Raw genomic sequence first — 72,089 nt, forward strand, 5'->3', positions numbered from 1 at the left:
TTGGGTGCATCCTTAAACTAATATTTCCCCATGCTCAATCGCTTTGTGCTCACCGCGCACCGCCCAGTGGCTAAGTTCTTAGCTATGTTGTTGCCTCTGCAACGATTCTTTTCCCTTTATATTGTACACACATTCAAGCACCAATCTACCATGTAGAGCTGCAAAAGTATCGATATAAATATCGATACATCGAGTACTAGGTTTATGGTGCCATTATCGATGTTATTTTCTAAATATCGAGTACTGTATTGCCATTTCTTATTCCTTTTTCTAGTGGCAGAGTTACCAGCATCTAAAACTTTGATAAGACAAAGAAAACATGAATAAATAAAATTACATACATTACGTCAGATTTGTGTTTATTTTAGATGAATACCCAACAAGTTGGTGGCTCTGAATATTGAAAAATTCTTGCAAAAGTTCAATGTGAAAAGTACGTTATTTTTTTCATATTATATACACATATATACATGTATTTGTATATGTATCGATTTTGACAAAATCAGTAATATTTTTGCAATATGCCACTATTGCAAAAAATGTTATAAAACTAATGGTAATACGTTCAATTAATTTCACCATCTAGAACGATTGCAAACAACAGCAAATTTAGACTCACATAGCTCGCCTAATAAGATTTATTTTTATATGAAGATCCATCATCACGTGAAAAGGCTTTTGACATCACCCTACTAAGGTTTAGTCACCGCAGACGTTCGACCTTTTCCCATAGTGGATGACAAAGGGTCTTGTAACTTTGTATATAGCCCCGTTTCGCTGTATAAGCTACCATCGCGGACAACTTTGCAGAATGTGTTTTATGATAGTTTCGATGTTATGAAGACAATATTACATATATATATACATGTATATATTGTATTTACATAAATGTCTGATATATACCTCATATTGCTTTAAATTGAGTAAGCGCTTTTCACTATAAAAAAATTCGATATATATCGCGATATATCGATACCCTCCCTCTTAAATATCGAAAATATCGAGTAAGCCGAATATCGATACTTTTGCAGCTCTACTACCATGTCTGTTTGCGCTTTGCCGCTGGTCTGTATCATAATTTTACACTAAACTGGGCAAATATTTGTTCAACAGCGAATCGAGCACATATCAGCAGATTGCAGCAGCTGACTCATTTGCGGTATGAAAAATTTAATAATGGCATTTATTTAGCGAATGGGCGTGTAATGGAGTTTTAAGGGTGATTGTAAAATTGCTTCGAAGGTGATGCTGGTAAATGGAAGGGTTTGAATGTTACAAATATTTTGCTGATATTGAGGAAGCCAAGCTTGAAATTTCAAACAAAAAATATTTAAAAAAATTGTTGTATACCCATTGTAGGATGGATCAGAAAAATGTGCTTTAAATTTTTTAATACAGTATTTTCTTCTCTAGTGAAAGCATGTCATATTGCAGAGACATATAAAAATAAAAAACTTGTGTTGTTGCTAACTTTAGGTGTTGGTCACCTTGATTGCAGGATTTATGGTCATAGCAAGATAGCGCCACCTAATATCGGGCAAACGGAACATATGGTATCGTGCATGAGCTTCGAAAGAAATTTTGGGGTCCCAATTGAGCCGAAGGTTTGCTGCAAGGGTACTTGTTATTTCTCTGTATCACACAGCAGAACATACTATACACGTGTATACCGATGCGTCCAAATTAACGGAAGGGTGGGTCTGCTGCTTGCTGTGTCGATCCAGAAATATGTACATCTTACAGACCACCAGATTACTGCAGCGTGAAGAAAGCAACAGAAATTTTGAAGGAAGCATCCCAATCCGTTTGGGATAATTAAAAAGGATACTGTAGTTACATATGTTACATCAAGTAGAAAAGGCGGGAACAGAAGCGCGGTGCGCAAAATTTCTAAGAAAGTGTGCGAAATCCTACGATATTAGACTCAAAAATTGGCGCATATCTCTGAAAAGAGAAAACTTAAGGCTCACAATGGGCACCCCAACTGGACACTTCGTCAGTAAAATCAGATGCAGGAAATGCAAGCTGTAGTAAGAAACAATTGGGCACATTCGTAGTCCGCGTTCTGCGCTCGCCAGGTCAAAACTTGTATTATTTGCCAAGGGGACGCGGTTATTCTATAACATAAGTCCTAGCGCCAGATTAAGGTTCCTCCGCTTGACCGTCAAAAAATTCTGGTAACACTATGTACACATTCAGTCTATGTGAGGTTTTCATTCGCCGGCCAGTTCTTGCTTATAAGGTCTAGTATGAAAAAGAGGAAATTATCAAAAAAAACATTTTTTTTTTTTCTGAATTTTCCGGACGAATGATCTTTTAATAGCAAAAGCATTTTTGTAAGTGCCCCTGCTCTTGTGTTGCTCTCGGCTATTTTTATTTGTTTGATTTTCGTAAGTTGTAATTCTTGTTTTTGTATAAATTTTGTTGAATTTTTGTTTTACTTAATGTGTCTTTTCTTGGTTGCTATTATTCTTTACCCATGAAATTCCGTTCGTTCTCAGCTTATACCAATACACAATCACTATCATTACCGTTTACTCTTCTGATTTATTTTGCTACATTTCTCGCACTTTTCTTTTCAATTATGAGTAATCTTTTATAGTGCCTTTTCTTCCCCTTGTCTTTGCTCCTTTTTAACTGTCCCCTTTCTTTCGTTTCGGCCCTTTTCTACCTCTTCATCTGGTATTTATTTCATTAAGTTTCTATCTTGTTATTTCTCTGTATCACACCTTTTTCTTATTTTTTTCATGCTCCTATCATTTGTTTGTTTCTTCCGAATTTTCTCCCTTTTTTCTCTTCGCTCAGTTATCTTTATATTGTCTATTTCTTCACTTTTTCATGCTCTTATACATTCTTTCCTTCTTCCTTTATAGTGATTTCCTTTTTCTCATCTTTATCATTTCTTTCTTGTAGACTGTCACTGCTCTTTTTTCCTTTCATTTTCCCAGCTCTTATTTCACTGTTCCTCAAATTTTTTTATTCTTCTTCCAATATTTCTATAATACTTCCGTTTTTTTACTATTACACTGGCCGTCCAACCCTTCTTCTATGGCCCTTCCTCTCCTATTAAATTTCTGAATCCCCCTTTTCTTATTCCTTTTCATTTTGCTTAATTTGCTTTGATGTGTCTTAATCTTTTTTACGTCCCTTTATGTTCTTTTCTTTCATCTTGCTTTTCCTTTGGGTTTTGTTTTTATTCCTATCTGTCGTTTTTTCCTTCCCTTCTTTCTCTGCCCTTCTTCTTCTACCAATATTACCTTTCTTACACTTCTCTTAACTTTCACTCTCCTTTTAATTTAATCGATTTCTTTATCAATGCCTCATATTATTCTCCAAGCATCCATTCCTTCCTCCATGTTTTTCTACTATACATTTTTTTAACCTGTATTACATTCTTTTGAAATACTTTTCCAATGTTCTTTCCTTTTCCTTATTGGCTTCTTCTTTACATCGCATATCTCTTCCTTTCTAATATTTATGAGTCTCCCTTTTCCTCTTTTAGTCACATTATTCTCATTCCACTATCCGGTTTTATTTTAAATTTTAATTTTTGTTCTTTCTTCATTTAACTCACGTCCTTATTCTTATTTTAGTTCCAGAAACTGTTTCCATTATTTTTCTTCCTCTTTACCATATCTTTCAATTTACCGCTTTTATCTTCTGCATCTTCATCAACTAACTATTCAACTTTTTCCTCTTCTATTTCTATTTTTCTTCAGTTGTGTTTAATAATCTCGTTCTTTTTTCATTTTTTTTTTCATCGTGATTATCGCCCTCATCAATTTTATTTTAACTGTTATAACTATTATCATCAGCATTATCATCAAATAATATCATCCTCGTCTTAACCATCATCATCATATTATCATAATGAGCATCATCATTATCATCATCGTACCCATCATGATCATCATAACATCCTTTTCATCATCATCATCTTTATACATACATGACCATAACCCCCATCATCATCATTATTATTATCATTATCATCATCACTATGATCATTATCACCATCATCACCAAATCCTCTTCATCATCAATATTTCTATCATCAACATTATCATCATCTACATACATAAATGACCATCTCCCCCATTATCATCATTATTATTATTATTATTATCATCATCATCACCAAATCCTCTTCATCATCATCATTACTATCATCAACATTATCATCATCTACATACATAGATGACCATATCACCATTACTATCATCAACATTATCATCATCTACATACATAGATGACTATCTCCCCCATCATCATCATTATTATCTTCATTATCCTCATCACCGGTAATTGGTTTAATTACTATCAATATTATTATTGTCATCATTAGGATCATCATAATCACCACGAGCAATACATTATCATCATCTTTATCATGAACACCTTGATCTTCATCACCATCATCATTAACACCATAACCGTCGTCGCCACCATCATCTTGTTCATCATCAAAATTATATTCTAAAATGATCAACTTGCATTTAAGCACCTTAACATATTGCACCCTCATTCGTTTATTTCCATATTTATCATAGCTTTTTTCCTAATTTTTTCTCAGGAGCGCTTAAAAACATACATAAATGACAACAGCTGCTACTTTAATATAATTAAGTGTAATATATACCGAACCATAACACACTTTGCCTTGCTGATTTAGTAACAGAGATGCCTAGAACAATTTGGAAAAAAAATGGTTTTTTTTTTGTTTTTTGCTTTGTCGCATTGTTGGTTTTGCCTCGCGGTCAACGACAAAACAAAGTCACGACTTAATTCAATTATTGCTTACATTATTGTTGCATTTGTGGCCGCATTGTTGAAATATTAGCTGTGAGAGCCCTTAGTTTGGGGCTAAACAAGTTAGCATAAGCGACCTCATTTGCCAATGCACCCAACCTTCGTGCAAAAAAACTAAAACTCGACCAACCGACCGCAATTTTTAAACTCGCCACAAAAATGTGCATTTAAGTTGTAACAATATGTAATTGCAAATGTATAAAACTAGTTAGTTTTTGTTTTTGCTTCAGCATAATGGTAATAAGAGTATTCTTAAGTGGACAATAAAATTGCAAACATTTTATATGAAAAGTATTTTACTGCTAACAAAGCTGAGCGCAGTAAAAATCTGTCTATATTTTTGTATCGCTGAAGCTTCGTTCTTTTTAATTTCTAGCCACTTTGATTTGCTTGCAATGTTGCCTTTGTATATTGAGTCTTGTTTAATGCTTCTTACTAGTTTTCCCTCCCCATCTTATTACCATAGCTCAGTTTTCGCAGCTACTTTGGCAAGCAAATTTATTTTTTCTTTTTATTTAAATTATTTTATGTTTAGTAATTGCATAGTCAATAATTTCAGTCTCTCATTTTGAAAATATTCATTCATCATCAAAATCACTATCGACATTATCGTCATCATTAGCCTAAGTTCGTCATCATCATTACCATCATTGTTTTTTTCAATATCATCATCATAATCATCGTTATAATCATCATGGTCATCATCATAACCATTACATTGTTTTCGTTACTCTACCTCCCTGCCTCGCTCAGGCAATTGCATGGTAAAATCGCACAAATATAATAACATTGAATAACCTTAATGTTAGCGACAATGCTAATTAAACAATATTTTCAGCAACACGTTTATGGATGGATGTGTGTAGCGCTAAAATCTGCAATTTATTTTTCTATTGAGATTCACAGATTCAACAATATAATTAATTCAACTTACACTTGTGTTTAACTATGCAAATATAAGCTACTTGATTACAAAGATATTTATTGATAAAAATTTGATTATGCTGTTAATTTTAGTTTTTTAATGAAATACTTCCGCTCGCTTCCAAAGGCTCATTGAAAAGGAAAGCTGTTGATGTTAGCGGAGGACAATAGGTGAAAATGCACTGACAGCTGACGAGCGGGTTTGTTTCGTAAGCACAGGTCATGGCGCCGCGCTAACAACTCAACGGCGTGGATTTATCCACAATACCAGCGACGTAACACTTAACCCTTGCTGAAAGTATTATACACAACGTGAGCATCATTACTTAAGTAATTATCAGATCAAGAGCATTACTTACCTATTAAGCGTCACATCAAATGGTCCCAAGCGAAATTAGTTTATGCTCCACTCAGCCACAGAACTAATATGTGTTGTTATAAAATGAAAGCACAGACACATTGATATTAATGTTATGAAAATATTGTTCAAGGATCTGTATGTTCTAGCGCAGCGATATACTGAAGTGCAACGCACACAGCAATTGAAAGAAAATGGTCCATACTAATTTATTGTGATGCGTTATCATAGCAATAGTTGTATCCGCAAGCGTAACTGTAGACGTGACCTAAACCATAACTGTGGCCTTAATCGTAATCGTAATCATAACCGCAATATGTACGCTTACCATAGCAATGGTACATAACCACACGTACATAATGGTGAACATAACCACAGCCATAAACATAACCATAACTATAACCATAACTATAAACATAACCATAACCATAGCCATAACTATAACCATAGCCAAAAAAAAGCCATAACCATAACCATAACCTTAAAAAAAAAAATAAATAAATGTACGGCGCGATAACCTCCGAAGAGATCTAAGGCCGAGCTTCTCTTCCAAACTGCGTCGTGCTCCTCTTGATTTTCCCAACATGTTTTATGCCGGCTCCAAACGGCATCTGCAAGGCAGATGAGTTTTCACAGAGAGCTTTTCATGGCAGAAATACACCCGGAGCACTTGCCAAACACTGCCGAGGGGCGACCCCGCTTTGAAAAATTTTCTTCTAATTGAAACACTTTATTTCTAAAATTTTGATGTTGCTTGGCCCGGGGTGTGAACCCAGGGCATACGGTGTGGTAGGCGGAGCACGCTACCATCAAACCACGGTGGCCATAACCTTAACCTTAACAATAATCATAACGATAACTATAACCATAACCTTAACCATAACGATTACCATAACAATAAATATATTCATAGCCCTAAACATAAACATAACCAATATCATAATTTTAAAGATAATTATAACCTCAACCATATTCATAACCATCACCCTAACCACAACAGTAACAGTCAGCAAAGTCGTCGGAGTTCCATAACCATGGTCATGGCCGTAACTGTAACCAATAGTCTCACCATAGTAACGCTATATCCATAATTTATCCGAAACAAATGCTGAAGTGTTATCTATAACCCTTAAACTAAAGGTTAGCAAAACTCTAAACGTTAATATAACCGTGAAAATAAGTGTACTACGTCTAAGAAAGTTGCGCCTTTAGTAGAACGTATGCCGCCGTTGGGCGCCGCTGTTCCAGTAACACAACCAAGACAATACAGACAGTGCAGCGATGTTATGAAGTTCAACCCACACAGCGATTGACAGAAAATGGTCCATACCAATTTATTGTGATGTGTTATCATAGCAATAGCTGTATCCACAACCGTAACTGTAGATATGACCTAAACCATAACTGTGGCCTTAATCGTAATCATAATCAAAACAGCAATAAGTACCACTACCACAGCAATAGCAGGAATCGTGGATGTAGACCTTGTTCATAACCATAACCATAACCTATTAATAGCCATAAACATAACCATAACTATAACCACAACCATAACCTTAACCATAACCATATTCATAACCATAACAGTCAGCAAAGTCGTCGGAATGCCATAACCATGGTCATGGTCGTAACTGTAACCAATAGTCTCACCATATCAGCCCTATATCCATAATATAACCGTAACAAAAGCTAAAGTGTTATCCGTAACCCTTAAACTAAAGGTTAACAGAACTCTAAACGTTATCATAACCGTGGAAATAAGTAGAAGGAATGCCGGCGCTGGGTGCCGCTACTCTAGTAAGACAACCAAGACAACACACAACCTCAGTTATTAGAATATCAATCAAAATATCATGTAAATATATTACGTACATATATATCTACATGTAGGGAAGGATATATACATGAAATAAGTATGAGTATTTGTAATCTTAATAGTAATTTCAAAATATTTCCTATTTTCTTCGAAACAAATTTACTCAAAGCTCGCTCAACTCAAGCGTGTCGCCAATGATTAATTGCCTCAGATGTGAATTACTCAACACTGTAATATATGTTTGTACAAGCATTTATGTAGGGATATACATATATACATAAATACATAAGGACATAACAGAAAACTGATTCTGCAATTATAGTTCCTTCATGTTGTTGGTGGTCTCGGTTGGTAAGTGTCTGACAAAATGATTAATGTGCCATCATGTAGAGCGTAATGAATTCAAATGAAACATAATAATTGTATAATATATACATACTTACACACATACACTTATGCAAATATATTTGCATACTTCTAAAAATATATAAATTTATAATAATTTATGTAATGTATAATTATTCGTTTGCACTTTGCTGTATTGCTCATTCATTTGCGTCTAAAGGAGCTGGTGGTGTAAGTTTCCGGTTGAATGAAAGTACAGTCAATAAAAGTAAAAATTGGACGTTTTCTTCAAATTTTACCCTAAATTATGCTAACTGTGGTTCGAACTTTGTAAGAAAGTACGAGTAGGTAACCAAATTATCAGGATGACGGGCTTCAGACATATTCGTATTTCTGTTTGCTCGAACGAAAACCACCCTCTACATTTGAGAGATAATTAAATAAAAAATTCTAGGAGCGATATGCCCCCGAGGCGATTAAGAACTAACGAAACTTAACCCATGGTTGAGGCGACCACGCAGAGAGTTCGACTTTTAACTGACCTAGTTTCTAACCAGTCACGGTTACTTTTGCAAATATTTGCAATGTAGAAAACCCCAACTGCCTGTACTGTGGAAAATTAGGCGACACACCTTTTTGGAAAACGAAGACTTCTCAGAACAGCAAAGGAGGTTAGACGAGATACTTGGCGACCTATTCCCGGACAGTGTCATCAATAACATGACCTGCCGAACGACAGATGGGATGCCTAGCCAGTTAGCGGGAGAGTAGCCATAGAGCTGAGATGGCGCGCACACATTCCTAAAGTAATGGTAAAGCGGTATAAGGTATGGGGAAAATTACGCAGGCGGTTGGAGGTTAGGTTCTTCGTGTGGAAGAAGAGTCTCGCAGTGAGGCCAAACTTCCCGGTCAATGCATAAAGCACTTCCTACTTCCACGAAACTAAAAAACAAAAAAACTGTGTCTAAATTTTACAGTTTCACAGTCAAACAAGGAAATTAAAGACTAAAAGATTCAACGGTAAATATACGAGAACATATGCTTTCGAATATTGCAGATATTGTTGTCTGAAAAATTCGAAGAGATCAGTTGTATATATAGCATATGTCCCCTACAACCGATTGTTCAGATAAGAAACTTTTCGTAATTTCTGCCCTATTTTAACAGCTAGAAGCTTCAAATTTCATGCTTACAATAATGCTTACTTATATAGCATATATTGTTGTCTCAAAAAATCATAGAGATCGGTGGTATATATATTATATATCCCATTTCTGCCCCCTTTTCAACGGCTAGAAGCTTTAAATTTTCGAGATATGAAAATGAAAATTTATAAAAATTGTATTAAATAAATAAGAAAATAATTTCAGTCGACACGATTATGTTGCAGAAGGGTCATGTGTTGCCGACACACCAACGTACAAATGAACAGACATACACAAAAACACACAGACATACATGTATATATAAATATGTACATGCAATTTACATGGAAACATATGTACATAAGTATATCTAGATATCTGACTTTTAGCCTTAATTAATGCGGATCAAGAGCAGCTGTGTCAATTGCGAAGTCAAATATATTGACGGATGGATAGCAGCACATGCATATGAAATTGTATGTGGGTGTGAGTTAATGTTTCATAGCCATGTAAATTGCTTTAGCTGCGCCCAACGCTTGGGTGCTAAATATGACTGCATTCGTTTATGTTTTGGCATGTTAAAGATATTTATGGGTGTAAAATTGTTGTAAAAATATCAGCTTAATGGAATTTTAAGGTCGACGTTGCCGTTGTCCAAAAGCTGTGTAAAATTATTTACGAATATTAACTGGCAGCAAGTTTAAATTACAGTTTAAATAATTTTTCTTTTATTCTTGAATTGTTGTTTATTCCCTGTGAATATGAGGTTGAAGTAAACGGGTTGGTTTTAGAGATTGAAGCTTAAGTAAAGAGAGTACTATCTCCGTATTTCGAACTTAGCTTCCAAAAAATAGATATCGGCTTTCGAAGTTCAAATGAAAGGTGTTAATGATTATTTAAAACGTAGTGGGCCTTAGTTCTACAGGTGGACACCTTTTCGAGATATCGCAATAAGGGTGGACCAGGGGTGACTCTAGAATGTGTTTGTACGATATGGATATCAAATTAAAAGTATTAATGAGGGTTTTAAAAGGGAGTAGCCCTTAGTTGTATATGTGAAGGCGTTTTCGAGATATTGACCAAAATGTGGACCAGGGTGACCCAGAATATCTTCTGTCGGGTACCGCTAATTTATTTATATATGTCATACCACGAACAGTATGCCTGCCAAGATTCCAAGGGCTTTTGATTTCGCCCTGCAGAACTTTTTCATTTTCTTCTACTTAGTATGGTAGGTGTCACACCCATTTTACAAAGTTTTTTCTAAAGTTATATTTTGTGTCAATAAACCAATCCCATTATCATGTTTCATCTCTTTTTTCATATTTGGTACAGAATTATGGCATTTTTTTAATTTTTCGTAATTTTCGATATCGGAAAAGTGGGCGTGGTCATAGTCGGATTTCGGCCATATTTTATACCAAGATAAAGTGACTTCAGATAAGTACGTGAACTAAGGTTAGTTAAGATATATCATTTTTTGCGCAAGTTACCGTGTTAAGAGCCGAGCGGAAGGACAGACGGTCGACTGTGTATAAAAACTGGACGTGGCTTCAACCGATTTCACCCATTTTCACAGAAAACAGTTATCGTCATAGAATCTTTGTCCCTACCAAATTTCACAAGGATTGGTAAATTTTTGTTCAACTTATGGCATTAAAAGTATTCTAAACGAATTAAATGAAAAAGGGCGGAGTTACGCCCATTTTGAAATTTTCTTTTATCTTTGTATTTTGTTGCACCATATCATTACTGGAGTCGAACGTTGACATAATTTACTTTTATTCTGTAAAGATATTAAATTTTTTGTTAAAATTTTACTTAAAAAAAAATTTTTTTTAAAAGTGGGCGTGTTCGTCATCCGATTTCACATATTTTTATTTTGCATATATACAGTAATAGGAGTAACGTGCCTACCAAATTTTATCATGATATCTTCAACGACTGCCATATTACAGCTTGCAAAACTTTTAAATTACCTTCTTTTAAAAGTGGGCGGTGCCACGCCCATTGTCCAAAATTTTTCTAATTTTCTATTTTTCGTCATAAGTTCAACGCACCTACCAAGTTTCATCGCTTTATCCGTCTTTGGTAATGAATTATCGCACTTTTTCGGTTTTTCGAAATTTTCGATATCGAAAAAGTGGGCGTGGTTGTAGTCCGATTTCGTTCATTTTAAATAGCGATCTGAGGTGAGTGTCCAGGAACCTACACACCAAATTTCATCAAGATACCTCATAATTTAATCAAGTTATCGTGTATACAGATGGACGGACGGACGGACGGACGGACATGGCTAAATGAATTTTTTTTTTTCACCCAGATCATTTTGATATATAGAAGTCTATATCTATCTCGATTAGTTTATGCCGTTACGTATTACCGTTATGCGAACAAACAAAAGCATCTCAAAACAATCTGCAGAAACATCTATCTTGAAAGAAGAGATGCATCTATCATGGTCAAATATAAATTTTCTTATATGGAGTTCATTCGGCTTTATTTTTGACGATATAGAATAATTTATATCGTCTTCAGTTGTTTCATTAAACAAAAAAAAATAAGCCATTAAACGCATTACACATTTTTTCCACACTTAACTAAATTGTTGCAATTTATTTAAGTGAAACAATTTGATGTAATTACCAAAGCGCTAAATTATTGCACCTTTAAACAAATCTACAAAACGTTTTGCACTTTAATCGAAGTATAGAATTCAATAAATAGATTCACTTTCCTTTCATACCGTCGTCCGAGTACGAGCATTTATCACTTTAATTTGATTATTGTAGCTAAAAGAACGCGTAGAAAGTGAAAATGCAGCGGCACACTTTTCAAAATTTGAAATTATTTTCTGTAAATGTGAAAATGTTTGTAAAATTTGGTATAATTGGTTCATCCAATAATTTGGGCAAGTTTCTTGTTGCTTTTGTACCGTTTGTAACAAATATTGGACAACTCATCAATTTATATATGACTTGGGGTGATGATATTGAAATTAGTGAAATGGGCATGAATTATTTTATGTGGTGCGTCACTGCGAATGGTTTATTGAGACATTTAACAATGACGCGTAAGGATAAAAAAATTTTGAAATTTTTGAAATGCATTGAAAATTGGCATAAGGATATTGAGGTGAGTCACATTATTATATACTAGCTCTTAGCAGCGGCTCCGTCCACAAGAAGAAAATAAAACAGCCGAAATTTTATTTTGAAATAGTCACTAATAGTCGAGATGAGAATGCAAAGAATCGCGAAATAATCGAAATGATCTGAAAGTAATCCTTACTCATAAAACATAATGAACCAAAGATTGTTGTGAAATTCGAAAAATGATACTGAAGATGGTACAACAACGAAAATGGTCTGTCTCCAAGCCAAATTTGACAAAATATGGCGAAAATCGTTCCAATTAAAATCAATTTAAAATTATGTTTCATTTTCTAATAAAAAGAGTATGTCATTTTGTATACGATTTTGGTTTCGCTTCCAGTTCGGGTTTCTATTTCTACTTCGAATTATTTATAAGTCTCTAAAGAAAAAGCCGGTACCTTGTGTTTTGGTTTGGACTTTGATCTTAATTAAGGTTCTTTTCAAGCTTCTGTTTCAAATTCGGCTTCTGATTCAAACTGCGTTTCGATTTTTATTTATTTATGAATTTTTTCATTACTTGTTTCCCGTTTCGTTTCTGTGACCCTTAAGTTTTAATTTTTTGTCTCAGTTCCAGTTAATATTTTAGATCTCTTCCTTCCCTCTTCTTTGCATCAATATGTAAAACTGGTTTCAAATACTGTTCCTCTTCTAGTTCGGGTTCCAGACTTAATTTTCTTAACAAACCCCTGAAACCAGTTCTACTTCGACTTTGGTTTCGATTTTGCTTCATGTTTTGGCTTCTGGTTCGTTCTCTCTTCCAATTTCGTTTCATGTTTAAATTTCGTTTACCGCTTGAGTTTCGATTCTTGTTTCAGTTTTGTTTAGTGTTAAAATTTAGTTGTTTATTCTAGTTTCGTTTCTTTTTCAAGATTCTTTTCTGGTTGCAGTTCTATTAATCTCCGCATTATTTCAATTAAATTTTTTGTTTTTCAACCCTTTTAATGTTCCAGGCTAATGTGTTCTAGTTTTGTTACCTTTTGCAGTTGATTTTCATATTCTAGTTTCTTTTGCTATTCCAGTTTTCTTTTCTGTTCAAGTTCCTTTTCCAGTTCCAGTTTTGTTTCTTTTGAAGTTTAGTTTCCAATTCAATTTCTTTTACTGTCCAGAGCTCTTTTCGTTTTCTGTTCCCGTTTTGTTTCCGGTTCAAGTGGCGTTTCCTGTTTCAATTTTGTTCCCCCGTTCCAATTTTGTCTCCTGTTTTGAGTTGTGTCCAGGTTTCATTTCCAGTTTCAATTTCTTTTCTTGTCCCAGTTCTCGCTTCCTTAAGTTTTTTTTTTATAAAATTCGAGTTTTTGATGTCTACCTACACGCTTGCAAGGGTTAAAATCCGCTAACACATATAGATTCTTCCAATATTTTCAGCCGCACCACATACATTTCTAACGATCAGTGCCTAAATAAAAAAATAAATAGTTGGCGCGATTTGTCTTGAAGAAGATTAAGGCCGACCTTTTCTTCCAATTTGTGTCTTGATCTTTTTTATGTTCCCATTAAACTGGGCGCGAGCTACATGTTATATTCTCGATATCTGGCGGGAAATAGTGTGTGCCCAGTCTTGCCTAACTGATGCTACGTATACATGTCCAAAACTGGCTGCAAATGACCATCGGAGCTCCCAAGTCTCTTGCATGGGTCAAGTCCGCTTCACACGTACCAGCGCGGACTAAGAAATTCTCGTGACAGTTATCAGAAAGATTGTTATAGCCTGGTAACCGATAATCCTAAAAAAGGTTCACATAGTGATTGATCTCATTGTATTTGGTGCTGAACTGTACAGCATCCCGTTTACCACGTAAGCCTTCGACTGAAAGACACTACTAAATCGATAGCCTTAGTTCCAGGCTAACTTCGAGGTCGGCAAAACCAGAGCCCTACACTCAGAGAAAAATCGTTCTAAAACGAACGATACAAGTTCAAAATTAAGTAAATTCGTTGACAAAAGTCTATTAAGTATGTTTTTTCTTAACTCGTGACTGATAAGATTATTTTAAGAACAGTTTTTTCAAGTACACCGTTTGTATTTTATGACCAGTTTGGTATTGATTTGTGAACCTTCTATGCTCATTTCAAGTACTACTTGGGCTTGATTTAAGATTTTTCGTTTTCACGCTTAGAGAAAGATTTGTGGTCGATTCAACATTTTTCGGTCTCAATTCAAAAACGGTTTGTGCTTGATCTTTGAGGGGGAGTGGGAAGGTAATTTTTTCTATTAGTACCCATTTATTTATTTTTTATTAATAATAATTTTTTTGTCATTAATAAAAAATATTAATAACAAAAAAACTATTATTAAAACCCAAAAGATGAAAAAACGTATAATATGAATTTTTCATATATTTCTCTTATTGAGAAACTCTTCTTATTTAATGATGCAATCTGAATATATAATTAAAACATTTGCATGGAAGTGAACGAAAAATAAGAGTTAAAAAATAGAACATACAAAAATTGTTTTAAGAAACAGAGTTTGACGGTGATCGAATTCGCGCCACACGATCGCAACCGCACCACCATAGCCGCTGGGCCACTATAACTGCTTGATAGCTTGTGCCAAATCTTGTATTTAACATTGTCGTGTACACGAATTGTACCGTTTCTTTTTTCTTGTATTTAATTTAAGAACATCGTTCTCATTAATAGAACATTTGTTCATATTTTAAGATCAGCAGTTCGGTTTTCAAGAAAATGGTGTCAGTTCAAGAACAAGGTTGCTGTTTTAAGAACAGTTCGTTCGTTTTTCAAGAACAAAAGAGTAAGAACATGAAAAGCTTGAATTGAGTCCGGTGGTGCTGGATTTTAGAACGGCGTTTTTCTCTGAGTGTACTCAAGATGAGCTTCCTGCCACACTAATTCCTTTAGTTTATATTAATCGAGAGGCTAGGAACTGAGGCCTTTGTGAGCATTGAAGAATGTTCCAGTTTCGCTGTGTAGAATAATGTATATATTCAAATTAAAACTAACAAATTTGCTTTCTTTGTACTTCCCCATCGCAGCGCTATGACGATCCGTATATACTACAACAACTGCAAAATATTACCAATGACGTTTCGAAATTTACATTGTTTGGCTTTATTGCCGGATCACTTTGCGCATTATTTGCCGACCTTTATCCACTCGTATACGATCATCGTAGTAAGTATTAAGTTTTATTGTTCTCACATTTTGTGAGACGTGATTTAATAAATCTCTTTCTCGTATCTACTAGAACTACCTATGGACGTTCATTACCCATTTGCCAAAATCAAAGAGATGCCGTTATATGGAATTTCATATTTCATACAAGTCATTATATTGACACCCCTCGCCATTGCCAATTATCTACCCTTCACGAATCTTTTGATCACTTTTTTTATGTTTGGTCGAGTTGTACTTTTGGATCTGCAATACAAACTAAGTCATATCAATGCACAAAATGAGACGAAAATGCTTCGAGATTTTAAGGAATGTATGGCATATCATAACAAAATAATTGAGTAAGTAAAATGTACTTATTATATTGAACTAACGTCAAATTAGAGTGAAGATGGATATCAAGTCTTCATCCTCTTATTTTCCCAACTCATCAGGGGTGTCTCTCTTCCTTTGCTAACGAATTTCAGTGTCGAAGGAATAATTAGAGCCAAAGAAATGACCTAAGGAATAACTTTTATATTTCGAGAGAAATAAAAAACTCGAAAAATAACTTTTATTTCCATGGTGAAAAAAAATTGGAAAACTGAAAACACAACTGCTATTTTCATAGCAAAATAAAAAACTCGAACAGTAACAGTTATCCTCCAAAGAAAACAAAATTTTCAAAAAATAACTGTATTTTTTTAGTAGAATTAAAATATCAAAATATAGCTGTTATTTTCCAAGTAAAATAAGAAACTCAATGACATGTAAAAACTAGAAAAACCATAAACTAAGAAGCCTTTTTTGTAATCATCTTTATAAATGAAATCTGTTCGATAGGAGATATATCAGCGGCTATGAAAATGGTAATTTGGACTTGGGTTTACTACGCTCAAGTCTGAATTTCAATTTGGAGGCATCTGCTCGACCGATCAGGTACATTCCCTGATAATAAAGTCCTTAACATGTTTTCCATAGTCGTCCCAATAAAAGAGATTTGTCAAACGAAATTTGTTCTGTTCTTTCATTGGCCGTTGGATATAGGGGGATGGTCCTATTATCGGCACACAATCTGGTTTCCGGATCGAGAAATAAACACATTTATATAGCGGGGCACTTGATCTAAGATAGACACTCGCTTGCAGCCACATTCTACGTTTATCGGACGCTGCAAACAACGGTGAGCTCTTGAGCCGAATATTTTGGCGGGGAGCCTAGTAATACGAACCTTCCCTTTAAAGTATATTGTTGCTCTGAAAATTACTGCGAAACTGGTTACATAATTCTAAACGTTATCCAAATTTTCTAAATATTCGATAAGTGCCAATTGGCAAATTACAACGCAAGCGGTTTCCAATTTGGTTTGACTTTTTTGAATAGTTCGGATTTTTTCATTTTATAAACTTTTAAAAAACGTACAATCCCGAAATCTTTGCTGAAACTCTATTTCAGGATTTTGTCGTCGAAGAACTCCCTATCTGAAAATTTGTTTAAAAAACCCCATATCTTAGCTAAAATCGACTAAATAAATTATCCCCCCACCTTAGCTGCAAATTCGAAAACGTTAAACTTCAGTTAAAGAAACCTCTAAAGCCGGACGCCCTATCTAACGTCAAACTGCTTCGAATTTATGCTTAGATAGAGCGTTCTAAAACCAAGTTCTGATATTTTTAAACAAATTCTGAAAAATGCGTTTTTCAATAGTTTTCTAAGATAGAGCGCTGTTGAAACGGCACCTGAGATGGGGTGATATTTAAGTCAGCACTCGAAATTCAATACATTTTGAACTAAGGCAGTACGAAAAAGTTCTGATTTAGAGAGTTTTTAAAATAAATTCTAAGATTTGGGCGCAATTCATGTTCTGTAAAGAAAGTTCAAACTAATTTTTTGAAAATTGCAAAGCTTACAAACGGCGATGGTTACCCGTACATGTTTTTCAATTTCACTTCTTCATCAGCTAGCTTCTCGGGAGCTAAGTATTGAACTCGAAATCTCCAACATTCATACTTTTTACTAGTGTAAAGGCACTCAGCTATATGAATGCCCCGCTGCTCGCAGGCAATACTTAGAGACCAATTGAAAAGCGAGTAGCGTAGCCTGGATATGGCTGCGTGGTTAAGGGCCTTGACACTAGTATAAAGTATGAATGTTTGAGATTTCGAGTTCAGTACTTAGCTCCCCAGAAGCTAGCTGATGAAGAAGTGAAATTCAAAAACAGATAAATATTTTTTAAAGATTCCAAATTTTGTTTAACAAAAGTTCTTTAGTAACGGAATTAAAAAAAAAAATTATTATGAAAATTTACCTAGCTCGTTTTTCGTTTTAGCTTTCGTAACGATCTAGAAGAATTGGTTTCTATTAATGGCCTATTTGATGTGGCTCTCTTCGGTGCAATGCTTTGTATGACACTTTTCTTTATTTCAATTGTGAGTATAATTGGAGTTACGCAAGCAAAATTTAACAAATTTAATGTCAAATTTTTTTTTAATTTTCCAACCTTTTTCCTTTATTCTCGCATTTTACCAGGAGCAAGATTTCAAATTAATACTCGTCGCTATGACTTTCATGTTTATACCGTTTTATTTATTTTGCATTACGTACTATTATTCAAATAAATTTACTGTTGAGGTATGTATGTATGTATGTAGCAGTCTTAATGCATATTAAGTTATGATTAATTATGTATATAAATTTGTTTTTTGCTGTTTTCTTTTCATTTTCCAGAGCCTTGAAGTTGCCAACGCAGCTTACAATACGCCCTGGTATGAAGGAAACTTGGAGATGCGCAAATGTGTCATGGTCATGATTGCCAAAAGTCAACGTCCGTTAGAAGTATTTCAAGTGCAGCCAGCTATAATTTTTGTCTACATTTATACGGTGTTTTTTCTTGTTTTTTTTCTTTTAATTTCAGATTACTGCTGGTGGTTTATATCCAATGACCTTGGCTAATTTTCAATCGCTTCTAAAAGTTTCATATTCATATTTTACGTTGCTTCAGCGTTTTAATCAAAAATAATTTTATGTGATAGGTTTCACAAAGTATTGTACTTAGTTTTATATATGCGCGATTCCCAAATAAGGTCCACCACGAACGGAAAATCAAAAATTGTCAGACATGTATGTAGTTATGTGTACTCCTTTACAAAAATAAAATAAGTTTTTCCGAAAAGTTCGGTTAATATACATATTGCAGCGAATTTAAAGAAATACCGCTTTTTCCACTTTCTGCTAACGTTCGAATCGCTAAACTGTTGAATAAATAACTCCAATATTCAATAATGCAAAATGGTCTTTATTAGACTGCTTTGCAGATACTTCACAATAACACATACTTCACAACCAATAGCGTGCTTAAATCAAACTGAAAACTGACTACTCAGCTTGTGCTGCTTTTATACTCTCTGCCCAAATGTGTAGACATTTCTTTATCTAGAATCCTCTACCTGGTCACCAGCCATACGTGCATGTGTTTGTAGTGTGTAACCATATGCGTGTGCATATGTGAGTACTACTTTGGCTGATAATGACATGCGTTTGGAGCATCTCTCTTCTGCTTCTATGTATGTGAGTAAATGATGACTGATACACAAGAGTGTCAGCTTACTTTATTGTTGTTGTGCCTTTATTTACTTCGTATCAGCTTAGTGATATGAATCAATTAGTGATTTAGTGACGTGAATCAATTAGTGATGCTAATATTCGTCACAATATATAATTGGGTATTTTTTTTTTTTTTTTTGCGGGTAGGCTGAAAAACGCCTAATGCACCATACTTCGTGTGTCCGTAGACTAAAAAACAGCCCCGTTCTGGAACCGTCGCCCACTCCGGCACCTACTGTTTTCCCTGCGTCCAGGTTCCCGCTATTTGCTCTGAGTATCCATTTAATTTCCACTGCTTCGCATGCGCATTTCTCTGCGCTCCCTCTCAGCATCCATCAGGCGTGTCATTACTATAAATGCCATTTTGCTCACTGCAGTCCAGCACTCTTTCCTGTTGCACATATGTGATACTAAATTTCTCGTGGTAGGTTACTCCCCAAAGACTCCATGCAACGTGAGTCTTTCTTCGTGGAAACGGGGGCAGTGGAGCATGACGTGTGCTACATTTTCTAACTCCGTGGTACACATTGGGCAATGAGGATCTTCCTCTATCCTACGCTTCCATAAATACTCTTTGAAACCGCCATGTCCACTCATTATCTGCGTGATATGGTAGTTCAGTTCGCCGTACTTCCGCTCATTCCATTGAGCTATGTTCCAAACTAATATGGAAGTCCAACGCCCTTTACTCGAGGCCTCCCCCCGTTCTTGCCAATTAGCTATTGTTTGTGTCCTTGCTCTTTTCTTGTCTTCTTCAGATGGTCGCTCGCTATTAGTGGGTCTAATATTATTGGGTCTAAAATTTCTTAAGAAAACGATACTATTGGACGAGTTAAAGCATTTCTACAACAAAAGTACGATAGTTAGACTGCATAAAAAACCGAGTTCTGTCGATGCTGAAAAAGACACCTTTTAAAATTGACTAGAGAAAAAATTCGAGCTCTGCTTCTTCCTTACGTTACAATTCGTTCTTCCCACTCATGGAAAAAGGCGCCTTTGACATCGTGATCAGGCACTTCAAACTCCACCATCTAATATGCCCTAACTGTAGGAGGCAAATCGGTCATTTGACGCACCTGGAAGGTACGGCCGGTGTGAGCCTGTTTCAGTGGGCTTGGGTAGGGGTTTCCTAACCCCGGATTTCGAGGTCGTGTTGGAAATTCTAGCTATGCAGATTTTGTTTACTCGACAAGACCTCAAGTTTTAGATAGTATGTCTCGCAAAAGGATGAATTTTCAACGTCATATAATATTATTCATTAAGGAAAAATTTTCGCGTTTTTTATGTCGTGTCCGTGTTTTAAGTTTGATTTACATAGTTTCAGTTACAAAGCTCATTGAATTTTTTTCTTAAAATATTGAAAATAAAAAGAAATTGAATAAAAGTTGCTATTTTTGTGTTCGCTGCTGTAAGTAATTTTGCAAATATTTAATAACAATTTATAAAAGAACCAAAAACAATTAGCACTATATGCAAATATTTTATCTATTAATATTTGCTTGTGTTAAGAAATTCAAAAGCTTATGAATCTCAATGATAATACGTAAAATTAAATAGCGAGTTTTCCGAACTTGTTATCATCATCTTCATAAGCTGATTATGGGATTAAGTCAATCATCGCTGCCTGCCAAAAATGGCATACTACTTACATACATACATATATCATATCACCCCACCACCCGAAGTCAAGGTGTTAAAATACTCGAGATTATGGCTGAGGTATCAGCTGATCTCTAACCGTCCACCCTGATTCCGTACAAGTTATTATATGAATGCCATCTCAGCGGATAAGTCACCAATTATGTCCATTCATAATTTTGGTACAAAATCTTAGGAACAAAAACCTACAAACCTACCTATTGTCCTATCAGGAGCCAGGTTTAGCCAGTGGCGGAACCAATAATTTAGACAGCAATTATACACCACGTAAACAACAATCGACAACAGTCGATCCCTAGAATAGACCCTGAGCATTTCTAAGAGATGCATATCAGAACGGCTTCGGAGTAACCTGTAGTGGCTCTGGTGAATTGGACTGCAAACAATGGCAAATTCGTATTGAAGAAGTAGGGTTGCGATTGAAGCAAGGTTATGTTAAATAGTCATAAAAAAATATTTGTGATGGCCAACCAAAGGATAATTTCCCCACTTTCTACTTGGAGAAGGCCGTCCGCAACTGCTTTGTGTTAAAGTGCCATTTTACTTTTCAGCCCAACGACTTCTTGGAAAGATGCCTGCAGGCTATTATCTTGGAGGAACTAATACATATCTAAGCCAGTTGATACCAGCTGCTGATATTCCATGAAGACCTCGGACTCAGGTAAGGATCCCAAGTACGTAAGTAGACAGTGTGAGTCTGTTAAAATATTTGCACGCACACAATCGCAAGGTGTTTGTGGATTGGATGCTCAAGCCAAATAAATCTGGCGAAACAGTCAAATAACCAAGGATAGCATTCATCAGCTGAAATGCTGATTTTACCCTCCTTTTCGACGTTCGGCCAATATGACTGTCTTATTTCCTCAGGAGTAAGATGAGGAACGTGATAATGTCGACAACACCAACAAGCTTCGGGGGAACTTGTATCCCATGGCATAATTCTCGTCAGGGGCTTTGCTAGTTTATTCTTTCGAAGTGGTGTTTTTATCTGTCAGATTAAAAGCGCAGCGAATAACTTAGATGTGGAATGGATGATTAATAACACCTTTATCCAGTAAAAGCTCTTATAAACAGAATTTCGGGTGGAAATTTCATTTAAAAAGCTTTATAATTTAATTTTTATCTGTTATGAACATGGGGTATATATGTATATGTATATATAAAATAATGATGTTAATAATTCGATAAAGGGAGATCAATGCAAAAAATAGCACTGAAAATGACGCAACACTTTAACCGGTTTATCTCCATCTCAAACTCTACAGGACATGATGGAAAATCGTTCGGTTCAAGCCTTTCGTAAACAACCCGATTAAAATAACTTACTTCAGATTCAAAACGCCACCTAGAATGGCACCAATCTAAAACCTGTTTGTTTGAAAACAAAACTTGACACCGGATGGCGGAAAGTCGATCAAATGTGCACCAGCTTTCCACACCTAAACAAAATTATAAGTTTCAAACTATAAATGCACTGAGGATGGCACGATTCCTAGACCACTTTGCTTCCAAAGCACATTGGACAAAGGATGACAAAAATTGCTTCAAGAAACATAAACTGTCCACCCAACTGAAAATCGACATAAAATAATTATGCATTTCAAATTCAAAATCACACTGAAGATGGCACAGGATCGAAATCTTCAAACCAAATTTAAGAAAGTATGACGCAAAAACGTTCCAACTTTCTTTTAGTTTCCGTCTACAGAAAATCAACAAAATAAAATTATTCATTACAAATTCTAAATAGCACTGAAGATGGCACAACGGTTAAACCGGTTTGCCTCCAAACAAATTTGAATAATTGATGACGGAAACCCATTTAAACTTACGTCAAACAAAGTAATACGTTTTCAATGCTTAAGTTAATAAGAGAAAGCTTTTTGCATGTTTTTATAAAGGTGAAACCTCCCCAGAAAATTATAACCAAACTTTTAAGCTAGAGTGCTGGTAAAATATTTTCCGATTAAAGAAAGCCCACTGTATCAAATATAATTTAAGTATTTAACCAAATAAATTAGTGTTGTCACACTTTTGTTACTTTGAAAGCTCTATTGAATACATTTTTGTTGTCATGCGTTTACGTAAATCTGAAATAACTTAAAATGCGGCTACCAAAAACTTTACAGCCATTACAAAATTAAGCGTCAATTAAAATGCAAATGAGTTTGAAGCCACAGCACACTAAGTGAGGGCACATTGCAGTGCTATTTGTAAATTTTATAAAACATAACTTTTCACACTTGAAAGCTACGCTGCTCAGTTGGTGAACTTAAACATTTCCAAAGACTTATGCCATTTGTAATGCGAAGTGGCTAGTTATGGGCACAGAGCCCAGGCGCTTTTAGTCAAATGAAATTACGCTTCTAATAATACAGCTTGCGTAGTGTATAAGTAAGATACGTGCTCACTTATGTGTGCGTAAATTAATGGAAAGAAATAAATAGCAAAATGAGCTTTCGGACAAAAGATTGTGGGAATATGTTTGTATAATTTCATAGGAATCAGTGTAATTTTATTTGTTTCTAGGATACAAAGTGAGGTCTAAAGCTGGGCTTTGAGAAAGAGTGGGAACTACTCGAGCAAGATAGTTTGGCTTATCGTCCGATGTAGTTGGGGGCACAGGAGTCGGAGATTATTTTTTGGGGTAGGATAACAAGTGATTGGTTAAATGATAACGGGAGTAGCAGTCGGATTTAGATGTTTCGTTCGGCGCGGTGGTCATATATGATGAGAGCTGCAAAAGTCAGAAATGGAAGAGGGAGATGTACCATTCAAAATTGTGTGGACCGATTGGTGGACTTAAATGAAATATAGCCTTAAGGTTAAACGGTATCCCCTGCACTTCGGTTCACACATCGATCTAAGGCAGTCGAAAGCATTCAAAAGATGATGTCTTGTTTTTAATATGGGACCGAGCTCCCTTCATTTGTAGGTGGTACCTGAAAAACGCAGGTGTGCCAGTCGTTACTTCGTGGATCAAGTTGTAAGCAGAGGTGGCGTACATCCTATTAGCTCCTTGTATTCACACATCCGCCAAAAGCCAAAACAGGTCGCAGGTGTGCCATTATAGCCAGTAAAATCACCCGTTCTCTGGCAGCACCTCTTCTATACAGTCATCTAGCGGTAGAAGTGTTGTCCTTGAAGGCATCAGGAAGGACTGAGGTGTCAACATTAAATGCGTTCTCTTTTTACAGCCGGTCGTGATGACGCCACTGTCAGCTGTTGGTTTTTTATTTCCTGTCTAGCAGTATTGTAGTGTGATTTTAGGCGCAGATAAAGTGCCAGTGAGACTCAGCTGACTTGATCATGTTATGGCGAAAGACAAAGATGCTTCTGTTCAGAAAATGTTACTCTCGATTCCCGTATTCATAAACAGAGGAAAAGAGAGGCCTCCAGTTGGATGGGGAAGGCACGTGGAGAAAACTTTAACGCCCTTTGTATTCCTTCCTTCTTCTGCTTCATCTTCTTCTTGCAGCAATAAGACTTCGCGGAGTTTAGGGTAGTTTTGGCTATTTTGAATGTACTTTGCCGGATTTTTATGACTATTTCTTCTTGGTCATCCGATTCCCTCCTTCCTTGATGAACTTGGGGTAGCCAATGCCTCGTCTGCTAAATAGACATGGCTCGCTACGGGTAGGTGAGGTTGACAGATGGCTTGAAGAAATGTTGAATAGCGCACTCAACCCCTTGAAAGGGTCGTGCTATGAATCCCTTCCATCAGGGCGTCAGCTATCGCGGAACAGGCATAGATGGCGTGACTCGTTACGTTAATACGTTACGCCTAGAAGTATGCTTTATATAAATTTTGAAAGCTTCCGATTCTTTTTTTATCTCATGCCTACGTTAAGGATGATTGGAATCTTCTAGGCTTATCCCAATAAAAGATCACCGCTGGATATAGAATTTTTTTTTTTCTATTTTTTTCAAAAATAAGCACTTTTTGTAGTTTTTTATATTGCATTAAATTATTTTTGTTTATAAAAAATGTATATGAATATAAAATATTTATATATTAAAAAAATAAAGTGACCATTCGTCCGAAATTTTTTTGTTTTTCTACACCAAAAAAAAACACTCGGAAACTTATTTTGAATTGTTCTGACTAATAGGGACAGCTTTAGTAAAAACAATTGTTCGTTTTTCATTCTTATTATTCTATTGTAGCTTACAAATGTAATTTATGGTTATCTGCTTTATACTATAGAAAGAATGCATTAAAAAGTAATATCATTGCGCCTATAGAGTGAAAGCTGGAAAAATTGCACCCCAAAAGCTCATTGATATTACTTCCTTACCGCAAATCTGCCTAAAATTATGCTTTAAAATTTGTATCACAAATAATTTGAAAATTTTTTTTTTGGCTACTATTTCGTACACTTCAATTGTGGCACCATACTTTCAAAACTCCCAATTATATTGCCAGGTGGATTGTAGTTACAAACAACGTACGTAGTATCACCTCTGAAATTTTCAAAAAAAAATTAATTAAAAATTCTAATTAAAGATATTCATGCACTCACTTTGTCACAACACCTACACCCAATTGTCGACTCTCCCGCCAAACTATTTGTGTAAAATGTCCTGTACCAGGCTTATAATTTGGTTTGGAAAAATCATAGTAGCGTATTTCATCGTACCAACTTTGCACCACCGATGCTCCACTCACCTCCATACCACGTGCTGTATACAAATTTTCGCCATATGTGTGTACTTGACGATGCTCCAAACGGCCGGTGTTAGCCAAATGCTGTTGGAATTATATAAATTTGATTAGGTATTTTTTTTTTTTTATTTTTATGATCAATATGACCTATTGCTACTGGGATTCGTCATAGCTATCGCTAAAACTAGCCGCCCAACATAACTATATAAAATAATATCGCGTGTGCCTAACATGAATCTGGACGATGTAAACATCCTACAAACTTTCTCATACTTCTGGGCGCAGCTGACATGTGAACTCCAAAGATGGGCACATGGCAACTAATATCTGCATAATAAAAATCAATACACAAATCCGAATGTTACCAGTATAAAAACTGTTGTCTTGTCTTGGGACCTGCCTTTCAAAAACCCCTTCCAACAAAGGACTAAGGAAGCCACGGGCTATAATTTGAGCACATTCACCTGGAGTGACCGGACCCTTATAAGAAATGTAAAATGCCTGACCGAACGCTGTATGGAAATACGAATGTTGGGAAAAACAGGAGGGCAACGAAGGCCAGCACCCACTGCCACACTTTTCATGGAAAATCAAAGAAAAGGGATGTTGTGGGTAAGATATTTCCCCTTTTAGATGTGATCAGAGCCTTGAACGGGTTTCGGGGTCATCGCTGTTTCTGCCATTTTTTGGCGATTTTAATGTTAGGATGGACGACGAAGTCGTCTCTAGGCTTACAGCGAGCGAATTGAGCCTCGAAGACGTAAAATCTCTCAAGCGAATTAAGGTTGATTTTCTTCTAGAGGTTGCAAAGCAATCGACAGCAGATTTAACACAAGTGTCCTGCATCTACGTACTCCACGAGGCGATTTTGAGTGACATATGGTTTGATCCTGGTATTTTGCTCCTTTAAGTGTGCTCAGCAGTAAAAATAGCCATAGTGGCGGAGTTCATCATAATTAATCACTGATTGGCGCTTAACCACCTAATCCATTCCGGCCGGAGCATGTTAGTCTAGTAATCAGTTCGATAAATCTTCCGGAGAACATTTCTCTCGAACTCTCTAAAACCATCTCATCGTCTTTCGACACCATCTATGACTCCGAGCCAAACATTAGGATGAGTATGAGTTTTCAATTGCTTACTCAGTCCGAATCACCACTTGGTGGAAAGATGTATTCTCCGTTTGCTTTAGCTCATTTTAACTCTGGTTCTCATATATACAAATTCTTTCTCAGTCTCGAATTTATATCCATCGTCAGTGAAGAGACTACCTAGGAGAGGCGCGCTGGATAATTGGGACTGAGCATCAAAAATGGCAGTGTTAAACTCTAGTCAAGTTTAACTGTAGTTAAAAATCGCAATGAAGAACCGATACTTAAAATTGTATTTACTCACCTTAGCCCATTGCTGTGCGTATTGACTCAGTTCGATGCTTAACGATAATGGTGGACAGTTTTTATGGCGTGCTCTAAATCGATTATGTGCTTCTAGACATTCTTGATGGAATTCTGATATAATATCCGCTGGAGCGGCACCACTGCAAAAGAAAATCAAAAAATAGTGGTCAGCTTGCCACAGCTGTCGCAAGGTAGAGTCACATAAGGTCAACGACAAAAAGTTCAGTTGACGTTATGAACTTTTCAAATGATCATAAGACCATTTGGTTCATATGGTCATAAGACCAATTGACTTAGCAACCTTTCTTAATTTTGCTTTATGGCCATTTAGAAAATTTCCGTTTGACATTATGACCATTTCGTGTAAAAATTTAGAAGAGTTGACTTTATAATCACTTCGGAAAAGGAGTGGCAATAGGCTTTGTGACCATCTGTAATGGTCATCAGGTCAACTGACATTATGGCCGCTGACTTGTGTCACGTTATATCAAAAAACATGTCCACCTGCCACATTTGTAATAATTCGACTTATTATCTCTATACTACACTTTAACTAGTACCCTGTCCGTCGTATACATATTCATATATGATCGGCCACCCTCTGTTCTACACACTCTTGGTATTAAAAGCTACTCTACACCTAACATCTCTGGTTGTGAATATGTGTATTCGATATCAGCACATAACTACTGAGAATTGTTGGCTCTAATTGAATGCGGTTATGGCAGCACCAGTAGAACTTCTAAGTAGATTTTAAAAGTGTATCTTCACACCCTATCCGTAACCACCTTACCTCTGTGAAATCCCATCATAAGAAGAAGGATGGGCCCCGATATGCATCACATTTTGTTTCGACATCGACTTTTTATGTACACGCGACGTTGACTGCGGACCATAGCTACAACTTCTTTGATTAGTTGATGTTGATATGGGAGGTTCTAAAAAAGTGTCGGCAGTGTGGCCTCTGCAATTAGGTGCACCACATGCGTAGCTAGTTTCATAACTATCCATTGGCATACGCTGTTGATCCATTGTCATGCATTGTTGTGTTGTATAGCCCATTGCATAAGGCGCTGGTGTTGGTGCTGGTCTCGTTGAGGTGCATGATGCGCTCACATTCGAAGGAATGGCAGTTCGTGACGCAACTTTGGTATCTGCTGTACATTGTTTCTGTGCTGCTACATAAGTTGTATTAGCGGCTGATGAGACTGTCGCATATGCCGACAATGCTTCTTCTTTTTGTCTGCATGTTCTACAAGTACATTTTTCAATTGGGTTCCGTATCGTTGCTGGTGGTGGTAAAGCTGTTTGTGGTGTTGGTGGTGGTGGAGGAGGCGGTATTTGTGTTGCACGTTGTGTTGGCGCTCCGCTTCTGCATTCATAAGGAAATGTCGAAGTGCGAGAAGCAGCCGTAGCTAAGTGATGTTGAGTTGAGTAGGAAGTTTGTTGTTGCGATCTCGTATGTGGTATCTGCTGTGGCTCATAATAATTGGTACGATCCAAAGACGGTCCACCATGCACCACGATACGTGGATTATGTACAGTGGTATTTGATGGTAGTCCATATGGATCAGAGGATTCGACATTTCTTCCATATGAATACTGCTCATAAGGATGTTGTGGATACTGGCGATATTGATTTTGTCGTTGTGTGCTACCACCATTTCCCATTTCTTATCAACAGCTCCAGAGTGTTATTTTTTTTACCACATAAGTTTTTGAGCAGCGCTTCGTACTTTAGTTGGGGATAGGCCTTTTTCTCTTTCTCTGTCGCTCAGGCCAACTAATTTTGTTTACAATTTTCTTCAACACAAATTTTGATATTTCTCCCAAATTTTCTTCTTTGATCGAAAATATATGTTTGACACTGAAAAATGACAAACAAAAATTGGGAAGAAAATCCAGGGACCGTAACAGTAGTAAATCGTATTTTTAAAAACAAAAATAGAAGATATCACTCGATTACTTCAGTGCAAAATAAAAAACTTCAAAACTATTTCTAGACGAAATAGAAAACTCAAGAAATAATTATTTTTATCCGAACAAATGAAAAAACTCGTTGTTTATTATTCATTTTTTCTAAACGGCGTGAAAATTGAAATAAAAACAATTTCAAAAAATAGTTATATTTGAAGCGAAATAAAAACTTAAGATTAATTATTTTTATCGGAGCAAAGTAAAAAAACCCCAAAAAATGTTTATTATTTTTTCGACAGAAATAAAAAAGCTAACAAAAACCACTACTATTAAACTTAAACTTAAACAAATTATAATTATTTGCCTCCGAGTGAAATAAACACTCCAAAAAATGTTTTATCCGAGGAAAAAAATAAATAAATATTTTTTCCGAGCAAACTAAAAAAACAAACATTTATTTTGTCCGAGCGAAAAAAAAAAACTCAAAAAAATTTTTATCCGGGCAAACAAAAATATTTTTCCAAGTGTAATAAAAACTCAAAAAAGTTATTATACAGTAAACGAAAAAAAACAACAAAACTTCTGCAGTCCCCTTGATTTCTTTAAGGAAATAAAACTCAATAAAAACTATTTTATCCGAGCGAAATAAAAACTTCAGGAAATAATTTTTTTATCCGAGCGAAATAAGAAACTTAAGAATTATATTTATTTTCCAAGGCGACATAAAAACAAAACAAAAAAACATTTTATCAGAGCAAAATGACAAATGTAAAAAACTTTTATTTTTATTCTAGCGAAATAAAAACTCGAAAAAAATAATTTCCTTCCCGATCGTAATAAATACACACAAACTTATGACACAATAAACCAAACCGGTTAAGCCAATATTACAAAATGGAGTCGCATTTGACAATACTCGCTTTAATTAATTTAAGTGTTGCTTCTTAACTTACCGCCAGCATAGATTTTTTCAGCATAATAAGAAAAATACTACTTTAATGCCTTTCTGAAATATGAAGTAACGTGCAGGAAAATAATGCCTGCGGTCTGTATTTCCTTTTGCGGGAGGGTTTATTTGGTTTTTTGAAGAGTAAAGGGAAAAGTTTTATCCAACGAGTGGCTAGATCTTCGGAGTACCACATTGTCTACAACTAAGAAATATGGCAACAAACTGCTGACGTCAATGAGATTATTGCCGATCTGAAATACTACCATGAAGTTGCGGATGAGTACCTGTAAGACTTTTATTACGAAAACTCGGGATTGACGGAATACGGACCCAAGGCCCAACATTTATCTATGTTAAGTAGGCGTTGAGTTAGGCTCATTGAGCTGAAAGAGGTGGGTGGTGTAAAAATATATAACGGTAGAGGTTTTACAGCAACGACGCTTTAACAAATCAGGAGCCTTGTTATGAAACTCGATGCGAAAGTAATTTCATTTGGATTTGAAAAAATATATGCATGTGATTTTGCAGTTTTCGAATCGCATCTCCTTTCGAATCGAGTTACAGAAAAAGGCTCCAGAGCTTATGGTTTTACCTGTTGGCAAACACAAAAACGTTTAGACAAATATCAAATACTCCCAGCCGTGTGATCAAACCCGACAGACATTATTCTGACTATTTCTACCTATCCACCTGACTCTTCACTGTCTAAACCTCTTTCTCTTTTCCTGTCCATTTTGCATTTTCTGGTTTTCTTCAATCGTCTCATTCAACTTCCCTATTCCTTTCATTCCTTCGTAAATATTCCCGCTTTTCCTCTTGCCCTTCCCGCTCTTGCTCAAATCCAAGTCTACCTCTCATTATTACTCTTAATCTTAACCTTATTCTTAATCTTCCTGCCCTGTTTTTACTACATTGGCTCAATCTGTTACCCTGTTTCTTCCCTTTAATCTAACTCTTCATCTCCCTCTTGTTCTCTTTACTTTCCCGACTTCCCTCCAACTTTCTCTACTTTTTCTTCCTATTTCCACTGTTTTCTCTTCTCTTTTGTTTCATATCCCCGTTTCCTATGTGTAGATATATCGAGTTTATTTTTTTTTTCTGTACTACGCATTACTAGGGGAGTAAAAAAGTAGAAAAATAGCACCAAAAATTGTCCCTCCCTAATTCTTTAAAACTCATGACCTAATGCGGTCCATCAAATTTGTTTTGCTGTACTGCTGACTTCACCTATCTGGTTTCATTGCGCCATGGTAAAACTCAAGAAAATAAAACCAAGTAACTTATTGATGTGATCTTTAAGACCCACTTGCAGGAAGTTGTTATTTTTTCAAAAAATTTTCAAAAATGTATGAGCTTAACCCCTTTGGGTCTAGAAATAAATTTGCCCAATTTTGGCCAATAATTGTTATTTACAATCCCTGAAAACTCAAAAATTGAGAGGAAACTCACGTTCAACAATCATCGCCACTCTTCTTGCAAATAACCACACGCGTTGCTATCAGATGACATTTCGAGGGACTCAAACAAACATTCGTGTGCGAGCGGCACATGGGCGGTGCATCATACGCCTGTTGCTCTTCTATTTGTACCGCTTTGCCATTGCTTCCCCTACGTGAGCCTCTACGTTGTGACACAGATGCATTAGCTTGACAATCTGGATTACAACAACCACACGATTCTGTTGCATGCGCTTCATCCATTGAATCATGACTTCGTTGTCCACGTCGATCTCGACGACGGCTTTGTTTACAACCCATCACTTGCAATACAAATGCAGCACAATAACATTAGACCATCAAAGATTTGACTTTAGCTGGTTGTCAGTATGTTGACCCTAACTATTAATTAGTTCTTGTGGCACATACTTTTGGATACTTTCCGAAAAACGAAAATTTTGTTGATAATTTTAATGATTTGAAATTTTTTAAAACGAAAATAAGTTGACAGATAATAAAGCAAATGAAAAACTGCGACGAAAAGATTACAAACAGAGTTGCAGGAAAGTGAGTAAATTTCAGGTTTGGTAATTTTATTCACAGATGGTTGCTTGAACTGTGAAAAAATAAGCGAGAAGCTATGAAATATTTTATCGAAATGTAGACTCTTTAGGTAGCTTCATTCAGGAACTAAGGACGAGTCCTAAATTATCTACAAAGATAATGAAGGTCAAGTGATATTCTACGAGCGTGGTCATCGCTTCCCATAATATTATATTTATCAGACCTACGCTGACGCTGATAATGTGCACAGAGCCGGCTCCTAAAATTCAAAGTGTTCAAAGGAGGAACCAGTTTCGAAAAAGTAACGGAACTTGAAAAAGTCCAGGTAAGCGGCAATTTGCAAAAAATTTTCCGTTTCCATAGGAGAAAGTATACTTTTAAAAAAGTAAACGGTCCCAAAAAAGTAACTGGTTCCAAGAAATTAAATCGCTCTAAAAGAAAGTAACCGATTCCCAAAAACAGTAACCGGTTCTTAAAGAAAGTAACTGGTTCCAAAAGAAAAAAACAGGTCCCAAAAAGTAACCGATTCGTAGAAAGTAAATGGTTAAAAAAGAAAATAACCGGTTCCAAAATCAGTAACCGGTTCTTAAGGAAAATAACTGGTTCCAAAAGAAATAAACGGGTTCCAAAGAGTGACTGGTTCCATGAAAGTAAATCGCTCTAAAAGAAAGTAAACGGTTCCAAAAAAGTGGCCGATTCTTAAGGAAAGTAACTGGTTCCAAACGAAAAAAGCGGGTCTCAAAAAGTAGCCGATTTCAAGAAAGTAAATGGTTAAAAAAGAAAGTAGCAGGTTCCAAAAAACCGTAACCGATTCTTAAAGAAAGTTACGGAAAAAACTGTTTCCAAAAAAGTAACCGGTTCCGAAAAAACAAGCAGCTATAAAATAAAGTACCCGTTCCATAAAAGTGACCGGCTCCAAGAAGGTAACTAATTTTTAAAAAGCAACCGTGTTAAAGAGAGTGGAGGAGGGTTTCTCTATAGGGAGAAGTGCTTTCTCACCTGCTTTGGATCATGGTTGTGAACGACTTGACCCAATACCTAAAGAGTAGGGGCGGCTTATGCTGATAACCTACAAACCTTGTCAAAGGGAAATTTCTGATTCGGATATCGTGACCACGTTGTTTTCATCATGCTCTTTAGTTGTGACCCTAACAAAACGAAGCAGATTCCGTTTACGACGGAGTACAATATTTGTTGACTTAGAACCCTGAATTGGAACAGTTCATCTGGTGCTGTCTGACAGGGTTAAGTACATATCTTGATACTATTTTTGATAGCAAACTGGAATGAAGGCCTTGAAAATATGGTCAGGTGTACACTACAAACACTTCCTCTACGGACATATCTAGCTCAGTTAGCTGTGGGACGTATTCGACTCTCTGAAGGGGGAAATGCCGAATCAATATCTGTGCTATCCGTAACTGCATCGTTTTCACGCAGTGATTCACTAAATAATTGGAATATAGTATTTCCGCTACAGAATATCGTGACAAGATGGATCTAAAAGTGTTTAAGTGGGCTGTCTATTACCTGGTTTTTCAATTGATATATTTACGGGTTTCAGTGGAGTTTATAAAAAAAGCCATGGATTCTTATGAAACAGGTAAGCGTGTATAATATTTATGTATTTTAAGATTTATATAGTACTTAACGCCTTCGTAATACATTTTTTAAAAAGGGATGTATTGGGGCAAATTTTTTTTCCCGATTTTTTTTTTCCAAAAGGTTTTTGTTTTAGTGCCTGCTTTGCCCCGCATTGATTCCAATTTTTTTAGAAAGCTTGTATTTTGTTAATTTAAATAGTGGAAAGATTGGTCCCGCTTATTCCCGCTTTTTGAAGAAAATTTATAATTTTGAGCGTTGCACAGTGGTGCCATCTCTACAGGGTGAGCAATAAAAAAATAGTAAACGTACTCCAATTTTGTTGAAATTCAGCGCGTGATCTTGTTGTAGCATAAAAAGAATATATATGCAATATTTTGATGATTGGTACCTTGCCACGCCCCCTACTCTTGTGGGCGATTATATTAAAAGATATCTGATTTTTATGAAACTCAGTTTGGACGTTAATCTCACGTTTAGAAACGCAATTGTAGTATTTGATGAATCAATGTGCTGATACCGAATCCTAAATCTACTTGGCCAATGTACCCCAAAAACTGCAATCGATGACTACCATTTTTTTGTATGTTCTGTATATTAGATTTTTTTAATTAAAGTTTCTCTGGTCGAGTAATCACCCGTAAAGAATTATTAAATCACATGAAAGAATCAGATGCGGAAAGTATTAACGAAAAATTAAACAGTTTAGACAAATACCTTCTAAGCTTCGGACCTTATTCAAAAAAGATACCATTGAAACTCGAAAGAGACATACGTCGTTTGAAATCTAAGATGATGACCTGTCTGACATACCCTCTGATGATGAGCCCTAAAGAATGATAACTAACCATGCGACTGGACTTCTGTTACAAATAACAGAGTATCGGATTGGGATACGAGTTTTAGCTTTAGTATCGATTATTTACTATACTGGTAATACCGCACAATAAGCCATGTATAGAAATTCACTATTTTTCCGTAGGCTTAAATTTTTTTGATAATTACTTAATAAATTGTGTTAGAATTCTCGATACCAGGCACATAAAAATAAATACCAAAAATAAGCAAAACGTGCGATCTGCTTGTAAGTTGTACATTATTATACTAGAATGAATTATTAAACTAGAATATTCTTAGACTTTTTTGGACCACTGTATATATAATAAAATAAAATAAAAAGTTAAATATAACTGAAATCACGATGAGTAACATAATTAAACAATTTAAAGTAAAAAACAATGACTTTTTAAGAAACTCTGCTGTCCCTAGACTTTTCTGGACCACTGTATGTATAATAAAATAAAATAAATAGTTAAATATAACTGAAATCACCACGAATAACATAATTAAACAATTTAAAACAAAAAACAATGATTTTTTAGCAAACTTTGCTGTCCGTAGACTTTTTTAGACCACTGTATATATAATAAAATAAAATAAATCTAATCTAATCTAATATATATTATAAATGGGAAAGTTTGGATGTTAAGATGTTTGGATGTTTGGATGTTTGGATGTTTAGATGTTTGGATGTTTGGATGTTTGGATGTTTGGATGTTTGTCCAGACGTTTGTCTTTGTGACTCAATAACGCAAGAACGGCTGGACCGATTTGGATGAAATTTTGCACACATATAGCCAATAGTCTAGAAGGATCTACTAGCTATATATTTTTCAAAAGGGGCGTGGTCCCCGCCCCCTAGGAACAGTTATAATGTAATTATTATATTTTTTCGTCTTTGCGACTGAATCACGCCAGAATGGCTACACGGATTTTGATGAAATTTGCGACACAGACAGTAGTCTACTAGCGAAATTTTTTTCGAACATGGAAAGAGGGGTGGGGGTCCCACGACCCTTCGAGAAATTATTTTTCATAATTTTTACACATTATAACTTTACGTATACTGGCCTTCACCAATATCACAGACTCAAGGGGTCAAATAAGTCGAGGGCTTACAAAGTAAGCAGTGACACCCTCCGCCCGCCCCCTTTATTTCCCCCTCTGGTGTAAAATCCATAAATTGTTATAACTCAATCTAAATTTTCTCCTAAATCAATAATTTTTGGCATCTGGTACATACAGAACGAGATCTAGACAATTTTGGAGGAACGATCAGTGGTCCTCTCCTCTACTCCCGCCATCCGCCCTCCATCAATTGTTTTTATTAGCACGCTTTTATTAGCTTTACCTGTATGTTTCTATCTAACTTTTTATTCGCTCCAATGCGCCTGCTGCCTTATTAACATGGTTTTATAATTAGCTTCACCTTATTTGTAATCCCGTAAGGGTCATATCGAGACCCTTCCGGGATCATTTTTGGATGGTTTTCGGGATCGGTCCGGGATTACGCCGGGGTAATTTCGGAACTTTTTCGGGACTATTTCGGGATAATTTTGGGACCCTTCCGGGATCATTTCTGTATAGTTTTAGTTTAGTCGGGGTTATTTTGGGACATTTTCGGGACTATTCCGGAATCATTTCGGGACTATCTCGCGATCATTTGTAGACCCTTCCGGCATCATTTCTGGATGGTTTTCGGGATCCGTCTGGGATCCCGTCGGGGTACTTTCGGGATCATTTACGTACCTTCGAGAGATAAATTCTTGATGGTTTCCGGGATCATTACGAGACTTTTTCGGGGTTATTTTGTGTCCCTTTAGGCATCATTTCTGGACGGTCCTCGGGATTCGTCCGGCATCCCGTCGGGGTCATTTCGGGACTTTTTCGCGACTAATACGGGATCATTCGGCATCATTTCTGGATGGTTTTCGGGATCCGTCCGGGATCTCGTCGGGGTCATTTGGGGACTTTTTCGCGATCATTTGGGGGCTCTTCCGGCATCATTTCTGGATGGTTTTCGGGATCCGTCCGGGATCTCGTCGGGGTCATTTGGGGACTTTTTCGGGATCATTTGGGGGCTCTTCCGGCATCATTTCTGGATGGTTTTCGGGATCCGTCCGGGATCTCGTCGGGGTCATTTGGGGACTTTTTCGGGATCATTTGGGGGCTCTTCCGGCATCATTTCTGGATGGTTTTCGGGATCCGTCCGGGATCTCGTTGGAGTCATTTGGGGACTTTTTCGGGATCATTTGTGGGCTCTTCCGGCATCATTTCTGGATGGTTTTCGGGATCCGTCCGGGATCCCGTCGGGGTCATTTCGGTACTTTTTCGCGACTAATACGGGATCATTTGGGAACCCTTTCGGCATCATTTCTGGATGGTTTTCGGGATCCGTCCGGGATCCCATCAGGGTAATTTCGGGACTATTAGGGGATCATTTGGGAACCTTTCCGGCATCATTTCTGGATAATTTTCGGGATCCGTCCGGGATGCCGACGAGGTCATTTCGGGACTACTTCGAGATCATTTGGGATACCTACCGGCATCATTTCTGGATGGTTTTTGGGATTCGTCCGGGATCCCGTCGTGGTCATTTCGGGACTTTTTCTCGACTAATACGGGATCATTTGCGGACCCTTTCGGCATCATTTCTGGATAGTTGTCGAGATCCCGTCACGGTCATTTCGGGACTTTTTCTCGACTAATACGGGTTCATTTGGGGACCCTTTCGGCATCATTTCTGGATAGTTTTCGGGATCCGTCCGGGATCTCGTCGGGGTCATTCGGGGACTTTTTCGGGATCATTTGGGGGCTCTTCCGGCATCATTTCTGGATGGTTTTCGGGATCCGTCCGGGATCTCGTCGGGGTCATTTGGGGACTTTTTCGGGATCATTTTGGGGCTCTTCCGGCATCATTTCTGGAAGGTTTTCGGGATCCGTCCGGGATCCCGTCGGGGTCATTTCGGAACTTTTTCGCGACTTGGGGCCTCCCAAGAGGGTTAGGGGTGCGTTCGAGATCCCGTCAGGGTCATATCGGGACTTCTTCGGGACTATATCGGGATCATTTCTGGATGGTTTATGGGATCCGTCCATGACCCCTTAAGGGTCATTTCGGGACTATTAGGTGATCATTTGAGGACCTTTCCGGCATCACTTCTGGATGATTTTCGGTATCCGTTCGGGATCCCTTCGGAATCAATGCGGGACTTTTTCGGAATCATTTGGGATTCCTTCCGGCATCATTTCTGGAGGGTTTTCGGGATCCCGTCGGGGTTATTTCGAGACCTTTTCGGGGCTAATACGGGATCATTTGGGGATCCTCTAGGGGTCGTTTCGTGACTTTTTCTGTATTATTTCGGGATCATTTTGGGACCCTTTCGGTATAATTTCTTGATGGTTTGCCGGATCCATCAGGGTCATTTCGGGACCATTTTGGGATCATTTGGGGACCCTTCCGAGATCATTTCTGGATCCGTCCGGGATGCCGTGGGAGCTATTTCGGGATTTTTTGTTACTTTTCCGGGATAGTTTTTGCACCCTTCCGGGATCATTTCTGGATCTGTGCGGGATCCCATCTGGGTCATTTCCGGACTATTTCGGGATCATTTTGGGATCCTTCCGGAATCATTTCTGTATGATTTTCGCGATCCGTCGTGGATCCCCTCGGAGCCATTTCGTAACTTTTTCTGGAAAATGTCGGGATAATTTGGGTACCCTTCCTGGATATTTTCTGGATGGTTTTTGAGATCCGCCCGGGAGCCCGTCAGGGTAATTTCGGAACCTTTTCGGGATCATTTTGGAACACCTTCACGGATCATTTCTGTGTGGTTCTCTGGATACGTCTAGAATCGTGTCGCTGTCATTTCGGGTTTTTTTGGGACTATTCGGGGAACTTTTGGAGACCCTTTCGGGGCATTTCTGCATGGTTTTCGGGATCCGTCCGCGATAGCGTGGGGGTCATTTCGTAGCTTTTTCTGGATAATTTCGGGATCATTTGGGACCCTATCAGGTTATCAGCTCATTTAGTTCTTTTTTTTACTCAATTACAAAAATAAAATGCATTACACAGAAAACAAAATTTTAAACAGATAATAAGCAGGCTAACGCGAATAGCCCATATATTTAAATTTCTCCTTGCGGACGGGGCCGCGGGTAAAGGCTAGTAGTTAAATATACCTGAAATCAACATGAGTAACATAATTAAACAATTTAAAGCAAAAAACAATGACTTTTTAAGAAACTTTGCTGTCCGTAGGCTTTTCTGGACCACTGTATATGTATAATAAAATAAAATAAAATAAAATAAATAGTTAAATATACCTGAAATAACATGAGTAACATAATTAAATAATTTAAAGCAAAAAAAATTACTTTTCAAGAAACTTTGCTGTCCGTAGGCTTTCCTGGACCACTGTATATATAATAAAATAAAATAAAAGTTAAATATAACTGAAATCACGATGAGTAACATAATTAAAGCAAAAAACAATGACTTTTTAAGAAACTTTGCTGTCCGTAGACTTTTCTGGGCCACTGTGTATATAATAAAATAAAATAAATAGTTAAATATAACTGAAATCACCATGAATAACATAACTAAACAATTCAAAGCAAAAAACAATGATTTTTTAAGAAACTTTGCTTTCCGTAGACTTTTTAGACCACTGTATATATAATAAAATAAAATAAATAGTTAAATATACCTTAAATCAACATGAGTAACATAACTAAACAATTTAAAGCAAAAACCAATGATTTTTTAAGAAAATTTGCTGTCCGTAGACTTTTGTGGACCACTGTATATATGTATAATAAAATAAAATAAAAAGTTAAATATAACAAAAATCACCATGAGTAACATAATTAAACTATTTAAATCCAAAAAATTATTTTGGCCGCCCAGATTGCTCAAATACCTCTATGTGCTGCGTCTCGTGGCTTATGCCGATTTTACTACGAAAGAACTTAAGTTTATTATCGGTTGCATTTTTATTTGGGTTCCGTTTCCGGGATGATTTTTTTTTATTTCTCTGCGTTTCCCGTTTTAGTTTCGGTGTTGGCTTCAGCTCTGATTCCATTCCTGTTTCAGGTTTAGGAAAGTTTTCAGTACCGATACTGACTTGTGGATCCAAAATCGTGTCCGATTTAGGATTACGTTAAAGTTTTTTTTTTTTCAAAACTCTTTTTTTTCCAATTTAAGGTGCAATTTTATTCCAGGTTTCGGTTACGTTTCCTAGCTCGTTTCCGCTTTTTTCTTGATTCCGAATCTTTTTTTGTTTCAATATATGTCTGATTTGGATTCAAGTTCGGTTTCACTCTTCGTATGATTTCTGTATTTGTTTTAGTCTTCGTACGACTCATTTTTCTCCTGCCGTTTCAGTCGTCGTATGATTTCGATTTTAGTTTCAGCTGGACTTTTCCCGTTTCTATTACGTTCGCATGATTTGGTTTCTGTTTCAGCCAACGTCTGACTTTTGATTCCGTTTGAGTTTCATTTTCTGTCTGATTTCGATTTCAGATTGTGTTTCACTCTCCGTATAATTTCGGTAGCGATTTTCTTCCGGTATTATTTTCCGTATAATTTCGGTGTCATTTTCAGTTTTCGGTCATGGTTTCTTTTCTCCTTATGATTTCGGTATCTGTTTTTCTGTTTCATTCCAGTTTCTTGTCCGTTCTATTTCCATATTAATTCGGGTTCTGTTCTGTTTCCATACGATATCGGTTTCAAATTTATTCGCCATATTATTTCGTTCCAGTTTTAGTTTTAGTTCCATTCTGTTCTGTTTCCATTTTCTTACGCGTTCCGGCCGATTTCTATATCGTCACCGCTCTCATTGGCTCCATTTTACTCTTTTATTCTATTTTTGTACAATGGAAAATTCTTTCATGACTTACACATTTTTTAGCAAGGACATCGTATGTTAAACTCTATTTCGCTGCTTACAATGTAACAAGATAGACTTGCCTGTTCCGTGGTTGCCTGACAAGAAATTTAAAGATGAAACTTTATTATAGTAAGAAGATCTTAGCAGAAGCTTTCTTCTGTCGTTTTTAATAGTCCTAAGACAAGTTTCGAATTTTTCTAGGTAATTTTATCACGCTCTTTCTAGGGGATTATTGTGGACCTATTCCGTTTATCACATTCACTTCAAAACTTTTAAAATACTAAAGTGATTAATAATCACTTCAAACGAAATTTGTATACGCAATGAAACATCTTCGAAAATCACCCCAAAAACTCACCAACACCAACTAAACATTTTTTTCACCAGCAAACTTAGTACCACTTCCGCGAATTCAAACGATAAACTAAACGGCTTGCACACAGAATCGACTGATATGAAGCCTAGAAGTGGCTTTGGGAGTAAAGAAGTATATACATATGCCAAAACTGTAAATACGAAAGCACGCAAACATGCTTACATACATTTATAACAAAAGGGGAATGAAATGAGTACCCCAAAGAATTTAACTAAGATAAGAAATAAAATGAGCGGATAATTATTTACTTGCGAGTATTTATTATTTAATAATTATTTTTTCTTATACAAAAAGTAAGGAAGTACAAGTTCGGGCAAACCCGAACATTATATAGCCAGCGGTGTGTTTTCACATATAAAATAGTGAAAAAAATTTAATGGTAAATCTCACGAACACTTTCTAAAAGGTGGGAGTGGTTGTCAACCTACTTTTCTCAGGTCTATATAACCCTGCCGGGCCACACAGATTTTGCCAATTTTTACGAAATTTCCATTCTGCTTCATAAAATCAAAATTCGTGCACTTTATCCGTAGTTGTTAAGCGATTTTGATATATGGGCGTTCACGGGTAGCTTTTTTAACTTTTTCGAAATTCCGAAAATAAAAAATATGACAATTTATTACAAGTATTGATAGAGGGGAGAAACTTGACAAATGAGCGCAATCGAACGAAATCACGCCCACTTTATCAAATGAGAGAGTTCTTTGGAAAATACTGATAAATGATTGAAACTTGGCAAACAGAACAAATCGGATTATGACCACGCCTACATTTTCGATATCAAAAAATTTTAAAAGTGAAAAAATTAAATGAAGCTTGAAAAATTGGCAGATTCAGATGATAGTCAACGCTGCATTTTCTTTTTCGAAAATTTCGAACATTGGAAAAAATTAGATAATTCTTTAATAAATACTGAGTAAGTGGGGAAAGTTGGGTTCCGACGAAGTCAGAATCTATCTACGCCAACTTGTTTCATAAGGAAAATTTATGACAAAAAGGAAAAATGTGATAGTTTATTACTAAATATTTTCTAGTGAATCATTCTTATTTTTCAATTTTTAAAAATCGAAAAAGTGGGAGTGGATATTGGCCGATTGCGCACATTTGTCAAGCTTAACAATTTTGTCAGTATTGACTATAGAATTGCTCCATTTTCTCCATTTTTCGAAATAGAAAAAGTGGGCGTGATTATTGCCCAATTACACACATTTAAAATATCAGGTTTTTGCAAATATTCGAAAATGTGAGAATGGCTGGCTACACACGTTTGTCAAGCTTAAATACTTGATAAGTTAATAAATTGTCGCATTTGTTTAATTTCCCGAAATTTTCGTGATTATCATATTTCTCCAATATGTCAAGTTGCATCACTTTTTATCGGCATTCCCTAGTGAAAAATCTAATTATTGGAATTTTTCGAAATAGAAAAAGTGATCGTGGGTATAGGCGATTACGCACATTTGTCAACATTCATCATTTACCATTTTTCAAAATTTTCGAATTCGCCCGATTTTGAATTGTAAAATGTGTGCTATTATTCGAAATGAAGAGCTCGTGGAAGCGTGAGAGAAAGAAAAGGAGTCATGGCTTAATCATAATCGTATAAATAAGTACAGCCGGGTATAAAACTAGTTGTGTATACAGAACCTATTGTATTCGATAACACAAAAGCACACTTGGCACAGAGATCCATTTTCTTTGTTTTTAATCGACCCACTTCGTAGCGGCACTTCCTCACCAAAACTCACAACAACAATTGTAAAATAAACTCCAATACAGCTGCCTATTTCCATTATTTGCTCCTATTCATTTTCACTTAATTTCACTTTTATTTGTGTAATTGAAGGAACGAACGTGATTTAGTGTGTCATCGTCACCGTCACCGTTAAACGTAAATGCGTCATGAAAGTTTATAACTCAATCAGCAACGGCCAAAGCAACGATATTTGGATTGTTTACTGTCGCGGTATTCACTATTATAATCACAATTGTTAATAACCAAAATATGTAAAGTGCATTGTGATTGTGCATATCAGTTATGTTGTTTTTGTTATTAATATTTTGCTTGCACATTTTTGTGTTTATGACAATGAAAATTGAAATCGAAAACCAATGAATTATTGTTTAACATGAAGTGTAATTCCATTGTTGATGATGATGATACATACTAGACAGGTGATGCCGAAAATGTGTCACACTGTATAGGTAATGTTCGGATAACAGTACAGAAGTGAACAGAAAAATAGCGCTGGAAAATTGTTATCAAATTTTATCAGTAATTTTTGAATTTTTTTTTTTCAATGTTTTAAGAAAAGCATTCTATGAATTTTGTGACTGAAACTATCCACACCAGTATCATAAATATTTTCGAAAAAGTTCGAAAGTTCGAAGCTCTTTATATAAACTTCGCTCAATTTTTCTTTTTTTGTAGCCCAATCAATTTTAGTCCAACAAAGTACCAACTGCAAGTCTCTCAAAACTCGTATTGCTGTTTTAATATTTTTATTCCGAATATTATTTTAGATTTTTCTCCAAAGTGTGTACTTATAATTTTTTTTTCACCCATCGGGAAGAGTTGACAAAAATCAATGCGAGTTTTGAGAGACCTACAATTTGTACTTTGTAAGACTAAAACTGTTTGTTTAAAAAATTTCGGAGAACATCGAATAGGAAACTAGAAATTTTTGTGAAATTTTCTCTTATTTTTTCGAAAACCTGTTTGAATTTTATAGTTTTAGTTTCGAGTTTCATACGACTTTTTTCTTAAACCATCGATAATAAAAAAATAAAATTCATCTGGAAAATTAAAAAAAAATTAAAAAAAAAATCAACTGGAAAATTAAAAAAAAAATGACCACTGCTATTTTTCTGCACATTGATGCATGCAGTGCTTTATTGAAAAATAAAAACAATTAAATATTAAATATTCAAACAATGCAAATATTTTTACGCACCTACCAAATATGTACCCATTTAATGCCCAATTGTAGAGCGCCAAGCTCTATTTGGGTGGGCTTTTGCAAATAAAAAAAATGTTAACTTAGTTTACAGTTTATTGTTGATATGAAAGAAATTTATGATGATATAATATAAAGCACACGGTAAAATAATTGCATCTAAATAAGAAATATTGGAATACTGCCTATGTATGTATGAAGGGTCAATTGGCCTGGGGTCGAAAATGAACAGTTTCAGTTTCGACAAGTAGTATTTTTGGCAGAGTTCCTAAGCATGGTCCACAGAGCATTTTCGACGATATTTTTTATGGAAAATTCGACAAGCCCTTATATATGTAATGAAAGCAAATTTTAAAAATTAAATGATATAGTTTCGTAATTGTTGCTAAGCGGTGCAGAAGACAATTCCGAGATCATCCCGGAAGCAATTCCGAAATATTCCTAAAAATATGCGAGAAAATTTTCGAAGCCAACTCCGAAATGGGTCCGAAAATAATTTTAAACCAGCCTCGATATGATGCCGAAAACAATCTCTAAATTGTTCTTTACCGCTTTCACATTGATCAACAAAATGATCTCTAAATGATACTGAAATTATCACAAGATGATCTCGATAATAGAAAAGATCCCGAAACAGTCACGAAAATATCCCGAAAACAATCCCAAAGCAGTAAATAAATTATACAGAGATTTACCTGAAGAATCTGGGAGTCAAGAAATCATTCCGCAAACAATCTCGAAGCAGTCACCCCATTATCCAGAGATAATTTTGAATAAACTCGAAACTATTCCGTAGTGCTCCCGAATTGGTCCTCAAAACAGTCCAGAAATGACGAAAAAATTATCACCTGATGATTCCGGAAACAATTGAGAAAAGATCCTGATACAGCCACGAAAACACCTGAAAACATTCCCGGAGTAGTCGCTACATTATCACAAAAAAGTTGCGATCACAATTCGGAAATAGTCCAAATTCTCAACCGATAATTTCAACATTATTATGAAACATTCTCGTGTGTAAGTTGTAATTGACTACCAAAACAGTCTCGAAATAGTTCTGATTTTGTCCAGAGAAAATTTTGTAATTATCTTAGTAAAATCCCAAAAGGATTACAGAAACGATTCGGGAATAATCCTAAGGTGATCAAGTTAAAAGTGGAAAAATTTATTCAAAATGTTTCAAATTGTCCTGAAGTAATCCCGATATAATCGTGGAATGATCTCTGAAATAATAAAAATAATAAAACCACCCTGATGTGATCCGAAAATGAATCCGAAATAGTACCAAAACTGTCGCTAAGCGCTCCAGAAAATAATTTCCAAGTAATCCCGGAACTAATCCCGAAATAGTATCGAAATCATGCCGAAGATATTTTCGAAATAAAATTTAAATGAAAAAGTTCCTAAGTAAAGTCGGAAATGGTCCCGACGACAAATTTAAAGAAATCCATTGATGATTCCGAAAACAATACCTAAACAGTTTCTAGATAGTCCCGAATTAGTCTACAAACCAATTATGAAATGATACCGAATATATTCTGGTCATTCTGAAAAAATCGAGAAAAGTCTCGAAATTGTAATGATCGATCACGAAATGATGCTAAAATTACGAAAAGATCCCGAAAATAATCCCGGAGCGGTATCTAAATTATACAGAGGTTTTCCTGAAGAATCTGGAAGTCACGAAATCATTCCGAAAACAATCTCGAACCAGTCTTCCCTTTATCCAGAGATAATCTTGTATAATCTCGAAACTATTTCTTAGTGGTCCAATATTAGTCCACAAAACACTCCAGAAATGACGACAGAGTTATCACTAAATGATCCCGAAAACAATTGATAAAAGAGCCCGATACAGCCACGAAAACACCTGAGAACAATCCCCGAATGGTCGCTACATTATCACAATAAAGTTGCGATAACAATTTGGAAATAGTTCAGCTACTATCCCGATTACTTTCAAGGTCGTTCCGAAGATAACTCTTAATTAATACCCAAAACAAATTTTATTACTAAAGTTCTGAAAGGACCACAAGATCGTTTCGGACATAATCAGAAAGTGATCAAGTAAGTTTTTTCGAAAATGTGCCAAATCATCCCGAAGTAATCCCGATATAATCCTGGAATATCCCAAAAATTATTAAAAATTTCCCAAGCTGCACTTCCAAAATTACGCCGAAATAAACCCAAAACTGTTGCTTAGTGCTCCAGAAACAATTTCTAAGTCACCCCGAAAACAATCCCGAAATAGTCTCGAAAGCATCCCGCAAATAATTTCGAAATGGTATTTAAATGAAAAAAGTTGCAAAGTCAAATCGGAAACGGCCCCGATGGTATATAATAATTCCTAACGACTACAAAATCGATTCCTTCAGTGATCAAGTAAAAACTTGAAATAATCCCGGAACAGTACTGGAATGTTTCCCAAAATAATAAAAAAATATCCAAAATACACTTCCGAAATTATACCGATAACAACTCCCTAATAATCCCTATATGATCCGAATTCCATTCCGAACAAAATTATTTCGAAACAGTACCGGAATAATTTCAAATTTGTCTTGAAAAGAGTCGCGAAAAATTTCAAATTAATACTAAAAAAACTTCGAAATGTTTCTGCAATATGAGTATCGTAATGATCCCCAAAATATTTTCAGAATTATGTTGTAATTATCCCGAATTAATGCTGAAAACAATATGGATAACGTACAATATACTGGTTCTTGTTCGATAATAAACGAGGGAAAGAAAAGTTGAGAGGAAGATTACTCTAACTTATAATAAATATTAGTATATTCCGAAAAAGCCACTGAATTAGCGGTTTATAATATTCTCTAAATCGTTATGTTATGCCCCACTCATAACCCACTTGTTGTTGTTGTTGCATACGCTTCTGTTTTTGTTTAATTGCATATATACATATGTGTGAATTTATGTATTAATACAAATATTTCGTTTATAAATATGTATGTCGAAAAATTGTTTAGAACACGCCGGACTACTCATTTCGTCTGTACAATTGAAATTTTAGCTTTATGAGATAACACACTTGTAAGTACGTGACTCTATTTGTTGTACTTATATGAGTCATATGTATATTATACTCTTGACATAATTGAAAGCAAAAACAAATTATGTAGCACACACCTTCTCCGGTACTTCTTATCAATGAAAGACAAACTAATTATAAATGAATTGTGTATAATGTGCTTATCAAGCATACACTGAGAGAAAATTAGAAGCCAAGGGGGAAAGTTCTTGGTGAACTTCATTTAGCTACGAAAATCCTGGAGCATGGAATTCCATTGAACAATTCCCTGTTAATACTCCAATTACTATTGAGAGCTTTACTTTAACCCTCTGTAACATAGTGTAGACCACAGGCAACATACCATTTAACCTTTGAAAATTCACGCAGAAATTATTTTTTCGTTTTGCTAAGCATTGCAGACTGTAGTTTACGTTTCATTCTTTCTACGAAACATGTGTTTGCTCATAAAGTACCGTTAACCTTTTCAAAGTAAGTGATATTGTCAGTGAAGTGGAAAATTTCGTACACTGTGCAAGTGCTAAATATAAATAATATCAAAAAAAAATAGTTGCTGAGGATATTGTGGAGATTTTTTTTATAAAAATATATAAGGTAAGAGTTCAGAGTTTATTGTGAAACTATTTGTTTTAGATATATCCTCATTATTTTGTCAGTGGGTGGTGTTTAGTGTATGTGTCCTTTAGGCTATATTATGTGAAAAGAGAAAATATCTTGCATGAACACCGTGACTGCGTTACTTATTTTTTTTTTAGGATCTCTCACTGATAGCGAGATCGCCTGCGCCCTTCATGACGATTACGCAAGTGAAAGTGGCCTCGACTTTGATGATGATAGTTTGGTTGACCCTTATTTCGACACAGATTTGATATCGGATTTCGCAGGGCTGAATGAAGGCTCTTTTGAAGGCGAATTTGATGTGGATGCATTAGTAGACTACGTGAACGATGACAGCCGTAACATCATTCATGAAGAAGCGGTAGAGGTCGCCGCATTTCGGTCAGAGATCACAAGTACTCTAGCTCCTCCATCAAAGCGACAAAAAACTGAAAAGCTACAGTTACTTTGGAAGAAAATGAGTTTAGAGCTGAGCTCAGAGCAGCTATCGTTTACTGGAAACGATTCATTGATATCTGATATCTTGGAGCTTGAGACTCACATTCAGTTCTTTCTTTACTTATTTCGACCAGATGAGACAACCCTCTATTTGGCACAGAAAGATCTAAACAATAATTTTAGTGTACCTGAAATAGAAATCCGACAGTTTATTGGTTTCGTATATCGTATTTCATTTGCCCAGCTACCCAGGGTAACCAACCATTGGAGTTCCATCCTAGGCACAACTATAATTCCACAGGTTATGTCTTGTAACAAATTTGAAAAGATACGGCAAAATCATAGTTTCAATGACAATAGCAAATGTCTTCCAAGGAGCCACCTTGAACGAAGCATATGCGAAAAATGCAATAGAAAGAAAATTCCACCTTTCCTAATCGCTAATAACTTTTCTGATAATTTTCTTTCCACTGTTGCTCATTGTTGCCTGTCGGCTACATTCCCCTTTTTATAATAGTATCCATACAAAATAAATAATTTAGAAATAAAAAAATAAAAACCCGACTTTTTATTCACGAATCTATCCGATTTAATTGATAAAATTAAAATTATTTCGAGGTGTTGAGTTATAGAGGGTTACATTTTTTAACTTGAGCTTAGAATTTGCAACTGATAAAAAAACCCAGCTGAATCGAGACCCATCTATCCAAAAGCAGAAAGCAAGTGGCCAGCGGAATCCCAAATGGTGAACTGCCAGCAACATTCAGCTGGCAAGTGCCTGCTCTGGTCAAGAGATCAGCGTGACTTTTGCCAGAAATATCCTTACACCCTGGCACCCCGATACGTTTTTATCAAAAAGTAGGTCGATGCCATCTCGAGTAAGATCAATCATTTTCTGACAGCTCTTAACCTAGCAGTGTTAGAGTTTATGACGTTGATATCCTCCTCATTATCAGAGAAGATATTTAGTTTCCTAACAGCTAAAGCGGCGGATAGCATCTCATCACTTGCATCCTTATGTTTGGGTTTATGCACCTGCAAGATGCTGCAAAGATTGGGCAGCATTAATTTCGAGCTCCTGGCTTAATACATCCCCAAAAAGATCGTCGAGCTTAGACTCAACCGTAAATAAGTTCACCAGAGTTTATTCTTTATTCCATTCCCCTTTAAGGCAACAGAAGCAGAGACTCGCGCACAGTAGTCCGTCTTGTCAGGTAGGAAGTCGGAACCGATGTGAATGCTGGAGTGCCCGTAGCTCACACGCTTCTACCTACATCTTGCAATTTACCCACGGATGTTTACTGGTCACATAAACTGAATGTAATCATAGTCTTTTCGGAAGTCTGCTTGAAAAACAGCTATAAAACCCTATCAAAAAGCAGGCCCGACGTTATCAAAAAACTGCATTCGTTTGGAAAATACTGGAAGCTTTTTAGGGGCTATTCTGCCATGACGCAAGTACTCGTGGAGCTCGATACCTTAACATACAGGTATATGTTCCGAAAACTAAGGTTTCTAAGTTAACTAGAGCTCGTCCAGGAGTTAAAGCTAAAACAATTGAGGGATAAATTTACCAGAAACAAAAAGTAGGTCCATTTTTCTAAGCGGGGTCGCCCCTCGGCAGTGTTCGGCAAGCGCTCCGGGTGTATTTCTGCCATGAAAAGCTCTCAGTGAAAACTCATCTGCCTTGCAGATGCCGTTCGGAGTCGGCAAAAAACATGTAGGTCCCGTCCGGCCAATTTGTAGGGAAAATCAAGAGGAGCACGACGCAAATTGGAAGAGAAGCTCGGCCTTAGATCTCTTCGGAGGTTATCGCGCCTTACATTTATTTATTTTTTTTTTTTTTTAAATAATTGGCGTGACAGGATCTACTTGTTTTTTTTTACGCCGACTCCGAAGGGCATCAGCAAGGCAGATGAGTTTTCGATAGCAGACCCATAACTTAACGATAACAAACTGTTAACTTTTTAATAATATATCGAAAATGAATCGATATCTTTTAGAAAAAATATCTATAACTTTTCGATAATAAATCCATAACGTATAAATAGCTTTTTGGTAACAAATCAATCAGTTTTCTAAAACTCTTCGATAGCAAATTGATAGCACGTTGATAGCAAACTGGTAACATTCTGATAAGAGATCGATAGCTATCTCAATCAATAATGTTTTGATTAAAACATCGATAACTTTTCGATATATTTTGTTAAACTTTTTTACTTACTATCTCAAATCAATAACGTTTTGATTAAAACATCGATAACTTTTCGATATATTTTGTTAAACTTTTTTACTTATTATTTAAGAATTCATGAGCTTAACACCGGCTTATAATAATTGAATATTCAATTAATTCAATTCTTAAATAATAAGTACAAATTGAACACACCATCAAACAAACAAACATTAAACTTTTTTGGTAAAACATTGATAGCTGTTCGATGACGGACCGATTACTCGTCGATGAAAAATCCTTAACTTATCGGTGGCAAATTTATAACATTTTGATTACAAATAATTCGTCTATACCTCATCGATAACACATCTATAACAAACCGATAACTCGTCTATAAGAAATGGATAGCACATCCATAACCCGTCGATAACTAGGTTTACGCTTACATTATGTATTCCCCCATATAGCATACCAGTCTCACATGCAACACCTACACATACATACATTCTATTTTCCCTCACATAGCATTCCACTTCCAAAGTCTACGCTTGCGCTTACAATATTGTTGCGAATATTAGCGTCACTATTCTATGCACTATTATAGTAAATAATGACAACAACAAAAACATTAAAGCAAGACGCACTTGGGTACATGAACACATCAGTCATCACTTACACACATACATACAAGGCAACAAAGAGATATCTCGCACACACACACACATGTAGTCATCAGACGAAATAGTTACTCACACATACACATGGATACGGCTATAAGAAAAGCATAAACTACAAATATAAATGTATATAGCTGGTAACCAAGTACGAGATACAACTGTTCTCGTTTCGCGAAACGACTAAACCTTAGGAGAAATAGGTGAACGAGAAAACCGAGAGTATAAAAGCAGCGCAAGCTGAGGAATCAGCAATCAGTTTGATTTAATTACGCTTTTGTGAAGTACGTGATATTTAAATATAAGTGTACTACTCCCAAAGTAGACTAAATAAAGACCATATTGCAGACTGAATATTCGAGTTATTTCGTTAGTAGAAGGTGCAAAAATATCAGAAATTCCATGAATTCGTTACAGTATAATTTTTGTTGTTAACTTGTCATTTTGGCAATTATATACACATGCTAGTAACATCAACACACACATTCAGGTAATCCTACTACTAACTTCATATAATAGTTGTCAATACACTTTTTATATGTGGGCGTGTGCATTGGGATTATGCATGCGATTAAGAATCCTTTGGTATACTACAAAGTGCTTATTTGTGATAGAAAAAAATAACTCATGCTTGTAGTATTACAAATGCAATAGAATGTTTCATATGTTATTAGCAATTTTTTTTTTCATATTTGGAGATAAGCAGAATTAGCTTAAAATGTGTATTAATGTTGGAGATTTGGAGTTAATGCGTAGCAATTTTTAGTGAAAAAATTAAGTGAAACTTTATAATTGATATATGGAAAAATAGATCGGCTTAAACCACATAAATATTTATGTTGTTGGTGTTGTTGTTGTAGCAGTGCTTCGCCCCATCCAATAGGTGTAACCGATCACAAATTGTCGTCAATATCCTCTAACGGGAGTCCAAGGAAACTTGCTGTTTCAACAAGGATGGACCATAATGAGAGGGGTGTTAGAGGCGTTAGTTCCACATTACAATTGAAGAGATGGTTGGTGTCATGTGGGGACACATTGCAAGCGGGACATACATTTTGTATGTGGGGGTTGATTCTCTATAGGTAAGAGTTTAACCTGTTACAGTATCCAGATCGAAGTTGAAATAGAGTGACTCGCGTTTCCCTAGGGAATGTGCGTTCATCTTCTGCAAGTTAGGGTATTTGAGTACAGGATTCACCGAGCAATTCCTTACATAGAGGTCCGGCGCCTGTTTGTGGAGTTCACTTAGGACCTTCCTGTGTTTTTTGCCTTCATACGGCTGTCTTCTCAGGTGCCGTATTTCGTCATAATGCTTGCGGAGATGACTCCTTAAGCACCTGGGCGGGGCTGGCTCATCAATCAGATGTCTGTTGGGATGCCCAGGTTTCTGGGTATTCAACAGGAGCTGTTTGGTTAGCATTTCATTTCTCTCCCTTATGGGGAGTATTCTCACCTCATTATGTAGATGGTGTTCTGGGGACATAAGAAGACAACCCATGGTGGTTCTGAGGGCTGTATTTTGGCAGGCCTGTAGCTTCTTCCAGTTAGTAGTCTTTAGGTTTGGCGACCATATCGGGGACGCGTAGCATGCAATCGGCTGTCCAATTGCTTTGTACGTGGTAATGAGCGTTTCTTTATCTTTTTCCTCAAGGGATTTGAGGATTTTTTAACGGCTCTGGATTTTTGGTACAATTGCGCCTGTATGCTCACCAAAATGTAGATCCTGATCAAACGTCACACCCAAGATTTTGGGGTGTAAGACAGTCGGTAGCGTAGTGCCATTGACGTGGATGTTCAAAATGGTCGACAATTGGGACGTCCAAGTTGTAAATAAGGTCGCCGATGACTTAGTAGGTGATAATGTCAGGTTTCGCGAGGGAAAAAACTAGAGAGATCAGAGAGGTAGCCGTTTATTTTGTTGCAAAGCTCATCGATCTGTTGGCCTGGCCCTGTGGCCATAATTGTGCCGTCATCAGCGTAGGATACAAAAGTAACTCCTTCTGGTGGCGAAGGTAGCTTTGATATGTAGAAGTTAAACAAAAGTGGGGATAGGACACCACCCTGTGGTACCCCTTGTTAAATTCTTCTTGGTTTTGATATTGCGTTTCTAAATTGCACCGATGCCTGCCGGCCACCCAGATAATTTGCGGTCCACCTTTTGAGACATAGGGGAAGGGTAGACCTTTCCAGGTCTTGCAGTAACGTGCCATGGTTGACCGTATCAAAAGCTTTTGATAGGTCTAGCGCAAAGAGTTGTGTTCTCTGATGGGGGTTTTGATTTAAACCGCAATTTCTCTGGGTGCTAATGGCATTTAGCGCGGTGGTTGTGCTATGGATTTTTCTAAAGCCATGCTGATGACAGGCTAGTTGCAAATTTGCTTTGAAATAGGGGAGCAAAATGGCTACAAGCATTTTGGCTACTGGCGATTGGAGAGATATCGGGCGATATGACTCTCCTATGTTAGCTGCTTTACCAGGCTTTAGTAGCGGGACCACCTTGGCCATTTTCCATTTTTCGGGAAGGACAAAGATGGAAATGGACAGGTTGAAGACATGCGCTAAATATTTGAAACTCTATTTCTTTAGGCTTTTAAGCATCGGCATGGCTATGACGTCTGGGCCAACTGCTTTGGATGGTTTAGCGCGACCAATGGCGTCCTCAACCTCTTTAGCGGTGATGGTGATTGGTGACGCGCTGAATTTGTGTTTATGTGCGTGTCTATTGGCTCTCCGTCGAACTTTGTCAACCGCAGAATCCATTATATATTGTTGGCAAAAAGCGCTCGCGCATTTTTTTGCATCCGACGGCAGTTTATCGCCAAAGGGGATGGAAATTTTGTCGTTGTGCTTGGACGGATTCGATAGGGACTTTACGGTGGACCAAAGCTTACCCACACCAAAAGAGAGGTTACAACGACTTAGATGCTCCTCCCATTTCGCCCGCTTGTGTTCATCCACAAGCATTCTGATGCGTTGATTTCTATCCCTTATTTAGGGTGTCGCCGGGGTCGAGCTGTCTTATAAGGTCACGTTCTCTCGCTAAATTTGTGGCCTCCGCCGGAAAATGAGGCCGAATTTCCGGAATTCTTCCGGGGGGAATAAAGAGAGCCGAGGAGGATTCAATAACCTTGCGGAAAGCACGCTCCCCATGGCGAGCATCAGTCGGGATAAGGAGGGCAGCGGTTGTCTGTAAAGGATTTGTATTCATCCCACTTTCCTTTTTTAAAGTTTATGAAATTTCGTCACGCGAAATAAGTATTGGCAGGTGGTCGGATGCCAATGTTACCATCGGCTGCCAGTTGACACAGTTTATGAGTCCTGCGCTCACGATTGATATATCTGGCGAACAGCAGGGCCGCCAAGAGCCGAGCCGGGCCCCTGGGACAGTTCGCGTTTACGGGCCCCCCTAAAAAATAAACTCAATCCAGTAAAAAAATAACATAACATACATAAATTTTTCAATTCACATTGTCAGTTTTATTTCATATAAAATAAGATTTACTGGAGCACTTACATAAATGAAATGTTAGATTTCATTGTTTGATTTACTTACATTAACGTTTTCTAAATATGCACATTTTAAGAGCTTCAATCAGCCAAGGAAAACCTTCCGTGCCTTTTGGTCTGTAAAAATGAATATTACCGATTCAAAACTAATGCTGCGAGCAAGGCTGGACTCCAATCGATTTTGGCTCATAGTAGAACGTAACAAATTTTTCACGCGAGACAATAGACTAAAAGAACGCTCCCCTTCTGCCACACTGACTGGAAGTGTGCAAAATATTCTTAATGCTATGCAGATGTTCGGAAATAATACTTCCATCTTCAAGTCATGAAATTTGTTCAGAATTTGAAATGGTAGCAGCGAATCACTTCCAAAATTTGCTAAGTGGATGGCTTTGAGATGAATGATTTCATCTTTAGATCCGTTAAAATATCGATACCATAAATCGTGCAGAACGCCGCTCATCAATCAGGCTACGTATATTTTCTGTTTCCACGTCCAGTGTGGCATTTCTAGCTTGCAGTACCAGATTTCGATGGTTGATTACCGTCAACACTTGGAGCCAAATGGAGGCTAAGAGGATACACTCAAATTTCCCCGTATATGCTTCACTACCTTTCCAATCCGTTACTGTTTCTGAACTCAAATTCAAAAGCTTGATTTCATCAATAGCTTTCCATATTTGGGGAATGTGAGTTGCGAAAGGTTTCACACTATCCACACGAGCAGACCATCGTGTTTGTGACCTGCTGTGCAAGGAGCAATTAGTTTTTTCCTTGAGAATTTCCCATCTCTGAGGGCTTGCGCTAAAGATATTATAAAATTTCTGCATAATACCGAAAAATGTGATGACTTCTGCACAACATTCAGCAGCTTGCGCTCCACATAAATCTAAACTATGACAAGCACAAGGTGCAAATATTGCCACGGAGTTATCTCTCAGGATATGACTCTGCGCTGTACTGACCGCTCATATTACTGCCATTATCATACCCTTGCCCACGGCAGTCATCCAGTGGACCATTGTGCTTTTTTATAGTGCTGCGAATTTGCTCAGCGATAGCTTCTCCTGTTTTTGCGTTACATTCGACAAACTCTAAGAAGCGTTTTTGGATTTTCCATTTTCCGGAGTCCCTGTCTAATAAAACATAACGCAATATAAAAACAGTCTGCTCAATATGCGCCGAATCAGAAGTTGCATCCACTATTACTGTGTAATACTTTCTTATTACTTGACTTGCACAGATTTCTATGAACCCATTTTGTATTCCATCCAACAATTCTGCGAAGTATCTCTCTCCAGAGAGCTGCTTTATTTTTAAGGGTTTCTGCTAAGAGAAAATCCACTGAACTTGTATTTCGAATTCTCATTTCATATTGGCGCCACTCTATATAGCAAGTTTTAAGATTATGACTATTTTCATGTTCAGGAATTTTGTCGTGTAACCTCTTCCAACCTTTTTCTTTAGAATAACCTGAAGACTTTGTCAAAGCTGATCGGGTATTTTCGGAAATTTTGCTGAAAAATGGCATGGAAAACAAAAAAGCGCTTCTTTTGTTGCACTCCAAACGAGCCAATCACGCTTTACTTTTTCTCCGTTTTTTTAGAGTAGTATGGGGTATGGTTTGAAGGAAATGGCGACCACTTAAGTCGTTGGGAAGTCGAAATAAAATGTGATTTTAAGTTAGTTTAAGCATTTTTGACAGATAGCGATTATAAAATTGTGTTAAAAACTTTTATCTAACTTAAAATCACATTTAATTCGACTATGCCCCATAGTATTTGATCGGATGCTTATGATTTTAGTTAAGTGATTTTCAATTTATGTTTCTAGTTAGAGCACTGCCAATACTGCTTTGCCTTTCCGGGCCCCCAAAAACCTTCCGGGCCCCAGGGCAATTGCCCTGGCTGCCCCCCCCCCCTCTCCGCGGCCCTGGCGAACTGTGACAGCTTCCTACCATACGAGTGGTGGCGTCTCCGTTTATTGTGCAGAACGCCGTTTCATCTAACATCGCAGACAGTTACGAGCACATACTTGAACATGATATTGGCTGCAATATCTGCACAAACATCGACAGTAACATCAATGTCGTCGCAAATGTGATTTCAACTGGAAGAACAGAAGACATATATGGCATCTCAACTAGAATCCCAGGAGAACCCTATAACATCCAAGATGGAAACTCAACTGGAGGAACAAAAGACATATATGGCATCCCAACTGCAATCGCAAGAGACACGCATGACATCTAAGATTGAAGCACAGGAGACGCGTATTTCCGAAATATCGGAACAAATTTCAGCACAGATATCATCTCAGATCTCCACACAACTAGACGAGCAGGAAGTCCGTATATCATCGAAACTGGAAGCGCATATGGAAGAAAAACTAACCCAGTTTCATGAAGGCTTCAGTGGTCGACAGGATAAAATAGAGGCGGAGATGGATGCTTTGAAAGATAGGATCCAGGAATTACAATTGAATCGCCCAGTCACTTCAACTTCTAATCCGAAGGTAAAAACTCCATCTTTTGACGGTTCTGTTCCTTTCCAGGTCTTTAAGCTACAGTTTGAGAAGACCGCAACAGTGAACAACTGGAATGCTGAAGATAAAGTTGCTGCACTGTGCATGGCATTGAAAGGGCCTGCAGCTGAGATTTTACAAACTCTCAGCTGATGAGTTTCTCTGTAGCTGAGCGGTTTTGGATCTCGGCACTTAAGAAGCCACTGCCTCTCAAATACTCGGTAACAAAAAATTATAAATAAAATATTTCCTTACGTTTCTACATAACTTAATTGCACAATAAAACATAAAATCAAATACCAATCAACAACATGCTAGAGACAAATACATATGCATGTATGGATGAACATATGTAGGTGTGCTTTGTACATACATACACACATACATACATATGTATAACTTAATAACATTTTAAGTCGATTTAACTCAATTTCAAGTGCTAAGTTACAAAAGCTTACTTTGTACAAATGTTTGTTTGTATGTTAATCCAGCATTTGACGATTGCCGACGGTATCATTAACGAACTCAAATGCAATTTTATTGCCGCTGGCTGTCTGTGATTTCATAACTCAAATATGTTTGCTTCTCCTCTCTCATTTATCGTTGTTCTTCCGCTTCTTTTACGATAAAGCCATTGCATGATTTTTACGTGTGGGTGTGTTTGTTTGACGTTTGAAGTTCTACCGACAAACAGTCTAAAGCAGCAAAACATTAAACATAAAACCAGCAGTTAACTGGTAAATAGAAACTTTACATTTACGTGTAAATTTATCTTTTGCATGTATGAGTGTGTAATGTAAATGAAATTTCAGTGCAATTACTAATATCACTAACGCCCCGATTCTAAGCGTTACCGGTAAAATAGTACCCAGAACATTATGTAACCGAATATCGTTACCAGTTCTTTTATCCGCGATTCTGGCCCAAGTGGTAAAGCTGTCATCACCGAAAAACTCACCAATGTCTGTGGAGAAATTGGAAAGGTAGTTTTCTTCGCTTTCACGGTTGCCACTTTGGTCCATTTGGACCAAAAATGGTCCCTTCCAACCCGATTTGGTCCGCTGGTCCCTTTTCTTCAATTTTTGTCTTTTTTATGCAGTATACACGATTGGTACTTTTCTTTCTTTTTCACTCAGGTAAAAATTCACAATATTGCCCAAAAATTCGCCTCACTTTCGTTAGCCCCCATATAAAAAATTGCTCAGTCAATAAAATGTACCAGAACAATAACATTTCACCTAGGATATAATTTAAGCCAGGCTATAAAAAGAAAAATGTTGGCAAACACATTGTCGTTAATTGTTGATGAAATAACCGACTAATCAAAAAAAAACTCTTGTTTTATAATGTTAATAACGGCTAGATATTTCGATCGGTTATACAACACTATGTAAAATATATGAAAATAAAAATTGCTTCTCGCCTAGCATAGCTTATAGGGATCACTCTGCCGTGAGCCGAACACAAAACTTATACAAGGAAATTCTATGCACTACTTCTCGTTTGGCACGTTGATATTTAAATCTTTCTCACCCAGCTCAATTAGTTCAAGAAATTCTAGGCCTATTGTGGTGTTAAGCCACGCAAAGTAATTGAAAATTAAGTATCTTGGCACAAGAAATATTTTAACTCGAAGACAGGAAGAAGCAAATGCAAAAGAGATCTAATTTCGGAACAAATGTTTTGTACAAAATTATTCCTATACGTGCTAGCAGAACCCCTGAGGCCTGGGATCAAAACTCACGCGTACTGAATTTAGGCTCTGATATGAAGTATAAACTTTAAGGGAAAAAGTAAGCATCTATAAAAATAGCGCTAACAAAATTGCCTAGTTTCATTTATGATTTACTGAGTTTTCCACATACATAGTTCGGCCATACCAGAACGCAAATTTTGAACCGTTTCTTACTAAAACCTAACTGCACTATATATTTTATTTCATTGCAATCAACAACATAATTCTCGAACCAAGAGCTTTGTGACCAAAACTAGGTTCACAACGTTTGGTTGGTGAAAGACATAGACTTATCCTATGTCAAAATATAGTACCATTTTTGGTTGCATGTACATATATTTGTTTGCTCAGCTTGAATAAAGGAAAGTCTTCACTATGTTTAGTAAAATTTTATATAGAAACATCATAAAATTTTGTATTTTATACTAATAAAATGAAACAAAAATTTGGTCGTTTTTTTCGATGAATTTTGGTCCCAAATGTAAACATGGTGTGGCAACCGTGTTCGCTTTACCGAAAATGTCTCACTTGTAGATACGAGGTTAACGAATAAATGGGACGATGTGTATGTGTATATGCATGATAAGTTTCTACATAGGTATATTGTAATTTATTCTGTGAAAGTACATAATGTAAACAAATATGTATAGGAAGAGGCAACACTTTTTTACTATTATCTTTACTTATTTGCGCTTACAATTCTTTATTTTTCAGTTTTGCCTTTTTCTAAACAACAGCTGTTGTGTGGTTATTTCGATGTAACCACCTACTTTTGTATGGGTAAAGGGTGTAAAAGTTGTCGCATGATTTCGTTACCGTGGTGAAGAATGTTGTTACAACACTAGAATCGGGGCGTATGTGATACAAGGATATGGCTATGAATGTTAACGAGCAAAGGATGCATATGCATTTATATTAACATTTATGTATGTGTGTGTGATGATTCAGACATCCGAAATTTACAAACGCCCTGCAGTCAAAAACCAAAGTAGTCAGCAGACATTCTAGTTCATTGACTAGACTTTTGTGGGGCTATTCATACTTGTTAGTATTTCATTTGCATTTTGTCGGTCGAACTCGGCAGTTCGCAATACATTCTTCAGTCTATATTTCGTACAAATCAACAGTCACATAAACACAAATACACGCACATACCACCTCACCATTGCTTCTGCATATTAAGGAAGCACCTAAAAGGGCCAAGCCTTTTAAAGCGTAATAAGGCCATCAGTTACCTAACGCATGTTTGGCACACTCATTTAAGCCTTGTCATTTCAGAATAATAATGAGTGGCAAAAATAATCCCAATACCAAAGCCCGAAAACTCAGCTAACGATGGTGAGTCGTATCTACTGATGTCATTCATTTATAGACAATTATTCTGTTATCCAGCCAACAGCATGGCTTCCGTAAAATACATATCAATATAATACATACCACCGCGTCATACGCCATTAAGACAGAGATATATTGCGGACGGAACCAACCAAAACTCCATCATGGCACGGTGCTCATGGCACTTAACCTGCCAAAAGCTTTTGACACACTCAATCAACGCAGACTACTCCAAAAGGAATAAGGAAGCATCTCCTTAAGCACTACGATGAGATACAGCACCTTCCAACACAGCCAGTTGATCCAGATTACCATGAGGAGGTCCTAATCGTATTCCACACTAAGTCGGGAAGTAGCATGGCGAGGTCGCGCCCGGAGAACGCCGTTATCAATATACTCTTGCTTAAAGTAACTAGTATGTCAATCGGTATAATATTGATGTATATTCCATCTGTTATAATTCTGCCGATACGCTGACTAGTGTATTAATTGGTATGATCCTGATGCATATACTGACTAGTTTGTCAACAAGTATGATGCTGATGCAGAGACTGGCACTTGATATTTCGTAAGACATCGCTCTTTTAAAAATACCAATTGCTTATATGGTACGAACAGACCTCGAAATAGTTGTAAGTTTTAGCAAACTAGTATATAACTAGTTGATATAATTTCAGGGCGCTTGCATGTATACATATGTATATTGAAATATAAAAAACAAATGTACTAGTTGACGCCTTAAGGAATTTAAAAGGTGCCAGTGTTGCCGCTTTTACTTGATTTTTATACTCAGTTGAGCAGAGCTCACAGAGTATATTAAGTTTGATTGGATAACGGTTGGTTGTACATATATAAAGGAATCGAGATAGATATAGACTTCCATATATCAAAATAATCAGGATCGAAAAAAATTTGATTGAGCCATGTCCGTCCGTCCGTCCGTCCGTTAACACGATAACTTGAGTACATTTTGAGGTATCTTGATGAAATTTGGTATGTGGGTTCCTGAGCACTCATCTCAGATCGCTATTTAAACTGAACGATATCGGACTATAACCACGCCCACTTTTTCGATATCGAAAATTTCTAAAAACGGAAAAAGTGCGATAATTCATTACGAAAGACAGCTAAAGCGACGAAACTTTGTAGATGAGTTGAACTTATGACGCAGAATAGAAAATTAGTAATAGTAAAATTTTGGACAATGGGCGTGGCACCGCCCACTTTTAAAAGAAGGTAATTTAAAATTTTGCAAGCTGTAATTTGGCAGTCGTTGAAGATATCATGATGAAATTTGGCAGGAACGTTACTCCTATTACTATATGTACGCTTAATAAAAATTAGCAAAATCGGAGAAGGACCACGCCCACTTTAAAAAAAAAAATTTTTAAGTAAAATTTTAACAAAAAATTTAATATCTTTACAGTATATAAGTAAATTATGTCAACATTCAACTCCAGTAATAATATGGTGCAGCAAAATACAAAAATAAAAGAAAATTTCAAAATGGGCGTGGCTCCGCCCTTTTTCATTTAATTTGTCTAGGATACTTTTAACGCCATAAGTCGAACAAAAATTAACCAATCCTTTTGAAATTTAGTAGGGTCATAGATTTTATGACGTTAACTGTTTTCTGTGAAAATGGGCGAAATCGGTTGATGCCCCGCTCAGTTTTTATACACAGTCGTCCGTCTGTCCTTCCGCATGGCCGTTAACACGATAACTTGAGCAAAAATTGACATATCTTTAATGAACATAGTTCACGTGCTTACTTGAACTCACTTTATCTTGGTATGAAAAATGAACGAAATCCGACTATGACCACGCCCACTTTTTCGATATCGAAAATTACGAAAAATGAAAAAAATGCATAATTCTATACCAAATACGAAAAAAGGAATGAAAATTGGTAAGGTAATGGCATTGTTTTATTGACGCGAAATATAACTTTAGAAAAAACTTTATAAAATGGTTGTGACACCTACCATATTAAGTAGAAGAAAATGAAAAAATTCTGCAGGGCGAAATAAAAAACCCTTAAAATCTTGGCAGGTATTACATATATAAATAAATTAGCGGTATCCAACAGATGATGTTCTGGGTCACCCTGGTCCACATTTTGGTCGATATCTGGAAAACGCCTTCACACCACTCCCTTTTAAAACTCTCATTAATACCTTTAATTTGATACCCATATCGTACAAACAAAGTCTAGAGTCACCCCTGGTCCACCTTTATTTCGATACCTCGAAAAGGCGTCCACCTATAGTACTAAGGCCCACTCCCTTTTAAAATACTCATTAACTCCTTTCGTTTGATACCCATATTGTACAAACAAATTCTAGGGCCACCCCTGCTCCACCTTTATGGCGATATCTCGAAACAGCGTCCACCTATGGAACTAAGGATTACTCCCTTTTAAAATACTCATTAACACCTTTCATTTGATACCCATATCGTACAAACGCATTCTAGAGTCACCCCTGGTCCACCTTTATGGCGATATCTCGAAACGGGGTCCACCTATGGAACTAAGGATTACTCCCTTTTAAAATACTCATTAACACCTTTCTTTTAATACCCATATTGTACAAACAAATTCTAGAGTCACCCCTGGTCCACCTTTATGGCGATATCTCGAAAAGGCGTCCACTTATAGAACTAAGACCCACTCCCTTTTAAAATACTCATTAACACCTTTCGTTTGATGCCCATATTGTACAAACAAATTCTAGGGTCACCCCTCGTCCACCTTTATGGCGATATCTCGAAACGGCGTCCACCTATGGAACTAAGGATTACTCCCTTTTAAAATACTCATTAACACCTTTCTTTTGATACCCATATTGTACAAGCAAATTCTAGAGTCACCCCTGGTCCACCTTTATGGCGATATCTCGAAAAGGCGTCCACCTATAGAACTAAGGCACACTCCCTTTTAAAATACTCATTAACACCTTTCGTTTGATGCCCATATTGTACAAACAAATTCTAGGGTCACCCCTCGTCCACCTTTATGGCGATATCTCGAAACGGCGTCCACCTATGGAACTAAGGATTACTCCCTTTTAAAATACTCATTAACACCTTTCTTTTGATACCCATATTGTACAAGCAAATTCTAGAGTCACCCCTGGTCCACCTTTATGGCGATATCTCGAAAAGGCGACCACCTATTCAACAACCACCACTCCCTTTTAAAACCCTCATTAATACCTTTAATTTGATACCCATATCGTACAAACACATTCTAGAGTCACCCCTGGTCCACCTTATGGCGATATTTCGAAACGGCATCCACCTATAGAACTAAGGCCCACTCCCTTTTAAAATACTCATTAACACCATTCATTTGATGCCCATATTGTACAAACAAATTCTAGGGTCACCCCTGGTCCACCTTTATGGCGATATCTCGAAACGGCGTCCACCTATGGAACTAAGGATTACTCCCTTTTAAAATACTCATTAACACCTTTCTTTTGATACCCATATTGTACAAGCAAATTCTAGAGTCACCCCTGGTCCACCTTTATGGCGATATCTCGAAAAGGCGACCACCTATTCAACAACCACCACTCCCTTTTAAAACCCTCATTAATACCTTTAATTTGATACCCATATCGTACAAACACATTCTAGAGTCACCCCTGGTCCACCTTATGGCGATATTTCGAAACGGCATCCACCTATAGAACTAAGGCCCACTCCCTTTTAAAATACTCATTAACACCATTCATTTGATGCCCATATTGTACAAACAAATTCTAGGGTCACCCCTGGTCCACCTTTATGGCGATATCTCGAAACGGCGTCCACCTATGGAACTAAGGATTACTCCCTTTTAAAATACTCATTAACACCTTTCTTTTGATACCCATATTGTACAAGCAAATTCTAGAGTCACCCCTGGTCCACCTTTATGGCGATATCTCGAAAAGGCGACCACCTATTCAACAACCACCACTCCCTTTTAAAACCCTCATTAATACCTTTAATTTGATACCCATATCGTACAAACACATTCTAGAGTCACCCCTGGTCCACCTTATGGCGATATTTCGAAACGGCATCCACCTATAGAACTAAGGCCCACTCCCTTTTAAAATACTCATTAACACCATTCATTTGATGCCCATATTGTACAAACAAATTCTAGAGTCACCCCTGGTCCACCTTTATGGCGATATCTCGAAAAGGCGACCACCTATTCAACAACCACCACTCCCTTTTAAAACCCTCATTAATACCTTTAATTTGATACCCATATCGTACAAACACATTCTAGAGTCACCCCTGGTCCACCTTATGGCGATATTTCGAAACGGCATCCACCTATAGAACTAAGGCCCACTCCCTTTTAAAATACTCATTAACACCATTCATTTGATGCCCATATTGTACAAACAAATTCTAGAGTCACCCCTGGTCCACCTTTATGGCGATATCTCGAAAAGGCGACCACCTATTCAACAACCACCACTCCCTTTTAAAACCCTCATTAATACCTTTAATTTGATACCCATATCGTACAAACGCATTCTAGAGTCACCCCTGGTCCACCTTTATGGCGATATCTCGAAAAGGCGACCACCTATACAACAACCACCACTCCCTTTTAAAACCCCCATTAAGACCTTTAATTTGATACCCATATCGTACAAACGCATTCTAGAGTCAACCCTGATCCACCTTTATGGCTATATCCCTAAATGGCGTCCACCTATAGAACTATGGCCCACTCCCTCGTAAAATACTCTTTAATGCCTTTCATTTGATACACATGTCATACAAACACACTCCAGGGTTTTCCTCGGTTCATATTCCTACATGGTTATTTTCCCTTATGTTGTCACCATAGCTCTCAACTGTGTATGTAATGTTCGGTTACACCCGAACTTAACCTTCCTTACTTGTTATACCTTTCATGAAAATGAAATGGTATATTAATTTCGTCACGAAACCGAATATTGTAAGTCCTTAAAGGAAAATAGATAGACCCACCATTAAGTATACCGAAATAATCAGGTTGAAGAGCTGAGTTGATTTAGCCATGTCCGTCTGTCCGTCTGTCTGTTTGTATGCAAACTGGTACCTCAATTTTTGAGATATCTTGATAAACTTTGGTGAGCGGGTGTATTTGGGTGTCCGATTAGACGTTTGTCGGAACCGACCGGATCGGACCACTATAGCATATATTCTCCATACAACCGATTTTTCGGAAAAAGAGGATTTTTGTAATATCTTACCCAATTTAACAGATTGAAACTTCAAACTTCACCATATACTTTCGTATATTGCACATATTGTTGCCTGAAAAAATTGGTGAGATCGGTCGTATATATTATAGTATATATCCCCCACAACCGATTGTTCAGATAAGGAACTTTTCGTAATTAATTTTAAGAGCTAGAGGCTTCAAATTTCAACGAATGCTTACGTAAATAACATATATTGTTGTCTGAAAAAATCATAAAGATCGGTGGTATATATAGTATATATATGGTGGTATATATAGTATATATATATAATATATATATATATATTTTCGCAAATCTTAGCCCCATTTTAACAGCTAGAAGCTTCAAATTTCACCGAATACTTACGTATATAGCATATATTGTTGTCTGAAAAAATCATAGAGATCGGTTGTATATATAGTATATATCTCATACAACCGATTGTTCAGATAAGAAACTTTTCGCAATTTCTACCCCATTTTAACAGCTATAAGCTTCAAATTTTACCGATTGCTTACGTATATAGCATATATTGTTGTCTGAAAAAATCATAAAGATCGGTTGTATATATAGTATATATCTCATACAACCGATTGTTCAGATAAGAAACTTTTCGCAATTTCTACCCCATTTTAACAGCTATAAGCTTCAAATTTCACCGATTGCTTACGTATATAGCATATATTGTTGTCTGAAAAAATCATAGAGATCGGTTGTATATATCTCATACAACCGATTGTTCAGATAAGAAACTTTGCGCAATTTCTTCCCCATTTTAACAGCTAGAAGCTTCAAATTTCACCAAATGCTTACGTGTATAGTACATATTGTTGTCTGAAAAAATCATTGAGATCGGTATATAGTATATATCTCATATAACCGATTGTTCAGATAAGAAACTTTGCGCAATTTCTGCCCCGCTTTAATAGCTAGAAGCTTCAAATTTCACCAAATGCTTACGTATATAGCATATATTGTTGTCTGAAAAAATCATAGAGATCGGTGGTACATATATTATATACCCCATATAAACTGTATTTTTTTGCCCCTTTTTTACGGCTAGAAGCTTCAAAATCCATCAAATTTCATCAAATAGTTACGTTTACGTCATATATCGTTGAAATACGTGATTCGTAGTCATAGTTTTTACACGCAGACCACAAAAAACCTGAAACTTTGCATCCTCACACAAAGTACCTACCTATTTTTTATTTTATATTTATCTTAAAAATCGCTTAGGTATGTAGATCTGTTCACTAGATATTTCTTATCTTATACATCCGATTATTCGTAGATTACTAACGGGATAAGTTTATTGTTCAGCCCCATTCATGAAAGGTATGAAGTCTTCGGCTATGCCCGTCCTTACTTGTTTTACTTTACCTTTGCTGTTGTCGCTGATTTGCATTGCTGTTAACTTTGCTAATGGAAATTTTGCAGCTGTACCCCGACATAACATATAAACGCGTATACCGGTGAGCATGTTTTCTATTTTGTTTTTGAAGCTAAATTTTCAAGCGAAATATTTTTGTGAAAGATTCTAAGACTTCATCATGAAGAACCTTTTATGTCGCTTCTTTTGAAAAGTTCGAATAAAATTATGTTTCCAAGGTCACTAAAGGGTTAAAAACATGGGTCATAAAATTTCACTAAGAGTACTCTAGGTCGAAATTCTTGTATAAAGAACGTGAAAAGCCATATATATTTTTTGGCAGAGATTGCACTTAACAGTTACCATGGATAACAACCGATTTCCAAGAACAAAATTGAGTTATTAAGGTGATACAGGGAGCATTTTCGGATTGGTTTGGGACTGTTTGGGGGAATTTTGTGATAATTTAGAGATATTCTAAAAATGGTGGATTCATTCCGGTATTATTCGGAAATTATTTCGTGATTGTTTTGGATTTTTTCAAGATAACTTTGGAAAATATTATAACTGATGGATTCTGTAATACTACACTGTATTGAGAACTATATCTACAACTGTTTGTGATGCTATCAACGAATTGTAACCACAAAATCAGTATTACAATATGAGTTCAGGCGTGCTTACTATGACACTGACCCAATATTTGAGAAGAAAGGTAAAGAAAAACTCATTGCTATGATGTAAAATATGGGAAGGAGTCCCTTTTAGTACATATTTAGGATGGGTAAACGAGAACCTAACCTCAGACTAAAAATCAAATTTTCATACAACTTCAGAAAAGTGGCATCATAATGTGAATGATCAATTTGGACTTAAGGTGAAGGGCCTACTTCCGTATTTCTAAGCTTAAGTTACTTACCTCCCACTTCCAGCAACTTATGCAATCATCAGTCAAGAGTAATATGTACATTTGTTTGGTTTCTTGTTCGAAAAAATCTGACGAAGCTTATTTTGCAAACATGTGTATTTCACTTATTTCGTTTATTCAGAATTTAAGGATCTTAACTATGTAAAATGACATTATTTTGGCGAATAGTAATATCCAATAATAACAGGAAAGCAAGCAATCACACAATCAGACCAATTCTAAATATTCTCGCGGAATTTTGTTCTCGCGGATTTTTTTATTCCCGCAGAAAAATTCCTCCAATTCTGTTCTCCTAGGGAGAATAATAATTGGGGAATAGGAATTTCGAAGTCAGCTGTTTTGTCAATTGAAATTTCTTTGCACATTTCTTCTTTTGTTTAAAAAATTTAAAAGTTTAATCATTGTTGCAAATTTGTTGGAAATTAAGAAATAAAATATAAACAATGCACAGTATTTATTGCATTTCATGTGGTATTCACTGAAATGAGTAACGAATTGATGCCACAGCAACATCAACAGCGGAACATACGAAGAAGACGGCCGCATAATACAAATCGGCTGGAGTTGCCTGCTTTCATTCAGCAAGGCAATTTTCTGGCGGCCAAGTTGAGTTGAATTCGTCCTTCGTCATATGCCAAAATCTATTTAAGCCTTATTAAAAAATCCTTGCGCAATTTCTGGATGGCTGCATCAAATTTGTATACCAAGAGCTCTACCGTTGCTTATGATATACTTTTAGACTTAAAATAAAGAATATTGTGGTTGTAGTTGCTGTTGTATTAACAGTGAGAATATTGTCGTAGAATGTAAATACATATTTTAGCACACATTTGTACAAATAAGTGTTCTTTCTTAAAAGAACCAATTTCCTTTAACTATTTTGATGCATTCTCTTTAAATTAACAAGTGAAAAAACTCCTATGAAATGGCAGAGAAATCTCCGTCTCCCTCACATTCATAATACCTACTTTTCTCCCATAACCGGTTTCCGCTTTTTCGAACATTGTTCAGAACAGGAGGAAAGGGAGAAGTGAAAAAACTCACAAGAAATTTTTATTTAGAATACGAGGAATCCGAGAAGGGAAAAACTCGCACGGAATTTTGGTTTAGAATTGGGATGAATATCATCTAAGAGCTAAGAATAAGGAGAAAACTGACACACATACATGTACACGGCAATAAATAACGCGCATTGCTCAGCCATATACACACATATGTATAAGAAGGCAATAGTGAGAGCGTACAAGAGCTCAGACGTTATTACACATACATGTAAACAACAGCTAAAAGCGCAACATTTATTACTCACACCATCTAGAAGACAAACGGGAATATGATTTACAGATATGAGAAATAAATCAGCACCTGTTCGAGAAGGCTGTGCATGAAAAGTCTAGACCTTGGGAGAAATAAGCGAACGACGCAACTGAGTGTGTAAAAGCAGCGCGGATTAATTAATCAGTTTGACATTAACACACTATTAGTATAGTACGCGAGTAATTTGATTGTGAATTACTCCCACCAAGATTGTGTTGTTAATAAAGAATACATGCTATGCTGTATATTGCAGTTCAGCGATTCGAAGTATTACAGAAGGTGCAGATAAATCGAGGGTTCCTAAAACTCGTTACGATATTTTATAGTGTGAAAAAAAATTTGTGTAAGACACATGAGTAATTAACTTCTACAACCAGGGCACGAAAATAAACATCACAAAAGAATTTTTATTTTCTAATGGAACACCATGCGTTTATGGTCTCGTGAAGGTTTCTTTTTTTTTTTTTTTTGGTTTGTCGCATATTCGAATTTTGTTTGTAATAAATTAGTACCTACTTACGTTTTTAATTCTAAATTCAACTAATAAGTAATTTTAATTAATGTTTGAGAAAAAAATTGTAACAATCATAGATGATGGGGCCGAATTCACAGTCCTACAATTATGTTTCAGTTGACGGGACATCTCAATGCATTCAATAAGCAATGTCCTACGATGGCTCTAGTAATTTTTCTCACAGACCTCTACTAATTTTTTCTGTTTTACTTGACTGCGGGGAATCAATGTTTTAGGCAAAATTTATTTGGAAAAGGCTTATTTTTTATTGTAATGCACTACATGTTTGTGCATTGCATATATTTTTGGTGTCATACATAATTAGGGCATAAAAAAGTATTTACACTGTACTATGTAAAACTGAGAAATATGAATAAGATGCACGCATTATGGCCAAAAAAGTATTCAAGTTCATTGGCTTAAGACCACCAGAGGTTAGCTTAAGGAAAAAAAGAAATTAAAATAAAAAATTATTTTTGAATAATATATTCATATGCACTGATATTTACTTACAGTGAGGGGCTGTTGACTACGTTGAATTATTAGTAAAATATATCGACGAAATTCATTGCCGTAACTTGTCCAATTAGTATCGAATGCTATATCAGCTACCCGGATACTCTGTTCAGTATATACAGATAAGAAGATAAGAAAAGATTTGTGATTAAAATAGCGGCCAAATTTATTTGGTAACCCAGCATAAACTTACCTCGTACGTGAAAATATCTGCTATATAGTAGGTCATAAAAACTTGTAATGATATTAGAAGTAAAATGAGGTAACCTTTAATAGCAATTACAGTAGAAAAATCCTAATATAAATAGAGCAAGTAAACAAAGTATGTAAATCAGCTATGAGCACTTTTGTAAAATCATCGCTATACCTGAAACTTTCGAACGCTTAATGCCAAAAAGTTCTGGGCTTTAACTATGTTAACACATGCACTAATTATACTCAGAGTGCTTTGCACACAGAGTATATTAACTTTGATTGGGTAACGGTTGGTGGTACAGGTATAAAGGAATCGAGATAGATATAGACTTCCATATATCAAAATCATCAGTATCGAAAAAAAATTTGATTGAGCCATGTCCGTCCGTCCGTCCGTCCGTCCGTCTGTCCGTTAACACGATAACTTTTTTAAATGGGCGTGGCACCTCGCACTTCTGAAATCAATTTTACAAATATTATTAATCATAAATCAAAAATCGTTGAACCTATCGTAACAAAATTTGGCAGAGAGGTTGCCTTTGCTATAAGCAATGCTTTGAAGAAAAATTAACGAAATCGTTTAAGGACCACGCCCACTTTTATATAAAAGATTTTTAAAAGGGTCGTGGACGAATAAAATAAGCTATATCTTTGCAAAAAAGAGCTTTATATCAATGGTATTTAATTTCCCAAGTGTATTTATAACAGTAAATTGGAAAACTTCAAATTTTAAAAAATGGGCGTGGCGCCGCCCCTTTTATGCTTTAGCAATTTTCTATGTTTCGGGAGCCATAACTCGAAGAAAGATTAACGGATCGTAATAAAATTGGGTACACAAATTTTCCCTATAGCAGGAAATATTTCTAGAAAAAATGGAAAAGATCGGTTAAAGACCACGCCCACTTTTATACAAAAGATTTTTAAAAGGCTCATAGACGAAAACAGTAAGCTATATCTTAGCGAAAAAGAGCTTTGTATCAATAGAATTTTACTTTCTAAATTGAATTATAACATTAAATTGGCAAATACTAAAATTTTTGAAAATGGGTGTGGCACCGCCCCTTTTATGACTAAGCAATTTTCTATATTTCGGGAGCCATAACTCGAAGAAAAATTAACGGATCGTAATAGAATTGGGTACACATATTTTCCTTATAGCAGAAAATATTTCTAGTAAAAATGGACGGGATCGGTTAAAGACCACGGCAACTTAGATATAAAACAAGTTTAAAAGGGTCGTAGACTAGAATAATAAGCTATAACTTAGCAAAAAATTGTTTTGAATCAATGATATTTCACTTATCAAGTTTTACTGTAAGAGGAAATGGGGAGACATTTTTCTTTTAAACGGGCGGTTCCACGTGTTATGTAGAAAAGTAATTTACCTGAAATGAAATATAAAATTTAAGCTCACGCTGAGTATATAATTTTCGGTTACACCCGAACTTAGACACCTTTACTTGTTTTCAATAGTTAATCTACGCGTTGTTATAGATCCCATTCTAGGGAAATTATTTCGTGTTTCCAAACAGATATATAAAAGTATTGGCATGTCTAGAGTTCGTTCATAGTTACGGAAAGAAATAAGACGTGAGTACTAAGTACTCATAATGTGTGATGTATAAAAATCATACATACGTGTATACCTACGACTTGAAAAGTAAAGACCGGAAGAAAGTCTTGTCTAGTCATAGAAAAAGAAATCGCATTACTTTGGCATCTCGCACATATCGCAGCATAATGATTTCATCACTGCTTACATTTAGCATTGGCGTCAGATTACTTTACTTGGCTTGACTTTACTTGGCTTGACTTTTTGGTTTTTTTTTTTTTTTTTGTGTTTCGTGAAAGGAGGAAATGCTTTATGCACTGACCGGGATATTTAAGCCTCACTGCGAGACTCTCCGAGTGTAGGACTCCCTTCTTCCATGAAGGCCTACCCGCTAAAACCTAACCTCCCACGGCCCGCGCTAATCCCCGTACCTGGGACCGCGTTTAGCATTACTTCGGGTACGGGTGCGCGCTACGTGAGCTCTATGGCTACTCTCACGCTAATGGGCTGAGCATCCGTCTTCTCGTTTACTGGTAAGTATATGCCTCTCATATGTGCTGACCGTATCCCATCTGTCTCTTCGACAGGTCATGTTATTAATGACACTGCCCGGGGATAGGTCGCCAAGTACATCTTCTACCCTCCTTCGCTGATGGGAGAAGTGCCTGCATTCGAAGAAGGTGTAGCGTACATCGTCTATTTCCCCACAGTACAGGCAGCTCGGGCTATCAACCTTACCCATTCTGTGTAGATATTTGCGGAAGTAAACATGTCCCGTTAGAAACTGGGTCAGGTAAAAGTCTACCTCTCCGTGCGGTCGCTTCAACCATGGATTCAGTTCAAGGATTAGTTCCCTAGTCCACTTTCCTACGATGCTGTTGCT

General features: G+C 36.5%; 2 protein-coding genes across 4 annotated transcripts; one reads left to right on the forward strand and one right to left on the reverse strand.

Moving 5' to 3' along the window:
* The first annotated feature begins 12,214 nt into the window (after positions 1–12,214).
* On the forward strand, positions 12,215–18,769 carry LOC137241883 (odorant receptor Or2-like). Its single transcript, XM_067769243.1, has 7 exons — positions 12,215–12,532; positions 15,546–15,684; positions 15,758–16,025; positions 17,993–18,092; positions 18,193–18,294; positions 18,391–18,498; positions 18,578–18,769. The coding sequence occupies exons 1-7, from the start codon at positions 12,215–12,217 to the stop codon at positions 18,680–18,682; spliced, it is 1,140 nt and encodes a 379-aa protein (XP_067625344.1). The 3' UTR covers positions 18,683–18,769.
* Positions 18,770–24,886: 6,117 nt separating this feature from the next.
* On the reverse strand, positions 24,887–40,602 carry LOC137241113 (uncharacterized). Of its 3 annotated transcripts, none has more exons than XM_067768369.1 (5): positions 40,543–40,602; positions 27,782–28,855; positions 26,987–27,128; positions 25,449–25,675; positions 24,887–25,389 (listed from the first exon to the last, which is right to left on the reverse strand). In XM_067768369.1, the coding sequence occupies exons 2-5, from the start codon at positions 28,657–28,659 to the stop codon at positions 25,293–25,295; spliced, it is 1,344 nt and encodes a 447-aa protein (XP_067624470.1). In that variant the 5' UTR covers positions 28,660–28,855; positions 40,543–40,602; the 3' UTR covers positions 24,887–25,292. The 3 variants fall into 3 exon arrangements, with proteins under 3 accessions (XP_067624470.1, XP_067624469.1, XP_067624468.1); XM_067768368.1 differs by lacking the exon at positions 40,543–40,602 and adding an exon at positions 39,216–40,188; XM_067768367.1 differs by lacking the exon at positions 40,543–40,602 and adding an exon at positions 31,304–32,445.
* Positions 40,603–72,089: the final 31,487 nt, after the last annotated feature.

This window comes from Eurosta solidaginis, chromosome 2, assembly GCF_040869045.1.
Source record: "Eurosta solidaginis isolate ZX-2024a chromosome 2, ASM4086904v1, whole genome shotgun sequence".
Taxonomy (NCBI): Eukaryota; Metazoa; Arthropoda; class Insecta; order Diptera; family Tephritidae; genus Eurosta; species Eurosta solidaginis.

Coding starts and splice junctions, on each gene's coding strand:
- LOC137241883 (XM_067769243.1), top strand. CDS start 12,215: ATGCAGCGGCACACTTTTCAAAATTTGAAATTATTTTCTGTAAATGTG. Junction 18,295..18,390: donor CAAATAAATTTACTGTTGAG/GTATGTATGTAT, acceptor TTCATTTTCCAG/AGCCTTGAAGTTGCCAACGC. Junction 18,499..18,577: donor AAAGTCAACGTCCGTTAGAA/GTATTTCAAGTG, acceptor TTTTAATTTCAG/ATTACTGCTGGTGGTTTATA.
- LOC137241113 (XM_067768369.1), bottom strand. CDS start 28,659: ATGGGAAATGGTGGTAGCACACAACGACAAAATCAATATCGCCAGTAT. Junction 27,129..27,781: donor TATGATGGGATTTCACAGAG/GTAAGGTGGTTA, acceptor TTTCTTTTGCAG/TGGTGCCGCTCCAGCGGATA. Junction 25,676..26,986: donor ACGCACAGCAATGGGCTAAG/GTGAGTAAATAC, acceptor TAATTCCAACAG/CATTTGGCTAACACCGGCCG.